Source organism: Haliotis rubra, unplaced genomic scaffold, assembly GCF_003918875.1.
Source record: "Haliotis rubra isolate DU_JTF1 unplaced genomic scaffold, ASM391887v1 Scf109, whole genome shotgun sequence".
Taxonomy (NCBI): domain Eukaryota; kingdom Metazoa; phylum Mollusca; class Gastropoda; order Lepetellida; family Haliotidae; genus Haliotis; species Haliotis rubra.
The window spans coordinates 2,165,119-2,237,207 of record NW_025764992.1 but is presented as its reverse complement, the minus strand read 5'-3'; the positions used below and the strand labels follow the sequence as shown (position 1 = coordinate 2,237,207).

At 42.2% G+C, this 72,089-nt stretch overlaps 4 protein-coding genes and 1 non-coding gene across 10 annotated transcripts; 1 reads left to right on the top strand and 4 right to left on the bottom strand.

The window, feature by feature from the left end:
* Positions 1-3,157: 3,157 nt before the first annotated feature.
* On the bottom strand, positions 3,158-3,655 carry LOC124283115 (phytanoyl-CoA hydroxylase-interacting protein-like). The gene has a single exon (XM_046719145.1). It carries the CDS (start codon positions 3,653-3,655, stop codon positions 3,158-3,160), a length of 498 nt encoding a protein of 165 aa, XP_046575101.1.
* A 14,550-nt stretch (positions 3,656-18,205) lies between these two features.
* Positions 18,206-35,776, bottom strand: LOC124282898 (phytanoyl-CoA hydroxylase-interacting protein-like). Of its 3 annotated transcripts, none has more exons than XM_046718950.1 (3): positions 35,517-35,776; positions 18,735-19,752; positions 18,206-18,704 (listed from the first exon to the last, which is right to left on the bottom strand). In XM_046718950.1, exons 1-3 carry the CDS (start codon positions 35,530-35,532, stop codon positions 18,557-18,559), a joined length of 1,182 nt encoding a protein of 393 aa, XP_046574906.1. In that variant the 5' UTR covers positions 35,533-35,776; the 3' UTR covers positions 18,206-18,556. The 3 variants fall into 3 exon arrangements, with proteins under 3 accessions (XP_046574906.1, XP_046574915.1, XP_046574898.1); XM_046718959.1 differs by having other exon boundaries at positions 18,206-18,615; XM_046718942.1 differs by having other exon boundaries at positions 18,206-19,752.
* Positions 35,777-36,049: 273 nt separating this feature from the next.
* Trnav-uac lies at positions 36,050-36,122 on the bottom strand. The gene has a single exon. It is a non-coding gene; the product is annotated as a tRNA-Val (tRNA).
* Positions 36,123-39,298: 3,176 nt separating this feature from the next.
* Positions 39,299-66,898, bottom strand: LOC124282861 (intraflagellar transport protein 88 homolog). 4 transcript variants are annotated; one of them, XM_046718899.1, is made up of 26 exons: positions 66,811-66,898; positions 65,878-65,996; positions 65,497-65,565; positions 64,784-64,955; positions 64,395-64,467; positions 63,582-63,672; positions 63,051-63,155; positions 61,829-61,931; positions 61,440-61,554; positions 60,633-60,864; positions 59,780-59,850; positions 59,236-59,322; positions 49,910-50,009; positions 49,474-49,560; positions 48,748-48,756; positions 46,796-46,865; positions 46,330-46,446; positions 45,519-45,627; positions 45,074-45,112; positions 43,983-44,094; positions 43,684-43,799; positions 42,406-42,524; positions 41,786-41,892; positions 40,909-40,972; positions 40,279-40,401; positions 39,299-40,114 (listed from the first exon to the last, which is right to left on the bottom strand). In XM_046718899.1, exons 2-26 carry the CDS (start codon positions 65,977-65,979, stop codon positions 39,990-39,992), a joined length of 2,517 nt encoding a protein of 838 aa, XP_046574855.1. In that variant the 5' UTR covers positions 65,980-65,996; positions 66,811-66,898; the 3' UTR covers positions 39,299-39,989. The 4 variants fall into 4 exon arrangements, with proteins under 4 accessions (XP_046574855.1, XP_046574872.1, XP_046574862.1 ...); XM_046718916.1 differs by having other exon boundaries at positions 40,924-40,972; XM_046718906.1 differs by lacking the exon at positions 66,811-66,898 and adding an exon at positions 66,626-66,644.
* Positions 66,899-66,939: 41 nt separating this feature from the next.
* LOC124282891 (F-box/LRR-repeat protein 21-like) lies at positions 66,940-71,406 on the top strand. Its single transcript, XM_046718930.1, has 2 exons — positions 66,940-67,122; positions 69,121-71,406. Exons 1-2 carry the CDS (start codon positions 67,100-67,102, stop codon positions 70,451-70,453), a joined length of 1,356 nt encoding a protein of 451 aa, XP_046574886.1. The 5' UTR covers positions 66,940-67,099; the 3' UTR covers positions 70,454-71,406.
* Positions 71,407-72,089: the final 683 nt, after the last annotated feature.

Sequence of the window (72,089 nt, the reverse complement as noted above, 5' to 3'; positions counted from 1 at the left end):
AGACAATTGAAACATTTATTGAGACAACGTGTAACTGAGTAAGGCACCACTGACGGGGTCGTATCAGAATCTCAACTTTTGAAAGTTCACAAACTTGACTGTTTTAAGAAAGAGTTAGTAAGAAATGCTACTAGAAGACTGTAGCAAGACTAAATTCCTTTCTTTGCACCTTACAATAGCACATGGATACAGAACATCCGTTGACCATATCCAAATATCAGAACGTTCATAATTTATAGCTACGTGGGGTGATGATGAATTTAAGGTGGGTCACCCATTTTGTTCTGGGGAGCTGGGGGATCAGCAATTTTTTGCCTAGAAATTATGGGAAGGGGGGCATTGATTTTATACATAATATATTTATTTTATTTTATTTTTTTTTGGGGGGGAGGGGTTGTCATTCAGATTGTATATGTTTCTCCATAAAAATCATCATCACACCAACATCCAACAGTAGGAAAAGTGATATGGTAGCATGGCTAGAAAAACAAGATATTCCGATTCAATCAAAAGCAACTATACCTGTTTTGAATGACATATAAAGGCGCTAAAAAACACCAATCTATAAAGCAGATCAGATATATATGGCATTTGGACTCTGAGTAGATCAATATCTCAAAGCTCATGGCCATGAAAGTTTACGTTTACCGCCTTACCATTGTGATCTCATTCCAGTAGAACTTATCTGGGGTATCATTAATCTGGTGAGGGGAGCAACAATACCATGTTTCGGACTTTCAAACCGAAGTACACAAAGCCATAAGTAAAACAACACCAGCAATCTGGAAAAACTGTGTACAGGAATTTGAAAATGTAATAGAGAATCAGTACTGGATAAAAAGAGGTTTAGATTCTGCCACCATTCAACCAGTCATCATAAGTGTAGAATCTGAGAGTAGTGAAAGTGAATCAGGAACTTCCTCAGTTCCAGGCTAGAAGAGTTTCGATACAATGATGATGACATCCGAACCTGCACCTGCTTCCCGTTCTTAAGGCTGTTCCTGCAACAGTTTACTGGTTCTTAACCCTCGTAAACCTTCACATGGAAAATCAAAACAAAATGACGATAGTTTGTTAAGCAACTTTTTTAGTTTGGAGACAAACCTTATGAAACCTTTTTTCCAGGGTTGGTCTGATGTTTTCATTACATTCTGTGTTGAAATGAATATTTAATCTGGAAACCGATTTGGAGTTTGATTGTGATTCATCGGTATCATTTTGACCAGACTATAGTTATATATCAATATATTGTTTTGAAAGTCGCATCGATGTATGATCATATTTCCTAAAAATGTCGGAAAGCGGAAGTAAAATCTCCAAAACAAGCCCGCAAGATCGTCAAAAACTCTCAGTAGCACTCACGAGAACCGTTTTGTAAACAAACGCACATGGGATCCGCCTTTTACTCAGAAAGTCCGTATGTCAGAAGGCCCGTAAGTCAGAATCCCGTTAGTCAGAAGGCCCGTAAGTCAGAATTCCGGTAGTCAGAAAGCCCGTTTGTCAGAAGGTCCGATAGCCAGAAAAGACGTGCTTGTGACGTCACGGGGAAACCCCCTGCTAAATCTCCCTTGGAGACAAAAGAGTTCCTATCGTAACTTACGAAAACTTGACTAGTCGTGTTGGGGTTACGAACTCGATAAGAACGTTTCGAGAATAGGTCGTAAACATTTTCTTAAGAATTTTTATCCTTTGGCGTAAGCAGTTAAGAATTCGTAGCTCTACGAACGTTTCGAGAATAGGCTCGCTGGTGCTGACCTGCCACAGTTTTTGTGTGCATTAGTCAATTTGAAAGGGGTCTAGCCAAACTCATTTGTTTTCTATTGGCTTATATATTCCATTTCTTTGCCCTCTTATTTGCCTCATGCATGTTCGTTTATTTTCATTCTCTTTTTCTACATCTGTCTCCTATTCTCCCTCCCTCCCTCCATTCGTCTCTCTCACACGCTCAAAAATGATTTCTGACATTCGGGCTTTCTGACTACCAGACCTTCTGATAAACAGGCTTTCAGACTACCGGACCTTCTAACTAACGGGATTCTGACTAACGGGCCCTCTGACTAAGAGGGTGCACACACACTCTCCTCCCCCACCCCCACCCACCCCCAAGCCTACGGAAAGGGGCGAGTGGTGACGAATGGTCTCTGGTATGTTCTCCTCCTAGATAACACAACGAGGTCATGAATTTTTGTTCAGAAACTTTATTCATTTACTCAAGAGGCCACAAGCCTACAGTACATTACAAACATTATACTATGAGAGTTATACATTTGCTAAAGTGTACTATTTGTTTCTATGTAACATCGTATGATAAATAAACATGGATTCTGTAGTGCATCATGGAATTGCTGTTTCATATTTAGACTGTCATCTTAGTGATACCGACAATTGGATGCTTGACGAATGGAGAAATATTATGTTTATATTTCCAATAAAATTTACATTTGAAAAATTATAAGACTGTTTGATTTCATATACAATGATCTTTTTACAATAATCCTCACCAACATGCCCTGCAGATTATGAAGTGCCATTCTCTACGAACTTAGACTGCCCCTTTCTGCATCCCAGGGGAAACCAAGCCTCAAGTATCCACAGAAACAGATTCAATTATCCATAAAGTGCAAATAGCGGTGAAAATTACACGAATGAATCAATGAAAATTAGTGATTACACCAGGTGTTCACGAAAAGGGTCAATATGCCCGCCCATACGGGTTTCAAACCCGTTCACAGCCTCTTTGCTTCCCTTAGATTTATATAAAAACAGTCACTGATAGTGTCTTGTCGGTGATCCAGTGACACAGCAGAGACAACGACTTGCATGACGATCTTCAAAAGATATGCCCTCCCCGTATCAACTCAGCGGTGACTGAGCGGGTTAGGTGGCTGACTTTGTGTGCTGGCGATAAGGTACTTGACTTTGAGGGTGTGGTTCGAATCCCGGATGGGACTCAACCCAAAAAATAACAGAATCTGTACTTTACTAAGAAAGTGTAATCCCAAATATAACATATGTTACATTTGTTTCCTTTAGTTTAAAGAAACATAGTCATCGATAGAGTCTTGTCAGTGATTCATTGTCACAGCAGAGACAATGATCGGGACGACCATTTCCAAAAAAAACATTTTGCTAAATACATACAGGTACGTTTTCACATTCAAACATTGCATATTTCACAACCAGATGTTTTAGGTATGCCTCCTGAGATGCTTCTGCCCCTCCCGATCACCTCAGTTCGATACCGCTTCAGCCCCGATATATCCACTTCATCTGTATAGAAAACTTCAACCCACACGTTGGCCTGCTGGAGAGTTTTGTAGGTGCGTTCTTTCTTCCTCAGAAACACGTTCTTACGTTTTTTCAAACGAATCAGATGTTTTTGACAGAAGCGGTCAGATTTCGTAGCCTTCTTTGTAAGGACCAATGTGATGTAGTGATTATCGCTTCGACTTGACATACAGTAGAAATCGGCGAAGTACAGCCTGGCAGAGTCATCAAAGAGTCTCTTCAGGGGAACCACCACTCTGGTGCTTCCGTATGGTGATATGGTTGGTAGCCCTCCGTTCCAAAGAGTCACCCCGAAGAACACACCTTTCAGTTTCCTGTTTATGGGACAGCGTGGATCCCCGCCGTTGTCCTTCCTTCGTGGCAACATGGTTTTATTTACAAGTTGCTTGAAATATTTAGAAGGTTTATTGCGGTAAAGGCTGTTGACTCTATCGGAAGGCCGGTTGGAACAGTGCCTTTTAGCCTTCGCATGTAGTGCTTGAAGATGATCTGAAATGAATGATATTTATAGCAATAAGTATCTGTAACTATTGAAAGAAATCAAAAGTGGTTCATCAACCAAGTGTTAACCTGCCGAACTGACTTACTGAGTTTAGTTTTTACGCCGCTTTTAGCAATATTCCAGCAATATCACAGCGGGGGACACCAGAAATGGGCTTAACACATTGTGCCCATGTGGGGAATCGAACCCGGGCCTTCGGCGTGACGAGCCAACGCTTTAACCACTAGGCTACCCCACCGCCCCTAACCTGCAGAAAGTGAAATGTTTCAGGATAGATGTGTTAACAGATACTGACATTTCAGTTTATACCATTTGGTTCATACAGTGTGTCGAACATAATTTAGTTAATAAGACAGTTGACTGTATCGGAATAACTTGTTTGAGTGGCATTTAAAAGTTGGTGTGATGAACAACGAGGAGAGTTTTATGGATGTACAACTTATTTAATATAATATGATTCCTGTAAGAATCAAAGAACATCAATCCTCTGTGAAGAAGAAAGACTCCAAATCCGCCATCTCTGACCACACCCAAGCTCACCCAGACCACAACATCCTATGGAAAAGCATCAATGTACGCACCAGTAATCACACCCACTACAAGATCAGAAAGCTACTAGAAGCCGTTCACATCAAAAGACTCCAACCGGCCATGAACAGAGACCAGGATATTACATCCCCACTGTCTACAACCAACTCATCACCAAGCAACCTTCAGGACTCTGCTTTTTGTTACAGTGACACGTTCAGGATAGATATATTTAGATATCTCATTCAGTGTGTCATAGTGTATGGTTCATAGTGCAGTGTGACATACATATACTCATGCCAATAAGGATTGTCACCCCCTCCCCAACCCCAACCCCCCTCTCCAATAAAAAAATTTGAAGGGGGTGACAACCATTATTGGCATGGGTATATAAAGGATAATTACGCACATTATGAAATGTCAGTGTCTTAAACTCAATCAACAGGGAGCAAATGTAGCAACCTCAGTTTGTAGTGATATGTCCTCTCTTTCAACATCAACAGATAAGTCGTGAAGTAAGTGAGTGAGTATTGTTTTACGCCGCTTTTAGCAATGTTCCAGCAACATCATGGCGGGGGACACCAGAAATGGGCTTCATATTGTACTATATGGGGAATAGAACACGGGCCTTCGGCGTGACGAGCGGACGCTTTAACCCACTAGGCTACCCCACCGCCCAGTACACATTCAGAAGGTAGAGGAAGGAACAGTATGTACAGTGGACCGGTCGGAATTTTCACTGCTGTTGGAAGTATCATAGCAGCTGACATGAATTATGAGCTGGGAATCAAACCCCAAAATTCAGTCGGATGGGGAAACGCTTCAGCCACTTGGCTACCTCTTCACTCTTTGGTTCAAACATACGAGACGTTGACCAAGTCCCCGCTGGAATGTTGCCAAGCCTTGACGGTAATGACAACACTTTCAAGGCGAGAAGTATCACAGCATAGGCGAAGAAAATGTTCACATAAATTGACCATGTATATATTTCTAGGGATTCTGTACAAACTATTTCTATATCGCGGGCACCACTGTCGCTGTTTCCTCCATAGACATAATTCAGGTAACTACTACCACTGTATTTCTTCCACGAGGCGGAACATTCCTAGAAGTGAAGCTCTGGCGATCAACTATGGTTGGCGACCCATATTTAGACAGTCAGGGAAAGTAAAAAGTGACTCTCGCGTGAAAGATTTATTGCGACGTGCAACATGAACGTGTGTGGGTACGTTCTTGCGGGTCCTTTTCTTTCTGTTTACTTTTCCTTGCGTGTACTATTCTGCTCAGTGTGGGTGAATAGTGATAGCTCCTAGAGATGCTACAGTTTAACATGGACACTTTATGTTGAATCTGAGACTGCCATTTAAGGCCATCCAGCATGTCAACTGTTATAAAAACAGAGGCAAAATTGTTTGTACGGTTCAGTTTAGCTCCGATTTGTTTTGTTTCTTTGGTTGTTGTGTAAAGACATTCCATCTCGATTCCATCTTGGGGTTCTTGAAACGGAGTTTCGACCAGACAATGTAGTGATCGTCACCCGGAGCATATTTCTATGTAGCTGAGTTTTCTGTGCTGGGTAATAAAATTACCGTAGATAAGTTCGGGTGAGCCCAGTTTGATACACAGCCGTGAAATATACATTTAACGCACTGGCCATTTGATTTATTTTCTGGGGGAGTGAGTTAGTATTTAACTTATTTTAAGCCGCCGCCATACAGCTGGAACATTGCTGAATGCGGCGTTAAACAACCAAACCAAACCTACTTATTTTGATTTATCTTTTTGCGAAAACGAAGAAAAAACACTATCTTAGACATGTACTAAATAAACTGTTTATTGGACAGAAAAGAAAGATTGTCTAAACAAATCCCCTCGTCCCCCAATCCCGAATATTGAATGTCCGTAACAGATAGCCGTACATACACCTGTTGCAATATATCACGTACAAGGTAAGGCATGCGGGCATTTCGGCTTTCCAGGGAGTAATATTCTCCAAATCGTCTATTATTACCTATCCTTTTGACCTTTTCCCCATGTTTAGATGACTGTTCCTTTTCTTCTTTTGCAGTTCATATCCTGACTATGATGGTTGTGCAGGTTTCAAAATGCAACTATTACGTATGTGGTCATTTGATAGTAAGGCATACTCTTAGTAATCAGCATTTCAAACTCACAATCAACAATCGAAACATTAACGCCGGAGACAAATAACATTCTATGATGTACAGAAATACCTTTCTCCCGATGTCTTCTTCTGGCCATAGTGCTGCTATTCTGGGTTCGTTGTATGTTGTGAGTCAACACCATTTACAAGTGTTAATATATCGCATTATAAGGAGTCCGAGTTTCAGCTGTTATAGACAATTAATTCACGGATACTATAACCTCCAACAACCACGCCAGCAGTATGGTATGATGGCGTACGGTGACAAATCTTAACATAGACTCCTCTGGAAACGCTAAAACAGGTTAAACCGACCGACCGAAGCCTTAAAAACAGGCACAAGCACCCACCCCGCCGCCGTATGTGAACACCTAATGGCCGGACTCTATTGACACTCACAGCTTTCTTCTCGCTCCGTCCACCGCGACGGGATTAACCCCCACCTGGTAAGTAAACACTGGAGGGTTGTGTAAATAAAACTGGACATCCAGTAATGTTGCGATAATGAAAGGCTCGTGTTATAAAGCGAACCCTATTATCGCGCAATACACCGTGATATTTATTCAATCTCCTTGACTGATTATTTTTATTATTTTTTTTTATTATTATTAGCATAAGTATAGGTGTTACACATGCGATACATAAGTACATGTACAAAGCGAGGTGTTACACTACTTCTAACAGAATAAAAAATATCTGTGTTTCACATAGCCATAAAAATATTATCCACGGATGTGAAAGTAACATCCTCGGAAGTGTAACACATTTGCTTTACATACTATAATGAGAAATTAAAGCAAATATAGGATAAGTACTAGAAGTGAACGTATGGAAATAGAAAGAGAAAGACAGAAGAGAGAGGAAAGAGTAAATGACATGGGGGAGGGAGACGGGGGAGGGGCCGTGTCGGTGGGTGGGTGTTTAAATTTGTTAGACTAAGCGCTAAGTGTCGGCATCAATGTTGACCATTTGTTGTTAGTGTGGTATTAACAGGGCCGTAAATATACTTGTCAAAGTTATACATTGGCTTGATTGATGGTTTTGTCCTTAGAATGGACATCTACGTCATACTATATAGATCACAGGAGTGCAGATTTCCCGCTGGATATTAAACCTTCTATAGAAATAACTGGCTTTACGGAATGAGACATGACGGAGAATATGAGAATATGAGAGCGGACAAAGGTGGGGGTTTTCATGTTTATATGCAACGGGGTTATAGAGATAACTAGGTCCGGAGCGATCTGATTGGTTGATAACGAATACAACTAAATCTCTTTATTCTGAGAATTGTATGATGATAAATTATAACTTCTAAAAGGACCGCGTGTTCTATTTACCTTCATATAAGGCCTATGATTAGCGTCATGTTGGCGACTGTCGGTAAGAGGTGGTGACAAGCGAGTATACTTCGTATGGGATTAAAGGTTCGAATGTAGGATATGATAATTGAAGGGTTTAAAGTTATCTACAGCACCTGCATTGGAGAGCTGCATTGCAACCCCGTAAGGTGCGTTCTGAACAAAGAAAGTTAAGGGCGATAGGAAATTTTAAGAAATTATCCATAACTATTATTGTTCAGTATGTAACACCCCTGTCGTTAGGCGAACGGACGTAGGTGTTCGAGACAACAAATGACTCGAACAAAGATTCGTAAAAAAATGCTTAAATTTATCGACAGTGAGTGAGTGAGAATGGTTTTACGCCGCTTTTAGCAATATTCTAGCAATATCGCGCCGGGGAACACAAGAAATGGGTTTCACACATTGTACTCATGTGGGGAATCGAACCCGGGTCTTCGGCGTGACGAGCGAGCACTTTTACCACAAGGCTACCCCCACCGTCCCTTATCGAAAGACATTATGGTTTGTACACTCACGCAATCACTTTAATGGTCAGACTGGTGGTCAAGAAGACAATGTAATAGATCTGTCTTCAAAATTGGAGCCGTGACATTGCCGATCCATACTAGCACGATTTATGCTGGCTCTCTGATACACACAGAGAAAGCAAGTGGACGAACTACTCGAGCTTGTACTAAAGCAAGACAGACAATCAACTCCCTAAGAGAAGTTGGCCTCAGAGCTGGAGGATTTAGCCCAATATCTTCTTCGAATATCTGGCAAAGAGTAATCTTCCCATCTGCTTTCTATGCATGTGAACTCTGGCCAAATATCAGCAATTGTGAAATCAACGAAATGGAAACTTTGCAACGGTACTTTGCGCGGCGAGTCCAGAATCTCCACAAGAGGTCGTCTACAGGTGCTACAATCCAGGTCCTTGGATTATGGACAATGCTGGGCAGAATAGACAAGATGAAGCTTCTCTTCCTAGGACGACTCTGTAGAGCAGCCGGCACAACCATTGTGAAGCCGATCTTCTATCTGAGACTGTGCCAGTGTGCCACCACTACCACACGTAGTACCAGATCCATAACACACGATCTATTAAACGTAGCCAAGAAGTATGGATTATCAGGCGTACTAGACATATTTATCAAAACGGGAGAATTCCCATGTAAAAGTGTATGGGAAAGCACAGTCCAACGAACCTTGTGTAGATTCAAAAACATTAAATGGAGAAACACTTTGCAACAACGTCCTGATATGCATAGGTTTAGTGATATTCACACCCAGCTTGCTCCACATCGTCTCTGGAATCTGTGCGTATGGTATGATATCGCATCTCCTCCTGTTTATGCCCTGGTTAAGCTCGGCATATTACCTGTAACATCGGGACAATGTCTGCTCTGTGACTGCGAAAGTGAAGACATTGTAAAGCATCAATTGCTTTACTGTGAAAGCCTCATTGAACACAGAATGTGCTAAGCGAGACGTTGTTTGATAACCTCAACCTTGACACCTATGTCAGACTCGAGGACACTGCTAGTGATGAAGCTAAGGTCCTGACATACCTCGGTGCCATTACGGATGTGGTCAATGATATGACACTTGACAGCTGGGCAACATTCATGAGCATCGTGGCTACAAATGTCAGCTCATGGAACGTAAGGTGTATATTATATCTGTGAAATTATGTCACACACCATGTAAATACATATATTTCTCTTTTGTTGTGAAAACCCTGTTGAATTGAATTGTCATATGTATTGTCTCTATTGTCAGTGCGACTAACAAGTAATATATATAATCTAATGTACTCTCCAAATCATTGGGGGAAATATAGAGTATTCATTCATTCAGTACAGCCATGAGGGAGCAAACTTGTGGTATGGTTGGTTGCGGTATGGCTGGTTGCGGTATGGCTGGTTGCGGTATGGCTGGTTGTGGTATGGCTGGTTGTGGTATGGCTGGTTGCGGTATGGCTGGTTGTGGTATGGTTGGTTGCGGTATGGCTGGTTGAGGTATGGCTGGTTGTGGTATGGCTGGTTGTGGTATGGTTTGGTGCGGTATGGTTGGTTGCGGTATGGCTGGTTGCGGTATGGCTGGTTGTGGTATGGCTGGTTGTGGTATGGTTTGGTGCGGTATGGTTGGTTGCGGTATGGCTGGTAGAAGAATTGGTTGGTTTTATCTCATGACGTGAGTAGAATTTGTGAATTATTTGTTAATGTTTATAATTATGTATCACGTTGCTTATAATGTTCCATAGTTATAGGAATGTTCAGATAGTTATGTTGTTTAGTGAATTATCAAATGCAGTAGATCTTCTGTGTAAATCTCACCACTGAATTGTAAGTGAATTGTTGTACAGTTGACAGTCGTAAAAGTATGTACTACATTGTAGTAATGATGTGTTTAGATGGTTATTAGCATAATCACTCGTGTGTTGAATTAATACAACCCCGATGTGTCGAACTCGTCGGGCCCAAGGGAAAAGTTCGAGGTTTTCCGAGTTTTTGACACATCTGGCAGCATAGAAATGACCAAGTACGACCAAAGTGCTTATAACATCGTTTTTCTTCGTTAGTCTATACATACGAACAATACATCTTGCAATTATTGACTTTAATGTTGATTTTGAAGTAAAATTATGTAGACTTTGACGGATCAACATTGAAGTCAATAAGGGTGGTAATTGTCCTCTCTGTAATGGTAAAATTACTGGGTGGCTTTTGTCCTAGGTGGCATTTGTCCCAATGTTCTTGGTATCAAGCTCGAACCAGCACCAGAGGACTTTGGACAACCTACCAAGGACAAACAACAACCTGGAAGGGTGGCACAGAAGATTACTGGCAAGCATGGCAGGTTGTCATCCCAGCATCTGGCGTTTCTTGGATGTGCTGAGGAGGGAGCAAGCACTAAACGACCAGGTGATTACACAGATGTTGGCAGGGCAGACCATCACACATCACAGGAGGCAATATCGGGATTGCCAGCAGCGTCTCCAGGCCATTGCTGCAGATTTCAGGAACAGACACCAAATGGAATTCCTGAGGAGTGTAGCTCTTAACATCAGACTTTACATGAAAACAAGATGATAATGAAAGTGTAAATGAAAATGACTTTGAATGAAAATGAAAACAACAAGATAATGAGAGCAATAATGAAAGAGTGTAAATGAAAATAAATTATCATGCAAATACATCTGGGAAACGTGATATTGTGTTGGTGGTTTTAATTTTTATTTGGGTGGCATTTGTCCCAGGTGGCTTTTATCCCAGACCCTATAGTGAAACATACCACTTTGACAGTTAGACACGAAAGGGTAAATTTGTACCTCTTGGGGCCTTTTGGGACCATAAAATGAGTTCGACACAACCGGGAATTCGACACATCTAAACTTAGTTCGAGACATCAGGGTAAAAATAATGATAGATAAATATACTGAACCACACACAAAATGTCGCACCGATAGCGGTTTTTTAAAGCACACACTTTAATTCACTCTAATTAACAATCAAAACGGAGGATTGAGTTCAAACGTGACAGGTATGGTTAACACATTTCCGGGAATCACATTAACAGTTCACTCAAACAAAATCACCAAATTTGGTACCACTGAGATACCTCAAAGTCAGTATTACATGTGGCCTCCATGAGCATCGATGAAAGCGTTGCATCGTCTGTACATGGAATGAATTAGCCGGTTGATGAAGGCCATAAGCACTTGGGTCCATACTCTGCGAAATGTCTGATCGAGTCCGGCCGCAGTTGTCAGCCTTGGTTGGCGGTCATTCAGTCTTCTTTGAATCTCATCCTAAAGGTGTTCTAATCCGGACTGTGTGCAGGCTATTGTAGGTTTTGGGTGCCATGCTGTCTTAGGAAGTCCAATGTTGCTATTGCAGTGTGGGCACGAGCGTTGTCTTGCTGGAAGATGTGATTTCTGTAACGTCCAAAATGTGGTACAACGTGGGGTTCTTGTGGCTTGGTTAATATATCGAGCAGCTGTTACGTAATTTCCTCGTCCTGGACCAAGATTCTGGAACACCATGGTGTCAGCTAACTGGTTCAGACCGATTGCACCCCACAACATGATGCTTGGACTACCCAACGAGTCTCTTTCAACAATACACTCTTTGGAAACAGTTCCCGTCGCCTTCACCATACTCTCACTCTGCCATCGACTGTCGAAACACAATATCGGCTTTCATGAGATAAAAGCACTGTTCTCCATTGTCGATAACGTCAATTTCGATGCTGAGTTGCCCATTGCAGTCGGTTTGGGCGGTGATGAGCGGTGAGGACAGGACTACGATAGGGTCTGTGACAGAAGAGGTATCTTCCGCGCAAACCTTTACGGACTGTGTCGGCACTGATGGGTCTGTTGTGAGTCCCAATGGTCTCGCGTGCTGTTTCCGTCGCTCTGGGGTAGTGATCCTGCAGATGGTTGCGTACAATCTGTCGGTCTTGACGCTGTGATGTTACTGAAGGTCACCACTGCGTGGACGGTCTTGGATGCTGTTAGTGACCTGATACCACTCCTGCAGTCGGTAGATTGTCCTAACATGAACATTAAAATGATTGGCTACCCTCCCTAACTTGCAATCGTCCAAAGACTTGGTTCCTCTGATCTTTCGTAAGTCGTGACATGGTGATTGTGTCAAATCAAAAATGATTTCAGGCGAGTTTGGTACTCGCTGTCTTTGGTAGGGTTGTCACGACATGCACATGCATTTTCATTTTCACGAATGTCATACGGAACCTTTTACCATGACAGTCTTTTTCTGTGCGTTTGGTCAATATGCTTTTTCATCAGAAACACACTGATGTTGGTAATAACTGTCATTTTGGATTGTAAAACATGTTAACAAAACGGTACAGTCATAATAAAAACACCACCTTGTAAGAATAATATTTTGCATTTGGTTTTGAAATGCGACGTTTCTTTTGTGGTTCAGTATACTCAGCATCATTAGTGAAAGGTCATTCTGTAATTTAATCTGACCAATCACAATTGATAGAACACTAAACAAGGTTTGTCATGGATCAAAGTTTAATTATTAAACATAACAGTCAATGTCACAAAACGTCACAGGGCCGATAACTCCGGCGGCATCCTGGATGACAGATTAAAAAAAACCAAATCAGAGTTCACATGAAACGGCTAACGTCAATATCTGGTGTAACCACCATTAGCACGCAAAGTCACAACGAGAACACCTACTCCTGATTAAGTTCATGAAGAATACTTGGGGTATTGCCTGCCATTCCCTGTGTAGCGCTAGACGGAGGTCAGCAAGAGTCTGTGGAATAGGGTGGTTTCTGTAAACTCTGCGGCCTAACCCACCCCAAGCACGCTCAATTAGGTTAAGGTCCGGGCTACAAGCTGGCCACTCCATTCTCATGAATGTCATTCACAACTCGTCCTCTGTGTGGTCTGGCATTGTCATCTTGAAACTGGGGAGGCCCACCGATAGTTGACGCTTAAATGGTATCACAAATGGAACAATATTCTCATCTCGTTGAGCTGTGAGATTTCCTTCCACAACATAAAGAGGAGTCCTCCCAGTAGCCGTTATACCACCCCATACCATCACTGAACCACCACCAAATCGGTCATGGGTTGCTGCTGTTGCTTCAGCAAAACGTTCATTCTGACGTCGATAAACCCGCCTATGACCATCATGAAATGAGAGGTTAAACCTGCTGTCATCGGTAGAAAGAACAGATGACCACTGGCGTTGATTCCAACGAATATGAGCACGACAGAACGCCATCCGTGCCTGACGATTACGAGGGGTCATTCCAGTTCTGACTGCTGGTCGCCGAGCTCTAAGTCCCACAGAGAGTAAATGACGGCGTATGGTGGACACATTCTAACCCTGTCCCGCCCACTTCGTGTTGTATCTATATGTACTTTGTTGTGGAATCCTAATTTACATACAAACTTCCTAAATACTTGACTTCATGAACTGCCAGTGTTTATGTACAGGTATGTCACAGCACCAGAACACAAAGAAGATCCAGGATACAGTCTGCACCTGTACACTGACCCATCTTCCAGAAATAGGAAACCTGTAATGCCAAATCTTTGAAAAGAGGATCCACAGTTATCCAAACAATTAACTAACTTTTGAATAGAATGTTACACAAAATACAAATGTGTTGTTTTTTTCATCAGAGATGTTTAACTGCTGAATACTAGTGTAAATAAGGTGCAAAGAACATATCCTATGTTCAAAGCTTTTTGTCAATACAATTACATTAATTGACATTAATGATAAGCATTGTTTTATTAGATCTGAGACTATATCCCTAGAGGACATAACACTGATTTTGATCTGTTTCCTTCTCTGAGATACTTACTAGTGTCATAAGAATTATAGTAAAGTTGATTCAAAATTTGGTAAAAGAAAACACACATGAAAATGTCCTGAAGCTTTCACCTCCTGCAAACCAGTGTGCAATTTAATGTGAAGCTCATTTTCCAAGTAACCATCAACAAACGTTGAACAATTTGTCCAAACCCAATAAACATTAACTTTGGCTCAGTCTTCAAATATTAGTAACCTTATAAAAATATGATGATTTACAAGAAGAATTACATCAAATCTGGGTTAAATATATGATTTTAAAAAAATCTCAAAGCAGGAGCCAAGAAACTTAGTTAATACCAAGTGATTGTATTGTGTTTGTTTGCCTAGTTCTACCTTAAAATCATTTGAATCTGATACGTCAATCAGTTAAATAATTATTTGTAATTCATTAAATTACTATATATTTTATTACCCTTCCACGTTTACTAGAAAAACGCAAGATTCTTAAAACATACCTTGCTATCATTTCCAGTGAATTAATCAAAATGACAGTTGTAATATTGCTCCTAAAACGTACCAATACTTGTGAATAATTTTTGTTGTAACAAAACTTCAAATATTGTTCTCGTAATAAGGATTTACACTTTACATCACTCCGCCCAATACTCCAGAAGTCACTATATATATTCTTCTTACATAGTTTTCGTATTCATTCGATCAACGTGGAGGAAGGTAATTCAATTCCAAGTCACATGCATCTCTTTATAAAACTTCTGAAATATTTAAAGCATGGTTTTATAGGCACTCATATGAATTAATTTTTATGCTTGGATATTACATGATAGGCAGCTGCTGACACTGACAATATTTCCGTTTGAATAAAAAATATTACTCCTCGAATAATTTGCTCTGTTAACAAGATACTGTACAGTAGGCTTAAGATTGTGCTTTTGAAACTTAAAACATCCTAAAATGTGTGACAAATTCATGAAATTTAGGAATATCTAAGAGCGAAGGGAACACTATCCGCCACGTTGTTCTTTCATGTAACAAGTTTTGCTATTTCGGTCGACCCTAACCGAAATCAGATCGCTGTCAGATTTGTAAACATTGTGTCACGGCTTTCTCGCCTGTCTCATTTGAGCTTTATGGCGTACCAACTTATTGCCCATTAGTTACTAAAAACGTTGAGCAAAAACAATTTTGTAGTTACAAGAATTGTCCATGTTTATAACACTTGCAAAGTCTTAAACTACTTTTTGTTGTCATCACATTGGTAATGATTTTGCACATGAACAAAAGTGTGGAAATGCGTGCAAATTCTCATCTGCAGGCAGACGTAGGTTTCGTGAACGATGGTGGAGACATTTAACTGATCGTTAGGCCTGTCTTTAAGACCGCCTCAATTGTTTTGTCTTGACCGTAATGGTTTTGGTAAAGGTACGCATCAAATCGCAGCAATATGTAATCGATATAGCGAGTGTAAATGGCATAGTTCGAAGAACATCACTTCGGAGGCATCGTTTGACCCCTGAAATAAGTCCGACAAATCCACACAGCGCGCCCGGCCTGCTGATTGGCCAAAATTGACGCATGCGCCAGTTTTGATTGACAGACTGGATCGGTGTATTACGGAGAACGACGTTTCTGAGGTGCCTGTCTTAACGTCGACCTGGCCTTGGAGCATACGCCACAGTTCCTGTCACCTTGAATCGTTGCCACAGTCTACAAATGACACTTTGAGACACTTTAAAATGTCTGGCAGCTTGTCGTTGACTTTGTCCTTTATTAAGCATTCCTTTTGCTTCACCTTGTTCTTCAACGGGGCGGTGGGGTAGTCTAGTGGTTAAAGCGTTGGCTCGTCACAATGTGTTAAGCCCATTTCTGGTGTTCCCCCGCCGTGATATTGCTGGAATATTGCTAAAAGCGGCGTAAAACTAAACTCAGTCAGTCAGTCCGTGTTCTTCAACACTCAGAAAACGCCACATTATGAAAGAACGCTGTGAGTTAAGATACGGGATTTAAAGTGTAAAGACCGATGCCACTTGAAAACTTTCATTACACATTTTCCACGTGCATTGGCACATCACTGGATGTCTAATGACGTTTAAATCATATATAGGTGATATAATGACGTTTAGTATATAAGGAAATCGGCAGGGACCGAGAGATGATTTCGACACAATCGAGAATTCGTCTCAACCGAGTCCGAGACATTGGGGTTCGACTGTATATAGTATATGAACTGTATTGTTATTTGTATAGTGTCCTATACTTGGTACATGTTGAAGACGTCTGCCCAGCACATCCCAGACGTGTTCGATGGGATTCAGGTCGGGAGACCTTGAGGGCCACTCCATGACATCGATGACCGCATTCCGGAGGAAATTCCTTGTCAAGTTGGCGTTATCGTGTTGTAAGACCAGGCCTGGGCCATGAGCTGCCATGAAGGGTAGAAGCTCTGGAGTTAGCACTTGATGTCGATATCCTGCAGCATTAAGGTGTCCCTGGACAACAAGCAGTCGGGAACGGACATGTCCACAAAAGGCACCCCAAACCATAACACTTCCGTCTCCGAATCGGTCCACGTTTCCTCCATACTCTGATCCTGCTATCAGCGAAACGTAGAGAGAATCTGGATTCATCAGTAAACACAACCCTATTCCACTGCCTCTGAGTTCATCTCAAGTGCCGTTGTGCCCACAGCTGCCGTTGACGTCGGTGTAAGGGTGTCAAAATGGGTCCACGATATGGTCGCCGTACATGAAGGCTCGCAGGCGATTACGTATGGTAACATTGTTTTGCGCAGACACACGACCTTGGAACAGTTCATTTCTGGTGGATGTTTCAGTGACAAATCGATTGTGAAGGTGACGCAACAAAATATAGCGGTCTTCCGCTTGTGACGTCACACGTGGTCCACCAGGACGGGGACGGTCAGCTGTGGAGCCCATTAATTGCAGCTGTGTCCATGGATTATGGATTGTCCGGCGACTGCATCCGATCACCCTCGCAACGTCAGCTACGGACGTACCCGTGTGCAGCATGCCAACGGCACGTTCACGCTGAACATTTGACAGTCATGGCATTTAAATTCACAGTATCAATTCTTGTTTGAACTCGTTTTCCTGATTTGTCACTCTACCGTGCGTATGTGAACACAAAAGCATGTGGTCACGTGACAAGTGGCACGTGAAAACACACTTTTGGTCCAAAACTCGTTTGCGTTTGCTACAGATCGGTGCACGTGGGCATTGATGTTCGGCATGTCGTCTTTGACAATGTCTTTACCGTCAATATTCATAACAACTGTCAGTTAACAAATTTTAATTCATTCTTTACAAATTTATGGGTGTGAAGTTTTTAATTTGACTGAGTATGTATGACTATCAAATTTAAGGGTGTCCCCATACTTTTTGTTTGTAGTATATATCGGCTAAGAAGAAAGACAATGAAGATCAAGGTCGCAATGAGAGATGGAATGAGTGATATGCTGGGAGGATACCTTCCTGGGTCCACTGCTTACAGCGATGAGTTACATAAGCTACTTTGGTCATGGGCCTCTCTTGAAAGCAATTTTGGATAATGTGCGATCCTTGAATCAGATCCGACAAAGAGGTCCTGTTTACTGACACTGAAGTGTGATGTCAAGGACATATTGTCCAACGTGGAACAGACTGAGGCTGAAGACAACGTGTCCAATGGCCATAGTAACCAAGAGACAGACAGGGCATAATCTTATAATATGACATTTTCATTGTGTAAGATACTGTCAAGATATCCTTCAATCTTTGGGGGCGGTGGGGTAGCCTGGTGGTTAAAGCGTTCGATCGTCACGCCGAAGACCCGGGTTCGATTCCCCACATGGGAAAATGTGTGAAACCCATTTCTGGTGTCCCCCGCCGTGAAATTGCTGGAATATTGCTAAAAGCGGCGTAAAACCATACTTAATCAATCAATCAATCAATCCTTGACTATTATGTATATGTATGGGCACCAAATAAAGAACACTTCGGTCTGTCCTCCGTCTAGATAACACAAGGTCAAAACACAATAAACACATTCATAACATTCCAAACGTTTATTACGTATCCCATCCTGTTCTTTTCCTGTCTGATATATTTGATAGGATACTATACACAAAGATAGTGTCCATCAATGGCCAACACATCCTGATTTTTTAACTAACAGTCAAGCCCTTAAACTTCAAATACATTAATAATCTAGAGCTTCATAAGACACAAAGCAGTAATCTACAACAGAAGTACCTAAAATTGAACTAACAGTTGATTGTAATTAGAACTTAACTACCCACCTCATAGTGTATCATCATTTGATCTTAATTCTGATCTCAATGTCTATCTGTTCTTAATCTGTCCCTCTATAACCCATCCCCTGTGACTCGGTCCTCCATAACTCATCTCCCTGTCAATCGGTCCTCCATAACCAACATCCCTGTGATTCGATGTTCCATAATCCATCTCCCTGTTATTCGGTCCTCTATAACCCATCTCCTGTGAATAGTTCCTCTATAACCAACATCCCTGTGATTCGATGTTCCATAATCCATCTCCCTGTTATTCGGTCCTCTATAACTCATCTCCCTGTCAATCGGTCCTCCATAACCAACATCCCTGTGATTCGATGTTCCATAACCCATCTCCCTGTTATTCGGTCCTCTATAACCCATCTCCCTGTGAATAGGTCCTCTATAGCCCATCGCCCTGTGAATCGGTCTTCTATAGCCCATTCCTCTGCGATTTGATCCTTCATAAGAAATCAACCTGTGATTCGATCCTCCATAGCCCATCCCCCAAAGACGTGCTGCTCCATAACCGAAATCCATCTGATTGGCCCCCATCTGCCAGACATTCCCCTCTCCGTGACCGGTACTCCTTGACATCTGTGTCTGACATCCCTGATGTTCAGGTATCATCAAATCACGTGTGGCACCAAGTCCATTCAAGTCAACATTCCGTGTCTTGGGCTCAACATTACACACGCGACATCTTGGATCTTTCGGTATTCCTCCTAAGCTATGGCCTATGCCCAGCACACCCGTTCGAGTAAGCACTAAACTCGATATGTCCACATGCTCTGTGTAGAACACTTCTACCCACAGTTGCTGTCGGGAAAGTGTCTGGTATCTGTCTCCATGCCTGGAAAGGAACCTGTTGTTGTAAGGATCCAGTTTGATCAGCTCCTGCTCACAGAAACGGTCGGACACCGAGCCATCCTTTGTGATCACCAAGACTACATAATGAGTGTCAGCACCTCCAGGCATACAGAAGAAGTCTGCGAAATACAACTTGGCCGAGTCATCAAAGACTGACGACAGAGGTAAAATTACTCTAGTGTCCCCAAAAGGTGACCAAGATGGCAGAGCACCATCACGTAAGGTCACTCCAAAAAACAGACCTTCGAGTCTTCCGTTTATTGGACAACGCGGGTCCCCTCCTTTGTCTTTTAAATACTTCTCCATGAGGTTGGCCCTGTTGGTCTGGATATTATCAAAGTAAGCTGATGGTTTGTTGCGGTAAAGGTCCGAAACAGTCTCCGAGTCTCCGCAAGCACAGTGTTCATTCGCCTTCTTCAGCAGCTTCTGGAGGTAGTCTGCAATGATAAAGGAATTTTTCTCAGACACGATACTTCTCCCCATGGAGATATCACGACATTGTGGTACAGAAAATAGGGATTAAAATAGTGCCTGACTTTCGTGCCCTGTCACAGTCAATATTGAAATGTCATGGATGACATACTGTCACTGTGTCATGGCGGCACGTCTTAAATTATATTCCTACTACACAACGTGATTCATGTAATGGAAAAGGCCGTAAAATTGACCAACTGAAATGATTGAAAACCTATTTTTGCACCCAATCAAACTGTTTCTCTGGCAATCACAATATCATGGCTTAACATGGCCGTGACCATTTTGAATGCCAGTGCGCATAACAGGAAATAACGTTTTGAATGATAGCATAGTTTGTGGGTTAGTTTATGATTCAAACGAGGCTGAGCTATTCTTGATAGTGTTCAGGAAATCCAACTCTCACGTGTACAGGCTCACATGGTGGTTATTGAACAATAAATTGAAATGACGTAAACGTTGTGATGTATAACTAATTTTCACAAAAGCACACTTAAATTATCTGTCCCGTGCCCTATGGCACCCTTCGAAAAAACTGCATTGTGTAATATTTCAGATGATAAAGGAGGAGAATTTTGAATAGTTGGTCGCCTTGAAGTTACCATAAGGACCATTAAATGTAACAGCCAAAAATTCAAAATGGCCACTGTTTTCCGAAGACGAGTTCCAATTCCCCTTGACTATAGTCTGTTTGCAGTGACAACGTACCGATGAATTTCACTTTATGCAAAAATGTAGATCGAATAAAGTGAAATTAGGATTGCGAATCCTCATAATTTTACCTTGCCAAATGAAAATTTAAATCTCAGAATTTTATTCAACTTAGGATAAAAGTTATTTAACAAACGATCATAGTTTCAATCGCTATTATTGGTTTGTATTACAAGGGGTATGCACATTAAATGAAACACCGAGGTCGAGCAGGGTTGGTCTAAGTTAACGCTCTTCGTGTACCGCACGTGCATTTGTTTCACTGTTCCAACTACTGCGCCTACCCGCCTAAACTGTAATGGAGTATATGGTGTATATGGAGTGAGTGAGTGAGCGAGTATTGTTTTACGCCGCTTTTAGCAATATTCCAGCAATATCACGGCGGGGGACACCAGAAATGGGCTTCACACATTGTACCCATGTAGGGAATCCAACCCGTGACGAGCGAACGCTTTAACCACTAAGCTACCCAACCGTGTCGTGTATATGTAGAAAGTAGTTTCGTGTTTAGGGGTGATATCGTATATGTGGCCTTGGTGTGACTGTTGCACGTTTAACAAGCTCATAAATTCTCTCTAAATGTGCTCTGGTCGCTGTAAACATGCCATTTCGAGCCATTATATGGACCAATGAAGCTGATACTTCAAGGTCACATGCAACCAAAAAAATCAAACATAATTAAAACACAATTATCACTTATTCATGACATATAATATACATTGTTGATTATGAAAAAACATATATACAAAATTATCAGCGTACAGTCGCAAATCAAAAGTGCAATATTTTGTACTTGGGTTTATTTCCCAAGAAACGATGCAGCCGGGATACCGAACCCAGTCAGAGCGGGTGGGTGTGCACTCAAATGTAACGGCTGGTTCATTTGCAGATGCCCTCACGGCTCATTGTGTGTGTATATAGAGATGTTGGGTTTTGTAAATACATGCTCATTTTTTGTGTGTAACAGTTTGCAATCAACAGACATCATAACATGTAATTTGTACAAGTATCACACCTGCCTGTCTGTGTAATTACATAATGTGACAGAGACCGAACTCGGGCCATAAATCAATGCGTTTTGTTTATGGTGTATAGGCTGATAGGTGTTAAGTTCAAATTGCATGTGGTCAGTGATCGAAGTCGTGTATTGAAAATTGTCATTAGCAAACAGGCAGACACATAGGTGTCAATAAAACAGACATTGAGTTTTGTCTGTGACAACGACATATCTATATCACAGTTAGAAATTCGGTCAAAGCTAAATAATGACATGGCTTTTAAGTATCGAACTGAGAAAGTGACTTGGTAAGAAGAACGTGTGGGTGAAATAGACAAATGAAATTATATAAATAATTTCATTTTGATTAAATCGGTTATCTACTGTTCATAATATGTAAGGGGCGCGCCTGGAAGGGGGCTTTTTCAAGACAGAAACCATATCTTACTTACCAAAACTACAATTTCATTTTGATTTTCAATACTTTTCATAAAATTAGCCAGGATCTGCAAAGTTGTGTTTTACGTTGCATGTGACCTTTCAGTTCCCACAAATAATGAATTTGTTAAGAGATTCCAATAAGATTTTTTCAACATGGCCGCCACAACCGTTGTGCTGAAACGGCCATTGCCCAGTTATTTCTGTTGAAAAATGAATGTAGTGTATTTTTCTTTAAGTACATTCTCTGAAATTACAAGACGGAGTTAGCTGTATTTTGGAATGGGTGGAACCAGTGACCCATTATGTTCAAACCATTAGGATACGTGTGTATTATCATTTTTTGCTGCAGTTAAAACAAGTGGACATACTGCATAATAAAATTACTTTAATTAGAATGTATGTAATGTTTTGGTTCGGTTTGTTGTTTTACGCCGCACTCGGCAATATTCCAACTATATGGCGGTTGTCTGTAAATAATCTAATCTGGACCAGACAATCCAGTGATCAACAGCATCAGCATCGACCTACACAAATGAGATACGATGGCATGTGTCAACCAAGTCAGCGAGCCTGACCACCTGATCCCGTTAGTCGCCTGTAACGACAACCATGTGTTACTGAAGATCATTTCTAACCCTGATCTTCATGAGTTCATGAGTACAAGGTATAAGGCCAGTTGTGTTATATGATTCATTAAATTAAACAGGTCAAACTCTAAACTTTAATCATTACTCATCATAAATGCTGCATGAAGCCAAATCCGATAGCGCAACTCAGATGTCTTAACTATTGGTAATGGGGCGTGATTAATCCGGTACAAAAGTCAAAAGTATAAGGTATTAGCAACTTATTACACCCTTGAATTTACCGTTGCTTTTTCAAGATTTGTATGAGAGTATAACATGGTGATGTTTTAGATGTCTCAAAGACTGGCTGAATCTGTGCTACATTACATTGATAACATGACGCTCCAGCCCTGTGGTAATGGATTACAACAGCTTTATTGTTGTCAGTTTATGAATGCTTCCAAAATGTCATTATTTTTGGGACAGTAAAAACATGTAATAGTTCATAAAGTCAACAGCGCCGCGCCTGTCATGCTTATAATATATATCTTTACATACAAACAACACCGAATGATTTTATGTATTATTTTTAAATCTTAAGAAGTGACATTAAAACTGGTATAGTCCGCGTACACCTAGCTGTTCCTCTTTGCACCCCTCCCTCGTAACAAATAGTGAACTGTGTCAAAATTTTAATAATAGTTTGTTAAACAACTTTTTATTTTGAGGACATATTCTGCAAAAATCACAGAGCTGGTCTGATGTTTTGATTATGATCAGTGTTTCATTGAGAATTATATGTTTAGCAGTTTAGCATTTTGAGCCAAAAGGACTATAATCCTTTAATCATTTCTTCATGCCATGATTTAAATTTTACGGGCATTTTTCGCATATTTATGTGACATTGGCTTATATTTGTTTTCAAAATTTTCAGGATTTACTGTGGAACAATCGATTTTGCTCCGAGATATGTGGCGAAGAAGTCTGTGCCAACGGTCAAGTCAACATTTTTTATGTTTTAACACTGAAAACGACCGGAATCAAGGCAAATGTGCAGTTCAATGTGGACTCAATGAGCAAGGTTATGATCAATCGAAACACAGTACTGAGCTGCTTAGGCGATAAAAGGGAATCAGTATTCACCATTTGGCGAGAATGTCCACCTCACAACTGCGAACATTGCGAAGACCTCGTGAATGCAATATGTCTCTTGGTACACGGAAACTCTGCGACCTGATCACGGATAAAATCATCCGTGGGAACTGGCATACATTTGGAAAATCCCATGACGTCAAATACCGGACGTATGACGCCATAGCGTCCTCACGTGACCGAAAACTCCCACACGTGATAAGGGCAAGATCATACCGTGATGAGGTATACATTTGGACAATTCCATGACGTCATCAACCCCTGGTCTCGTGTTTGAGTCTATTTTAGAATAGCCCCCTAGTAACAGGATGTATTTAGACTGACTCAAATTACTATTTTTAGACTCAGGCAATAAAAGGTCTCCAAACAGTGATTGATAGAGAAAGCACGGGTCTTATGCTCTTGACTTTACTGGTTCTGTTGGCTGTGTACCTTGACAGAAAATGGAAGCAGTTCATCGTGATATGCTAAGGGAGAATCGCTCTGGTCTTGTGGTAGTTATACAACGTGTAGAAGTGGTCGACAAACTGGTACAGTTTAAAGTCCTAACGTATTTAATGAAGGCTGAAATTATCGAAAAACCTCGAAACTCCTTTGACCGTGTCAGACAACTTTTACATTACCTAGACAGAGGGCCCGCAGCTTACGCCCTCTTCTGTAAAGCTTTGAAGGAATGCGGAGAGACAGAGGCCATGAAACTGTTGGTTCTTGACACTCCAGATCCTACTGACAAGCAGTTGACAGTTACAGGATCCCCGTTGTTATCTACATCTGGAGGACGACGTCTTTGTAACGGCAAAGACATGGGATGATGTACTGAGCATTCACATTAGAAAATATGGCTGGTACCCGAGTGGAAAGTCCTACCTACCAAGCGAGGGATTGTGGATATGACATGTGGAATCCTTGACTATTCTTCTATGGAATTAAATCCCTGTTCAGCAACTTTCATCCATCTGTGTTTACCTTGGACGGTGTTACATCTAATTGTGTTGAACAGTGTTATACGTACTCTACAGCAATGTACTTTAGAGATTTGGACGGTGCAGAGCGCATTCTCAAAGAAACTGTTCCAGCCAAATAAAAACGTCTTGGGAGATGTGTGAAAGGCTTTAAGTAGAAAGTGTGGGACACTGTCAGTCTAAATGTTATGACTAAGGCGTAAATGGCGAAATTTTCCGAAACAATGAGTTGAAACGTGTATTGATTGAGTCCTATCCTAAGCCATTAGCTAAAGCTAGCCCCTTTGATAAAAGATGAGGAACAGGCATTGTTGTATCCCATTCTGATACTGCCAAACCCTGAAAATGGCCGGGAGAAAACTTGTTGGGAAAAACATCAATGTTTGTCCGTGAAAGGTTGTTATTATATATTGTACATTGCATTTTTTTAACCCGAATAAAATTTATGTATTATGACATTAAGTGTGAGTTGTTTCAGTTACATACATGACCCATTTCAGATGGAGATGGCTCCGTGGGAAGAGTATATCCAACACAACGATGCCAAACATGCTGGTATTTAGGCTGGACCCCACAAATTATACCAAGCCGTGAAAGTTGAAGGTCAATTAATATATCTCTATAAAGGACCACTCGGGCCCACTGGCTTCATGTAGTTCTGGCCCAGTGACAGCGACACTTAAATCTGTTCTGCTTGTAATCATGTCACAAAAATATAAACTTTAAATCCCGGACACACACAAAATGATTAGGTATTACACATTACAAGCCGAAGGAAAACTTGGACCCAATTTTGATGTCATGAAAGGAGGCCAAAGAGCATTCATGCAGAGTGTGCACAGTTGTACCATCACGAATGGCAAAAGAAGAGTTGAAGGCCACATGTGACAAACAGGATGAAGAACCTAAGATTAATTTTCCCTACTCAACAAGCGCTGGAACAGGCCAAGGCTCTTATTCAGTGGCAGAAGAAAGCGGGATCTAAAGCTAGAAAAATCATTTCCTTCTCAGAGTCGCACAAAGAAACGGAAGACAAATATGTTTTAGATAAAAACAGTTCGTAGACAGGTTCAGTGCCATTTAAACTAGGACCATCATACAGTCAAGGTGTCCCGTGTGCCTTCACACTTTTTCGAGAAGGGGGCCCGCCTCCATGGTGTAGTGGTTAGAGCGTCCGCCCGGAGAGCGGAAGGTCGAGGGTTTGATCCCCGACCGCGTCATACCAATAGACGTTAAAATATGATACTTGTTGGTCCCTGCCTGGCGCTCGGCATTAATGGGTACAACAAGGACTGGTTGGCTCGGAGGCAGTATAATGTGTCTGAGTGGGGTATTCATGCTTCACTGCGGCATGTTATCTCAGTGGGCTAGCACTATAAAACCAGCTTTATTCTGGGCTAGTACAAGCAGCCGCACATACACATACACACGCATGCACGTCGTCATATGAGCGAAATATTCTCAAGCACGACGTTAAACCCAATTTCACCTCACCTCACCTTTTCGAGAAGGGATGCCATGCTCAGACATCTCAGCAATCAACACAGATGAACGTAGCAACCACCTCCACCACATCCACATCAACCTCAACCTCCACCTCCACAAAGATCCACACCTTACAGATCTTTTTACCGAAGGAAGTGATCATCGTAATTTCTCTGTGATCGCCTTGAATCAGAACTTGTATTACTGCAAGGACCCTACTCAAAGAAGAAACTGTCATTATCTACTTCTGTTCCACAACCCTATCGAAAAGCAACCCATCATGACTTTGGCGGGGCAAATGTATCCTGAAAATTATAAATATTTCATGGACCCGTTTCAAAGGGCGACCCAGAAACCTTATGGATACTTGTTGGTAGATCTAAAACCGGAAACAGCTTCACGTTTGCGACATTTGTTCCAATGCATTCAGTTTAAAAGGAGACCTCCAAACCAGGACAGATCATTCCGAGTTAGACTTTCAGAGTGAGCAGACGTGTGAAGAAATCTCCCAACAATGCCATCTTGCGATGACTGTGGACTCGTGTTTCAAGACATGCACGATTTCCAAAAACACAGAAGAAAATGGTGTCCTGAAAAGTCGTCGGGGGTCCACCTGGGATACCCCAAGTAGGACTCAAAAGGAAGTGGGATGAAGACAACTTTTCCACTGTGAACACACCACGTCCTCTGGTGGACTGCCACTACGGTGGTCAAGTGTTTAGCAACAACCACAACTTACAAAGACATTTACACCATAAACGATGTCCTGAAATCGATGATGATGATGATGATGATGATGATGATGATGATGATGATGACGAATCGTTAAGAGATGTCACAAACGACATGAAAACGGAAATAAGATGGCTGACTTAGGAACAGCAAGACAAATGTATTTACGTACGCGTGAGTTGAATACAGACTTGGGATGAGAAATTACAGTATATATTAGAGAATTGTTCGTTGTACAACTGACAAAAGTGGATAGCCTGTTCATGAATTATTTGACTTAACCGTTAAGTCGTTCAACAGCACGCGCCTCGTAAGATGATGTGCTGAAACACAATACCCATTCAGTTGTCTATACACATTCACTTCGTAAATAAGAATTGTGTATTTATGACAGAATGTCTGCAGATTTGTGTTGTCGCGCTTAATGTGTACACTACACTTCAAGAATGAAAAGTTGTTTTCACGTGGCGGTTTATGTGCTCGTAATTCTGTAAAAGCTCATACATTGACATAAGCGAAAAACGTAATGACTGTTAGGTTCATGTTAATGTACACCTATCTCGATGCTGACACTAGATACCCAATAGACCGATCCAATCCCGGCCGATAAGCCCCGCCCACTTCGTTTTTGACGTTAGAGGGGACAACCACTGGCAAATCACAATGGCGTCACCGCCGGCGAAACGTTACGTGATTGCGAACGTTGTTGATGAATTCTGCTTGTGATACTTTGGTATCCGTCGTTTGTGAATGTTATTTAAAGAGGCAAGTTATACGTATGTGATTTTTGATATATTTTAGCTGGCAGATTACAACTGGCGAGTGAAAATGAGTTACATGCCCGATGAAAAAGCGTCTCGACTAGCTGCTGAGACTGTAGGAAGCGTAATTTCTTTCGAATCAATTAATCTATCTGGCAATTCACCTCCGTCACAGATATTAGCAGGGGAAGGGTAACTGAAATTTTGTTGTTTGAGTTTATAATTTTCATAAAACTCGTGAACACAACCCACATGTCCATGTTGCAGATCGTTTTGGTATCTATAAATAGATTATCAACACTGCGCGTGGCGCCTTTACTTATCCGTTGGCGTTGTTCAAATTTTGTTCAATAATCTGAAAACATGGGTTTCCATCTTTTAATGAATTAAGAGAATTGTAAATAAAAAGCAGAAAATATTTTCCGTGTACTACTTCATGCACTTTATTTGTCTGTATATAATATATGTAAACAAATCAATCACATTTGGAAATCTGGAAAAGTAATTGGGCTTGTAAACAGTATGTTTCCATGGATGTATCTAGATCTGGACATACCCAGAAGCAAATATTCAACAGCTGATCTGTAGCAATTCTCCAGTAAAGTTCTCTCTTCAAAATCTGTACACCATGATAAACTGACACTGAATATAAGGAAATCATTTTTAATCATTTCCATTTTACTTTTCTATATGTACTTTGTTATTGAATCCTAATTTACATACAAACTTCCACAATACTGGACTTCATGAACTGCCAGCGTTTATGTACAGGTATGTCACAGTACCAGAACACACAAAAAATCCAAGATACAGTCTGCACCTGTACACTAGCTGAGCCATCTTCCAGAAATAGGAAACATGTGATGCAAAATCTTGGAACAGAGGATCCACAGTTATCCGAACAATTAACTAGCATTAAAATAGAATGTTACACAAAATACAAATGTAGATCTATTGTTTTTTCATCAGAGACGTTTAACTGCTAACTACTAGTGTAAAATAAGGTGCAAAGAATATAAATATCACCAAAATCATTACCAATTGATGACAACAAATAGCAGTTTAAGACTTTGCAAAGTGTTATAAACACGGACAATTCTTGTAACTACAAAATTGTTTTGTTTAACGTTTTTAGTCACTACTAGGCATTGAGTTGGTACGCCATAAAGCTCAAAATGTAACAGGCGAGAAAGCCGTGACACAATGTAAACAAATCTTCATTTCGGTTAGGGTCAACCGAAATAGCAAAACTTGTTACATGAAAGAACAATGTGGCGGATATTGTCCCCTTCGCTCTTAGATATTCTTCAATTTGTCACACATTGTAGGATGTAGGATGTTTTAAGTTTCATAAGCACACTCTGAAGGCCTACAGTATCTTGTTAACAGAGCAAAATATTCGAGGAGTAATATTTTTTATTCAAACGGAAATATTGTCAGTGCCAGCATCATGCAATATCCAAGTATCAAAATTAGTTCATATGAGTGCCTATAAAACCATGCTTTTAAATATTTCAGATTTTTATATAAAGAGTAGCATGGGACTTTGAACTGAATTACCTTCCTCCACGTTGATCGAATACGAAAACTATGTGAGAAGAATAGTGACTTTCTGGAATATTGGACGGAGGAAATAAAGTGTATATCTTAATTACGAGAACATTATTTGAAGTTTTGTTACCACATAAATTATTCACATATAATGGTACATTTTAGGAGAAATATTACAACTTTAATTTTGATTAATTCACTGGAAATGATAGCAAGGTATGTTTTAAGAATCTTGCTGTTTTAGTAAACGAGGAAGGGTAATAAAATTAATATTAATCTAATCAATAATAAATAATTATTCAATTGATTGACATATCAGATTTTTTAGATTTTAAGGCAGAACTAGGCAAACAAACACCATACATATCATGGCAGGACATTCACTTGGTATTAACTTAGTTTCTTGGCTCCTGCTTTTAGATGTTTTTTTAAATACTACATTTAGTAATAAGATATTTCTGAAAGTGATTGCTAGTATCATAACTCACTAAAGTTATTTCAACATCCAGAAAATTTGAAAAAGCAAAGGCTACGTTTTGGTCAAAACCCTGGTCAGGTATTATCCAGTCCTGGAACAGAATAACTTACAAAAATCTCAGGTGATTTTTTCATGTAACGGAATAAAGATTGAAACATATATTTAACCCATATTTGATGCAATTATTCTGATAAATCATAAGTGTTTTAGGAGGTTACTAATATTTGAAGACTGAGCCAAAGCTAGCTAGTAGTGTTTATTAAGATGGTGGATTTGAACAAATTGTTCAAAGTTTGTTTCATATTAAATTGCACACTGGTTTGTAGGAGGTGAACGCTTCAGGGCATTTTTTTCATGTCTGTTTTCCTAAACCTTTGTTATGACTTTTACCAAATTTTGAATCAACTTTCGACTACATTTGTATTTTGTGTAACATTCTATTTCAATGCTAGTTAATTGTTCGGATAACTGTGGATTCTCTGTTCCAAAATTTTGCATCACATGTTTCCTATTTCTGGAAGATGGGTCCATGGAAACATATTGTTTACAAGCCCAATTACCTTTCCAGATTTCCAAATAAGATCAAATAGGTTATGCTGTGATTGATTTGTTTACATTAATTGTACAGACAAATAAGGTGCATGAAGTAGTAGACAGGAAATATTTTCTGCTTTTATTTACCATTCTCTTAATTCATTAAAAAAGATGGAAACCCATGTTTTCAGATTATTGAACTAAATTTGAACAACGCCAACGGATAAGTAAAGGCGCCACGTGCAGTGTTGATAATCTTTTTATAGATACCGAAACGATCTGCAACATGAACATGTGGTTGTGTTCACGAGTTTAAAAAAATTATAAACCCAAACAACAAAATTCAGTTATCCTTCCCCTGCTAATATCTGTGACGGAGGTGAATAATTGCCAGATAGATTAATTGATTCGAAAGAAATTACGCTTCCTACAGTCTCAGCAGCTAGTCGAGACGCTTTTTCATCGGGAATGTAACTCATTTTCACTCGCCAGTTGTAATCTGCCAGCTAAAATATATAAAAAATCACATACGTATAACTTGCCTCTTTAAATAACATTCACAATTCTCATCAGCAGGCAGACGTAGGTTTCCTGAACAATGGTGCAGACATTTAACTGACCGTTAGGCCTATCGCGTTTCTTGATCCGCCTCCATTTTTGTTGTCTTGACCGTAATGGTTTGTTAAAGGTACACATCAAATCGCAGCAATATGTAATAAATATAGCGAGTGTAAATGGCATAATTCGAAGCACATCGCTTCGGAGGCATCGTTTGACCCCTGAAATAAGTCCGACAAATCCACACAGCGCGCCCGGCCTGCTGATTGGCCAAATTTGACGCATACGCCAGTTTTGATTGACAGACTGGAAACCAACACCCATTCAATTGTGCAACAAACGATTTCTTTATGTTAAGTTTCATTTTGTGAATGTTGATCCTAGTTTTTTAAAAAGTATACACTGAACGGGTGAAACAATAAACTATAAAAATAACGTCAATTTGAACGATAAACGATTATGCCTAGGAAATTCAAACGCTGATGTTTAACACAACTCGCCTGACAAATGGATGTGAACTGACAAGGAAAAACCAAGTGATAAACGAATACCTCACCCCCTCTTGATGGAAGTACGAAAAACTAGATTTATCGACTAGCACTATACCACGGCATATATCGTATATCACGCTATCAGGGTAATAATGACGTGTTGTAGGCGGCGATTTGAGAAACTGCATGGGATGAACAATAGCGCATAATAAATGCACTAATCAGTTTTTATCGTGACAAAGTCGTAATGTGGTGCGCTTATCTGGCATGTCATAGAGGGGGAAATGGCGTATACCACACCAGTCAGTGTAGAAACAATACCAGGTGACCCAGCGTGGCAATCCATGGCTACAGCAAGCCTTGTGAATGTGGCGGATGTGGCGGAGGAACGTTGAATTAGGCCTGAGTCGCCCGACACTAATTAAGACATCTATATGCCCTCACTCGTGCGAGTGAACAAATATACAACAAATGTTGCATAAATAGCCTTATAACACTGTTAGGTATAGAAATGGACTAGTGATATTATAAAAGCTTACTTTACGCATTCAAAACAGAACCGTACGCTTATTTGAGTGGCATTTAGAAGTTGATGTGATGAACAACGGAGAGAGTTGTCGGCTATTGATACTGTGACCAATTTGGAGCGGAAGCAGTGCGCCTTTTACAGTATAGAATATATAAGTGATGGTCGGACAATATGTTTTGAGATCTGTTTGATAGACGCTTATATTTAATACAATGCTGAATTGTTGGTTAATCAATCCATTTAATCACAAAAGCATGGGGTTATAGTATAATCTTAATATACGTCGGATTTTATGTGGAATTTACAATGTGTTTTTCATGGATTCTGGAGGTAGGACTATTCTGGAGGACATCTCAAGGACATCAAGGGACACCGACAGTCTCTTCGAACTATATAATCTATGCCTACGATCCATTTCGTTAAGGTCATAACATGTGGGCGGTGGGGTAGCCTAGTGGTTAAAGCGTTGGCTCGTCACGCCGAACGCCCGGGTTCGATTCCCCCACATGGGCACAATGTGTTAAGCCCATTTCTGGTGTCCCCCGCCGTGATATTGCTGGAATATTGCTAAAAGCGGTGTAAAACTAAACGCAGTCAGTCAGTCATAACATGTATTGTTTTGGTATTGTAACCCACGATTTCGCAGGAAATGCATTCTCCTCATTATTACGCGCTGTGAATGCGCCGTTATACCATGCTGAAGCTCGCATCTGACATTTCAATCGTATTTACATTATTGGTAATTGATTCACTCATGTACTAAAACTGGGAACTCTTACTGTTTGTCAATACACGCTAACATGTCATATTTCACCCCGACTGCTGTGCTCATAGATGTGCACGGAAAAACGTAGAAGTAGCCTAATTGACGAGAATATTCAACGGTTTATAATTTTGCAGGGTGATGAGTTAACGTTTGAGGCAGATACAATGGTTAATAGTGTAATCACGATTATAAGTCCTGTATTTAAACAATTTAAAACAATAACGTGCAAACTTACCCGTTGAAACGACAAATATGTCAGCTGAATGGTAAACAATTTCAAAAGTCGAACGTGTAATGATGAGTAAGTTGAATGGTACACAATTTCAAATTTAAAAACAGTTCAACTGGTATTTACATTTTTGCATGGAAACCGTGATGTTCTCACGTTAGAGAATATTATAGTGAATAACATAAACATGTTTCCGGTCACGTGGGGACGGGTAAAATTCTATAACGGATGGGTGGGGCGTCCGGTCACGCGGGGACGCTACGATGTGACGAGTAAAATTCCATGATCGGGGATGCCGGATGTGTTGGGTGTGCGGTCACGTTGGGACGCTATCACGTCACTGGTAAAATTCCGTCACGAAAAGGGTGGGGCTCAAGTGGGGACGCTATCACATCACTGGTAACTTTCCATGACGTAATGGGGGTGTAGGGCTTCCGATCATATGGGGACGCTATGACATGACGGGATTTTCCATGACGAAACGGGGTGGGGATCACGTGGGGACGCTATCTCGTCACTGGTAAAATTCCATGACGTAAAGGAGGTGTGGGGCTTCTGGTGACGCTATGATTTTTCCGGTCACGTGGGGACGGTATGACGTCACGGGATTTTCCGTGACGCTAAAGGGTGGGGTTTCCGGTCACGTGGGGACGCTATGACGTCACGGGATTTTCCAAGGGAATGGGCCTCCGGTCACGTGGGGACGCTATGACGTGACCTAGGCCTCAAGAGGCGTCACTTCTGATATTGTTCTGTATATTTCTCAGCTGAATCGATGGCATGTAGTAGTTACGCTATCTAAAAACGAGAGGTTTGTCCAGATAGACGATGGGCTCGCGTGATTGGATAGCGTCACTGCTTTGTACCATCCCACATTGCGTGTTTTCAAAATCAGCGCGGTATGTTTGAATTTCCATGACGAAAAGGGGTGGGGCTCACGTGAGGACGCTATCACGTCACTGGTAAAATTTCATGACGTAAAGGAGGTGTGGGTCTTCTGGTGACGCTATGATATTCGGTCACGTGGGGACGCTATGACGTCACGGGATTTTCCAAGGGAACGGGCCTAAGGTCACGTGGGGACCCTATGACGTGACCTAGGCCTCAAGAGGCGTCACTTCTGATATTGTTCTGTATATTTCTCAGCTGAATCGATGGCATGCAGTAGTTACGCTATCTAAAAACGAGAGGTTTGTCCAGATAGACGATGGGCTCGCGTGATTGGATAGCGTAACTGCTTTGTTCCATGCCCACATTGCGTGTTTTCAAAATCAGCGCGGGATGTTTGAATTTGAAATCATTCTGTGTCACACCGCCGCGGTGACCTTACATGGTCACAAATAATTGACGAAGTTGACAATAATAGACTGGAATGGGTTGATACAATCGAAGACACATTTTTTTCGCAAGCTGCTGAGGTTATGGAAACTCAATCGGCGGAGTACCTGCTCAACCCCAGGGCGTTTCCTACGAGCGGCATATCCTGCTCGTGGTCGTCCTAACAGACAGTCCAAATACCGAACTCGTACTCCTTCACTGTCTAGATGTGAGCATACTAAGTATATATACAGTTTTTGACAACAATGGACAGGCGACGACTCATCAATGGACAGAGAGAAAAACAATAGCACTTCCTTGACAAGTTGATGTGATAGCAGACATGGCCAAGGGGGATTACCAATGAAGGTTATAAATGTCTTATACAATAATTAACGGGCTGACAAGTCAATTTACAATGCGGTAGTGATAAGGATATACAGTAGTGATTACAAATACAGCTTAGCGTCATATATATATTACAAAAAAGGCTCACATGTCTTGAGTACATAGTTTTGGACTTTTTAAATATTTGGACGATGGCTGTCCTGAATTGGTCCCTATAACAAAACTATACACTTTACTCAGGCCATGAAAAATTATAATGTAGACACGAGCTCTCATTTTAGAATGAAGTAACAGCTACATAGGCCACGGGTAAGGTCAAAGGGACCGCCGCCAGGGCATGGTACAATATTATATATTCTTGTGGATCTGATATTGTTGTCTGCATTCTATGCATCCTTACTAAAATCAATTCCCACATCATCAAATAAATCTCTACTATATGTTCAATACCTACTTTTTTACACTCAAGATTTATTGCCCTTTTAACAGACTGATTTATCATGTTTATTTTCATATTCATGTTATAACACGTTTATTCATTATAATACCAAAATACTAATATTTGTGAAAATTGCCAGGCCATATATTTCCTTACCATAGCCGTTAAATAATCATACACATTTCAACACATGAAAAAATATATACGGGCTTAATGGTCAGCCTTGTCGCACTCCTTGGGAATGATTATAAGGGGGAGAGGGAGGGAGACACACATGAGTATGTCACAACCAAATTAAATCACATAAACAAATTGCTTTGAAATAACAAATATCATAAACATGTTTCCAAACCCGCGGGGATTGGTCTTCATAGTTATTTGTCTTTACAGAGTCGATTGCCGGTATCGGGGTTCCATGCATCTTATCATGTAATGTCGATCGCTGGATTGCCAGCTCCAGACATTATCATTTAAATACTGCCGTCATAGAGGAGAAAAAGTGACAGGGCAAGTGCAAAGGAAATAGGAGCCACAAAAAATAACGTATCACTAACACTGTCATTTCTTTCTGCTGGTTTAGCATTACGCCATTATAAATTAGTTGATCGTTAGCTCATTCACACATGTAACAAAATGTATATGAATGCAGAAATGAAGCCAAAATACCGTTACAAAATTACCTTGAACGTTTGCCATGCTGTTAGGTCTCTATACGGAGTCTCCCCAAACTCCACGTCAGAATATACGATTCTTATGGAGCGATGTATGTGTTTCAGCTGGGTCAAACTCTCACTCTGGCAGAGATAGAGTTGAAAACTCGCTTGGAAGATTATATCCGTTCAAGAACTTCGCACGGCACAAATAAAGTCCTAGGGAAAGCGGCTGAATTGAAGAGAGCAAATTCAAACAAGTGAGAGCATTATTTGGTTACGTCACCGAAGTGTACATTCAAAGTAAATTGCGCTAAAATTCGGGAAAACCCAAGCCTATATATAGATCTGACAAATGATGCGGATATTTAAATATTCGACTGGTTCCCGGGGATGGAGCGCTGACGCTTCCGAGGACGAGGTTGCATCCGATCCTGATATACAAATAGTTCAAAGTTCCAATTGTTCGGCTAACAAAGTTTAACACATATCATAATTATTGTTTAGAATAAATAAAACCATCGTTGTACATAAAAATATTTTGAGTAAAAAAAAAAGAAAAGAGGTTCTGGCGAGGTTCGAACTCGCGACCTTCTGCGTGTAAAGCAGACGTGATAACCACTACACCACAGAACCCGGCCTTGAAATATGAAAGTAAAAATACAACAAGTATTTTATTTCATTATTCTATATTCTGCGCGCAGTAATTACTGTGTTTACGTAACGGCAAACTAGAAGCCTGTTCACATCGGTTACAGTGCTATTCATCCACAGTAGGAAGCAAGCTGAACTGGGGTCACGTGATCTGCATTCGGTCACGTGATTGCAGCTCCTGTCACTATTATTAGCCGCGATGCGAGTAGTGACGCTGAAGGGGTCGTTGTCGGCACGGGTACTACAGATATGTACCCCAGGTACGTTTCTGTATATACAGAAACGTACCTTGGCCATAATGAGAATACAGAAACGTACCCTAGGACGATTCCATTCCCATTGTGTCGTATTCTTGACCGGAACTGTCATACTGTTGTATTAATTAGGTACATTTGATTGCGTTATGTAAGTAATGAGAATACACAGTAACGGATATTTCGCGATGCACATGAATACCACTTGGAATCAGTTGAACGGGAACAACTACATACGGTTTCGGTTATGGGATTGCGGAATATGGACTCGTCCGCCTTTTAGGGTACCAGGTACGTTTCTTTATTTTGACTTTGTTTAGGGTACATACACTCGAGTATCTGGGGTACGTATCTGTAGTACCTGTGCCGACAACGACCCCTTCAGCAGTAGTGGCTCCGGGAAACAAGGATTTTGTTTAAGACATGTTGTATTTGGGATTAGATTTTCTCGGTCAAGTACAGATTCTGGTAATTTTGTTGGGTTGAGACTCGTCCGACTGGGTTAGATGGCTGAATTAGTACGCTGGCGATTAGGTGCCTGAGTCTAAGAGTACGTGTGGGTTCGAATCCCGGACGAGATTCAACTAACAAAAGTTCCAGAATCTGTACGTTACCGAGAAAGTGTTATCCCAAATACAACATATGTTACATTTGACCACTTTTCAAATGGCATTGTGTATTCTTAATTCTTAGTTTGTTTAACACCAGTTACAAGTCTGTTTGGGTCAAAATGATACCGATGAATCACAATCTAACTCCAAATCGGTTCAAAATCAAACATTCATTTCAACGCAGAATGTAATGGAAACATCAGACCAACTCTGGAAAAAAGATTCATAACGTCCGTCTCTAAAATAAAATAACTTACTGAACAACTATCATCATTTGATTTTGATTTTCCGTGTGAAGTTTTCCGGGTAAAGTAGCAATACAAAATCATGACAGTTTGTAGTCAGCACCCACTTTTTATTCAAACATTACGTTCATCTGCCACATACAATTATGGATAAGGGGTCATATGACCTTCAGCTTTTCACCTGGCTGACTCTAAGTCCAAATCAGGATAGCATTACTAGTGAGTGAGTTGGGTTTTACGCCGCTTTTAGCAATATTCCAGCAATATCACTGCGGGGGGCACCAGAAATGGGCTTCACATATTGTACCCATGTGGGGAATCGAACCCGGATCGTCTGCGTGCCAATGCTTTAACCACTAGGCTACCCAACCCCTGCAGTGTCTCAAATTTGACCGTCTTTCCGTTCCTACTCGGTGGAAGAAATGGTAGACATGTACTGGATAAAATAAGTTAGGGATATTGGTATTTTTATGACTTATATTTTATCAGTGTGTCAATGAATGCATAGATCCTTATTCATAATTTCAAAATGTACATATATCCCTAACTATTTTTGTCCAGTATATTTTCACCACATTCAGCTTGATGTTTTGAAACTTAGTCCAGAATAAATGTCACTTGAGATAGATCTATCCGGCATGGTGCAGATTTTCATAAATGTTTCATGCGCAAACACATTGGAATGATCAGCCAATATATTTGGTTCTTTACATTCCTCGAGAATCATTTTGAGAGGCTGGGGACGTGGCATGACGGGGCGGTTACTAGGATGACCAAACATCCTACAATCAATCAATTTGGGACGGGGAGAAAGAAGTGCGTTTTTGTGTATTTTTTGCTTTGTGGGTTGTTTTTTGTGTGTGTTTTTTAAAGAAAAAATAGTTTTATAGTACAATTCTCCATCTGAGTACATTGACCGACCGAGATGACATTTAAGGATGTGTAAACAAAAACCTCTACTAGAATACATACATGGGTGTCGTTGTACAAAGCGATCTTAGCGCTAAGGTGACCGTAACTCCCATACTTCAACATAGGCTTGAGACAGGCATAGTACTAAGGTTGCTTTGTACAATGGCACCCTGATGTTTATCGATTCCCAATGGTATAACAATACGGCTTTTGGGTCATATAGCCCTGACCCTGTTTCCTTCAATCTAAAACCTGCCCTAACATATATACATATACGGACTTGCAATGACAGGACTGATAAGATTCCACGTTTTCAGCCACAGGTGAGTCTGGCACAGACTCATTCTTAAAGGCTGGCAAGATTTTTAGCATTGACTGCATCATTTTAAAACATTTATTCAATCACTCATAAATGTTGTTATGACACCACTAACGTTTCATCATGGAAGTCTGCTTTGTGTCTCCGTTACAGCATCTTTTCCCATGCTTCTACATAGAAACCAGAACGTGGTATTAAACAGATCTAGTGCCAAAGTACATGAAGTACACCTGTATATGTAGTCAAACATGGCAACAAAGACAATCCAAAACTTGTTTGTTTGTTTTTTAAAGTTGCGATCTACATTGACATTCAAAATATTTCGGCACAGTAGTAGTACAGAGAACTAAAAACTTAACACTAAAATCTACAGTAAATTTCAGTAAGGTTTTCAATAAACTTAATGTGGCAGCCATATCGACAATCAGAGTTGAATGAGCTGGATGCATTTGGTTTGTTGTTTAACGCTGCACTCAGCAATATTCCAGCTATATGGCGGCGGTCTGTAAATAATCAAGTCTGGACCTGACAATCCACTAATCAACAGCACGAGCATTGATCTACCCAATTGGGATATGATGACATGTGTCAACCAAGTCAGCGAGCCTGACCACCCGATCCCGTTAGTTGCCTTTTATTACAAGTGTGGGTTGCTGAAGACCAATTCTAACACAGATCTTCACAGACGGAAGAAGTATGTGAAAATGTCCCTGGTCCAGTAGTTTCTTTGGAGAAGATGTATTTTAATGGACAAAGGACAGACAGCCAATCCCATAAACTCATTTGACCTTTAGTCAGGTGAGCTAAAACAACAGTGTTGATAGTGGCATACATATTTATTTCTCAATAAGCATGTACATAGATGTATCACAGTATCACAGGAATGTAAACACAGATTCTAAACAATGTCTGCTTCATCTACAACAATGGACGGAAGTGTTCAAGGAGAAATCTGGCACTCTGATACAAAATATCACCCATAAAATGAGCAGCTTGTGCATTGTGTGTTCATGTTTGAAAACGTGTGCTAAGAGCAGAGTATGAAGTAAGCCAAAACCCCAGCCAGACATCAGGGCTGGTAACTTCAGGCGGTCGGACGGGCCTTATTCCATACACTGGCTAAGAGGCCGTAGTTTTTAAACACAGCATTTTCCTGACATGGAAAGGCGACTCAACCTAGACTATGTCTTAATGTTTATGTTATTGTGTATGCGTTTGAAGCTTGGGGATAACAGTGAGACAATAAGAAGTGATCAATGCATCAGCAAGCTTCAGCTGCTAAGAACCTGAGAGAGCATCTTCAAAACAATATCAAATGCTTACTTGTAACTGATATTATTTTAGGTTAATCTTTCGTTACACAAATGTCAATGCATTCATAAACACAGTCATATCTATAAATGTGTAGATCTTTACAAGCAAGATAATATCCACAATTCTTCCAAATCAGAGTGGTATGAAAGTGACAGCTTTCTCCTGTAACAGGTGCAAGTGTGGGTAGCCTGAGTCTAGTCTGGCAACATGTCATCTCCCAGTTCTTCATCACCAAACTCATCTTCCATCGCATCCTTGCGCCGGGCAGCAGTCTTCGGCCGCTCCATCTGGGGGCCCAGGGGGTCGCTATATGTAGCATCTAAACACAAATTACACAATAATATCAGAATGCTTGATAAAACTTACATCAACTCATCATTCCTGCATGATAACTCTAAACAAATTCCCATCATTGTTTAACTTGACATGAGATCACATGAGTAATGAGTTTTCTTCTCCCAAAACATGTGAAGACCAACAAACCTATATCTTGTTTCTGACCAGACTGGTAAGGATTTTCTTCTTCCTCATCAAATGTTGGACGTTTTCTGTCCCCACGCTGTCGGCCCTTTTCCTTGCGATGACCACTACCACTACCTTCACGATCTGCAGACGAAACATCATTACATATGATCATCAGAAGTCTTTGTACACATTAAATTGTAAGCATTTGCTTTCAGGACACTTAGGGACATTTTTTTCTAAACTAAAAGCCATGCAAATGGACACAATTATACTAGATCATAAGTGTACCCACACGATCTCTTGCAATAAACAGAGAGCCATGGACCTATTCCATCCTGGAATTCCAACTTGGACATGTATTCACAAGGATTCAAAAATAACTACCCTTCATATCTTGTGACTGACAGGAGTATGGTATAAACAGGAGTGAGTGGGTTTATTTTAAGCCGCTTTCAGCAATATTCCAGCATCATGGCAGCGGACACCAGAAATGGGCTTCACAGAATGTACCCATGTGGGGGATCAACCTGGGTCTTCAGTGTGATGAGTGGTCACTTTAAGCATTAGGATACCCCACCGCTCCAGTGTAAACAGGACAATGTCCTCACATCTAAATCATATACAGAGTTTCGAGTGAGACACACTCACCACTCCCTGCACTACCTTCTCGTCGTCCACGACCACTGCCTCTCCGTGTACCGCTTGTAGCTCGCTGTAATATAGATTGTCATAGTGAGTGAGTGAGTTTAGTTTTACGCCGCACTCAGCAATATTCCAGCTATATGGCAGCTGTCTGTAAATAATGGAGTCTGGACCAGACAATCCAGTCATCAACGGCATGAGCATCGATTGGGAACCGATGACATGTGTCAACCAGGCCAGCGAGCCTGACCACCCGATCCCATTAGTGGCCTCTTATGACAAGCATAAGTTACTGAAGGCTCATTCTAACCCGGACCTTCACGGGTATAGATTGTCATAAATACTCATTGAATGCATCATTCACAAGTAGATACAGCATCTAACCAGCCTCCCTCACCGAAATGTTTGTGATAATTAACATCTGCAAACCAACAACACAAAATACCATAGTATTATGTTAAATGGTTTGTTGTTTAAAGTCACACTCAGCAATATTCAAGCTATATGGCCTTGTTCTGTAAATAATGGACCAGACAATCCAGTGATCAACATCATGAACATTCATCTACACAACTGGGAGACATGTGACAACTAATTCAGCGTGCCTGACCAGTTGATCTTGTTAGTCGCTTCTCACCCTTATGGGTTGCAAAGGACCATTTCTAACCCAGATCTGCATGGGTAATGTTAAATGGTATTATTTTAAATTCCTGCATCAAACATCCAAATAACCTGCAGGCAAGCAACTCCTGTACAGATAAGTCTACTCCTCTTCTGACGATGGCATCATGTACAAACTGGTCACTCTGTAGAGGTGTCCTCTAAAGACAGAGATCTCTCTACAGAGGTAGGTAAATGACACTCTAGAGAGGTCTCATCTCACCTGATCTCGCAGCTCCTTGGCCTTCTCGGCCTTCTTCAACTTGGTGGCGTAGTCCTGAGCTTCCTTCAGCCCCATGTCTGTACACAGCCGCACCAGGAACTTGAGGCCTGCGTCACAGACATGTTATTGTAATACGAGGAAATGGTTCTATCACATCATATCAGCTCAATAAATATTGGAGGAAAGCCCAAAGTGTGACAGGCTGTTTACAAATATCATTAAACCACCATCCAGTTGTCAAAAACAGCATCTGGGGTTTGAACAAACCAGAACATCAACACAAAGCTAAGGGAGGTAGCTCTGTTCAAAATAATTTCCGGTCATAACATAATGACAATTTTGGCAATGATTTTTGAAAAGTTAATGTGGGTAGAAGCCTCTTTTTCAAATATGGATGCACATCAGAATCGAAATTCTGTTTCTTCTCCACATTGAATGAATGTTTTGTATCATAAACACACGTAAACAAACCAGTCCAAACCCATGAACATCAATTAACAGGTGATAGTATACTATCAACTAGGTCACACTCTGTAACCAACGAATGCAAACTTGTTTGGCTCCTACAACACTGGGTACATCCTAACAATTATAACAGTTCAATTGTTCATCATCCTTACATTCCACATTATCTGGGAACTTGCGATGTATTTGTTTGTATGTCTCCAAGGCTTGCTGATAGTTTCCACTTCGTCGGTGACAGCTTGCAATCATCAGCTGCCACTTGACCTGGTTCGGCCTGAAGAACAGCAATCAGTAGGATTATACATGCCTCTTCATACAATGAAATCAAAGTCTTGGTTTGTTTATTGATTAACGCCTCACTCAGCAATATTCCAGCTATATAAGGGTGGTCTGTAAATAATCATGTCGGGACCAGACAATCCAGCGATTGATATCATGAGCATTGATCTGGATATTGTGACATGCGTCAACAAGTCAGCGAATCTGACCACCTGATCCTGTTAGTCGCCTTTTATGACAAACATGGGTTGCAAAAGACCAATTCTAACCTGGATTTTTATGGGATGAGATCAAAATCAGTGTTTGATTTGAATGAATATTCGGGGTAAGCTCTGAGACGTTACCATGATGTAACCCACTCAGCAACAGCTGTGTTAAGTTTGACCACTTTCTTAATAGCATTGTGTAATCAAAATTTCCAGCCGTTGGAGCCATGTCAAGTAAGACTTGTCAGAGGAGTACACAAAGTACATGAACTAGACTAGCCACTGTCAGACTCCCAGTTTGTGGAAGCCAGTTGCTGGGTTAGATTTCTGACTTTGTGCAGTGGTGACCTGGTGCCAGACTCTGAGAGTGTGGGTTCGATTCCTCGATGGGGCATTAATATTAAAGGGTAATACAAAATTTAACATATGATACTTAATGGCATTGTGTATCATGAGCCTGGTAGACCTGAGGGAAGCAACTCTGCACATCACATTAGGGCACCTTCATTTACCAAAACCACCTTAAGTAATTGGAAGACTTGGTATAGCAGGGCTCCAGATAAGGGCCATATCGGCGTATGTACGGCTAAAACATATGCACGATACAGTTGGAAATAATTTAGAAAACGTAACAGATACACACCACAGCAATGGTGTACGGTCTTAGAATCATTTACAGAGGTATTTATCTGAAAAAGTATTGTATTATTGTTTATTGACCTGTTTACACAACAGTAGCAACACTGTGGTGCATATACGAAACGAAACACAAGATTACTGATACACCATGAAATTCCAGTCAGTACTTTAAATGTACTCTTAAGATTTTCCAGTACTCCTATATTGAAAAAATAAGGAGTACGTACTCCTGATGTTGAAAAATTATCTGGAGCCCTGGTATAGTGACCATGTTGACAGGTGTATGTATTAACAAAAGCTTGTACGTACTGTACAATAGCTGCTCTCTCGAAGTAATGTATAGCCTTCTCACAGAACTGGGAGTCAATGTAGTAGGCCCCAAGCCACTCGATGACCGGGATGTTTGACGGGTCGTGGCGGTAGGACTGCAACCATAAATGAAACAAGACGATGTTGACAAAAAAAAATCAGCTTGATCCTCACTGAAGTTTGTCAAAGGGTGCTGGGGACGTATTCAGTCTTCCATTTATTTACATTTATTTTGTTTCATTTGTAAATAAATAATGCATTAACACAACAAAGGAACACCCTCAAGGGAGGTAACTCACATCATAGTAGTACTGGAAAGCCTGTGACTTGTCCCCCTCATTGTCATACAGTTCCCCCATCCTGGCGAGGATGCTGGAGTCGGAAGGCGTCACCCCAAGCAACTGCATGAACCTGACACAGAGATAGGTTGAATATCAGCACAATCATAATTTCATACTTTCATACTGATATGATTTGCTTTGGGAAACTGGGTTGTTTGGTTGGCTGGTTTGTTGTTTAACGCCGCATTCAGCAATGTTCCAGCTACCGTATATGGCGGCAGTGTGTAAATAATCAAGTCTGGACCAGACAATCCGTTGATCAATAGCATGAGCATTGACCTGTGCAATTGGGATACAATGACGTGTGTCAACCAAGTTAGCGAGCTTGAACACCAGATTACAACAAGCATGGTAGGGAACGAGGTGAGTGTCATAGAAAGTAATACACATATTGGGGAGGTTCATGGAAAAATGAACATTTCTAAATCTAAAAATGCTCTTCATTTTGTCTTTTCAGACAGGGTCATGAGAAAACTGTCCAAAGACATGGTGAGGGTCATCCAAATTATAGCATTAGCACAGGGGCATCAGTTTCAGTACATAAGTCCATTAGAAAGGTCTGCCCCACTCCTGTAATTAATAACAAGTGCTGTAGTCATAACATAAACAAGTCTTTGTCTTTGTTTTCTTGTCTTTCACAAAAAGAAGTAACATCTTTATATAAGACAAGGCAGTCATCATCATTTTTGGGGGTGGTGGGGTAGACTAGTGGTTAAAGCATTCGCCTCGTCGCTCTGAAGATCCGGGTTCGATTCCCCACAAGGGTACAAAGTGTGAAGCCCATTTGTGGTGTTCCCCTGCCGTGATATTGCTGGAATATTGCTAAAAGTGGCGTAAAACCCAACTCACTCACTCACTCATCATTTTTGTAGCAAATGTTTTTACATGATTATGGCTGTGCTTTTAAGTTGTCCAATTTAACTCCAAGCAATAAACATTATTACATTGTTTATAACTAAGTAAGTTTCATAACAGGAAGTATATAGACTAAAACCTGTTTTGTTGTTTTTATATGTTTATAAGATCAGACAGTAAGGGAGGTAACTCACCATTCAGTAGCCTGAGCTGAGTCATCAAGCTGGTCATGTCTTCAAGGTTAAGGTCAATCAGTTGTCAGGGATTGTACTCAGCTAAACAATCAAAGCTTGAGGATGTCTACTGGTGCTTGCAAATCCTTAAAGTATCAACTTTGATCAAACGTCTTACTTTACTTTACTCAATCTGTCACTAAAATAGCATGCATTTCATGTGAAACAAACTTGTCTTGCCACAGTGATGTAACTATTTACATGTAAGGAAACAGGACCATCATCCGAATCAAGTGATTCCAAGACAACAGTCTAGTGATTGACATCATGAGCAATCTATGCAACTGGTATAAGATGATGTGCATTCACCAAGTCGTCAAGCCACTCTATCCCTTTAGCTGTCTAAACTGGGGCACTGAAGGCCCATGAGATCTCCACTAGCAATGAGGTTATAACACAAGGATACATGTCGGCAATCTGGTACATGACCTGCGGACTGTTGCGCAGGATGGCGTGCAGCTTGTAGAAGCAGTCCAGGGCGTCCTCTAGTCGACCCAGACGCTTGTTACTCAGACCTGGCAGCAGACCTGGCAGCAGGGAATAAACAACAAACTTGTCAAAACTGTCAACAAATTGTAGCATGTCTTGGTGTGTTCCAGCTACATACTGCAGCCTGTAAATCATTGAGTCTGGACCAGTAAATCCAGAATTGAGCAATGACCTATGCAACAAATGTATCAAGAAGAGCAATGACCTATGCAACATAAATGAAGACCGAGTCCAACAACCAAATCCACTTGGATGTCTTGGATGGAACAGCGAAGCCTTCTGAATACACAGAGCTCAGTTCTCACACAGAATACCCACAGAGTAGAATACCTCCGTACTTGATTTAGTTCACAGTTCTAAGACAAAACAAGACAAAGTTGAGGTAGATCCATTGGATGGATCCACAGTATCTAGACCATTCCTCCTTAATATCAAAAGAATGGTTATCTGGTATGTCATCCAACCACAACCACACCAGATTTATATCTTAACAAATTCTGCATCTGCTGCCATTGGAAATTTAGGGTTTTATTTATTTGATGAAAAAGGACAATTCATCAAAAGAATGGTTATCTGGTATGTCATCCAACCACAACCACACCAGATTTATATCTAAACAAATTTTGCATCTGCTGCCATTGGGTTTTATTTATTTGATGAAAAGGACAATTCCTAGATTTAATCCTTCATATGAATGAAACAGAAAGGTAAACTCAATGATTTCTCACCCAGATTATACAGGGCCTCAACACATGATGAATCGTTGGACAAGGCCTCCTTGTAGAATTCTCTTGCCTTCTCGTAGTCTCGCTTGGCAAACAGCACATTCCCCTTGTTTACCAGGGCTACAACACAGCAGTGATATACATATGTTCTTACTGGACTCAGCAGATCCTGACGCACAAAGGGTTGCAACTCTGCACCAAACTTGCACAAGATTACCCATATCTCCTAAAGATACAGCATTGAACAGGTTAGGAATTAAGATCAACCCAGTATAGAGTCATTTTTTTTTTTCCCGACATTTTTTCACAATATAATCAAAATCATGGTAATCTGCTATAGTTTCAAAACGGATTTATGCCAATAATCATAGCAATAGGATTTCACAGTTACATTAAAACAACTTAAGTGTATGCGGAAACATGATAAGGTAGGCACAAAGCAGCTGCAATGGTTCTAGTATCAACAAACCTGCAGGGTTGTATCTGTCTGCTGTCATGGCAACCTCGGCATACTTATCCGCTTGGGCCAGATCTGTCTCCTGGAAATGGGAAGTAAATATTAAACACATAAACCAAAATACAACTTGTGATAGGTAACTGGTAGCACCTAGAATCATTGCCCAAATTAACATACATGTTTGCAGTATAATACATTATAAAGCTACTTCTACTGTCAAATTTATTAACATTATGCATGATGTCATAAAACAAGTCATGTAAAATGTATTCATTCTTGTTGAGACAAAACATTGAGTCTGTGCATCATGGAAAAAGTCAAGACTTTAACACATTGTCTTACACCAAAACTGAATGCAACAAATGGACCGGTTTCCAACCTAGCTGTGCTCTGGAGACGTGTGTGATATGAAAGTAATACAGGGTAAAGGTCATGATGTCTGTTACAGCGGAATCGGAGTGTCAATTTGGTTCTAACATGATTTCAGCAATATTCAAGCCAAATGAAGGCGGGGCAACAAGATTGGTCTCCAAACAGTGTATTTATGAAGGGAATAATCTTGGATGTGAAAAGAAACGGTCTTTCTTCACAATACATGAAGAAATCTGCACTAGTCAGTCTACTTGTGTTAAGAGATGAATTGCATCACTGGAGAGAAAATACATCTGAGACCGTGTGTACAATTTTTAAGAAAAGAGTATTTTACAATATATTTCATACAATGTTACATCCATATTTTGTACAAGTTTTGCATTGTATTGATAATGACCTCACAATGGAATGCTTGTATCATAGAAACAGGGTGTGACAACGTTGTTCAGTCTATTGTTGCTGTCATGCTACCCACCAAACAAAGAGGATTTGGGTGCTGTATAAAATGAGGCTATGTATATGTGCTGATAATAAAATCTAAAATACAATGTGAAAGTAGTTCTTGTACCTACCACTAGGTGGACAACAATACTACTACTGCTACACATGACAGAAACGGAAACTATACCATGCAGAGAACGTGCTGACCACATATTTAGTGATCCGTGAAGATCCAGGTTAGAATTGATCTTCAATAACCCAAGCTTGTCGTAAGGGGCGACTAACAGGATCGGGTAGTCAGGCTTGCTGACTTGGTTGACACGTCATCATATTCAAATTACGTAGATCGATGCTCATGCTGTTGATCACTGGATTGTCTGGTCCAGATTATTTACAGACCGCCGCCATATAGCTGGATTATTGCTGAGTGTGGCGTAAACTTAAACTCACTCACTCACTCACATATTTAGTGCGGAAACGCGAGCAGTGTGTTAGTCTGGTTATCAAATCAGAATAATGGAATAGAACAGATGCTGTTGCCAGAACAAAATTGTCATTAAGATAAAGTTTTACCATTCTTAAATTTTTAAAACATTTGGAAACTTGATTAAAGTCAACACTACCTGGTTAATGTAGCATAAGTCCACTTGAACCCATTAAAACAAAGCTATGGTAGGTGATCTGGTTTACTGAGGCATCATCTGTTGCTCATAATATCAATCACTGGATTGTCTGGTCCAGATCATTCACGACGCGACTGTCACATGGCTGGAATATTGCTTAGTGCAGCAGTAAAATTAAACACACTTATACACTAACACACATTCACCCATTAACACGCACCAACACACACCAGAACATGCAGGCGCACATGCACACATGAACACAAGCACACACGCACACATGCAACCACGCAAACACACACCCAAGCACAAACAAAATAATCACAAGATTCACCACTTGGAATTAGGAAAATGCAAACAAAAACAGATGCACCACTTTTACCACCAAAAATACTTGGGGGGAAAAGAAGACAGAGAGAAGGAAACATTAACATCCAGAACTTAAAACTATATAAGTAAGCATGGAAGCTGGTATAAGTTGAAGATCTGCAGAGGAAATAAGATGAGATATGTGGAATGTTAATATACCTCCTTGTGCTGGCACATGCAATGAAAAACATGGGCATGAGAGAATGATCAAATAAATGATCGCAATTCAAAAATCAAATTTGCATTGATCAGGCATAACATGGTGAAACCTGTGACCTTTACTGATCGGAACTGAATGAAATTAGAAATACCTTGTGATAAGTGACTTACACACATTTAAAAGAAATTTGTGAAAATGTTCATGATCTAACCAGTATTCTCTATCATTTATATTGCTATTGTTCATTTCTTTCATGATGAAAATAAGTAAAGGAACAATTTAAAAGGGAAACGTTATTTTGACATGATTCTCCCTATGTAACCATGGTAACAGGACATTGTTTTGTAATGTTGTGAATATGCTAGATATGACCATTCACATTTTGCTATTGCTTGAACAACATTCTCAAAATAGGATTCCCTTTACTTTTATATCAGCCTAACAATCATTTACATTCAGTCATTAAATTCAAATACTTGTCATAGACCAATTATTAGAAGTATTTCAAGAAATTATCACTACAAACACTAAAAGAAAAATTCCTTTAAGGTAAACATCCCTGAGAGTTGCATCAAAGCCATTTTACAATGGATGGCACAGTGGGCTTGTCGAATATTATGCACTGAAGCCTACAACATCCATGTGAAAAGTAAACACACCCCAGTATTCCAGCCTACACCCAGACAGAGTAGTCTCCCCTAGTTTGAGGTCAGCATGGAACTTACCAGGAAGTACAAGAAGGACAAATTGGTAGCAGCTGTACTTGCAACCTTTGAGTCCTTCTTCTCAAATGACTTTAGAGTCTCAATAGCCTGGAAATATGAGAGATGTAGCTTCATATAATCATAATATGGAGACAAGATGAAGGGCAAAACTGTAATCAAACAAAAGTCAGTTTAAAATTGTTGTTTTTCACAAAATACCTGGACACACAAACATTTATTATCTGAATGTCTGAATATCTTGAATGTCTTGATATATAGTCATGAATTTAGTGCCAAAATCAGACTGAATGAAATCGGCTTGTTGCCACGACAATAAGCCAGTATTCCACTCAGGTCATATGACAAACATGGTGAACTGGACACTGACCAGTGATATCCACAGTGTTCTTTGTATAACAAAGTATATGTGATCGAGAACATGAGTAGTGGGAGGTACCTGCTGAAAGTCCTTCTGTTTGAGGAACATGATAGCCTTGTCAATCTCCAGATCATGAGAAAGGTCAATGTACTGTGAGTTCTTCACTTGTTCAATACACCTGAATAATGCAAACATTCATCATGGATATTTGCTAAACATGATAGCCATCTTAAAATGCAAACATTTCTCTGTGGTAAAGTTTTGCTTTTGCCATTCATGTAACCATTTCCATAACAATAGTAATGGGGACCAATTCTTCTATGAAGTCTAAAAAGGGATCATTCTGTCTGGAAGTCTGCTGACTCACATGTACAATTCGAGACGGTCCTAAATCTGATCTTCTCAGCACAAGTAATGATGTCCTATAACTGAGAGAGTCTGAAGCCCAGCTTGTAATAATACATAGTACCCACCTTATAGTACCCAGCTTCACACAGGTAGGACCCGTGAAGATCCGGGATAGAATAGGTCTTAAGCAACCCATGTGCTTGCCATAAAAGGCGACTATGCTTGTCGTAAGAGGCAACTAACGGGATCAGGTGGTCAGTTTCGCTGACTTGGTTGACACATGTCATCGGGTCCCAAATTGCGCAGATCGATGCTCATGCTGTTGATCACTGGATTGTCTGGTCCAGACTCGATTATTTACAGACCGCCGCCATATAGCTGGAATATTGCGGAGTGCGGCGTAAAACTAAACTCACTCACTCACTCACACAGGTAGGGAATCAAAGAGCCTTGGTGTAAGCAGGAACCACTTAGTCCACCAGGCTTCCCCATTCTTATTTCCTCAGGCTAGTCACTGTTTCATCATAAGTGAAAACTTTGAACATTTTGACTATTTTCAGAAAAGGTAATCTGCACTTGCACACACCTGGGATTGAATATTTTGTGTGGACTGGGAAAGTGTTACCATAAAAACTTAACCAAACCTGAAGAGGTTTTCAATTCTTCGAAGAGAGTCGTCCTTGGGGTACATATTATGCATTTTCCACGCTGAAAATGTCCTGTGACAGTTGTATCAATGTTTTTGAATAAAAAGATTGTACAATAAATAAACTTTTTTATTTATTATACGGCCCCCACCTCGTGGAGTTACCTCCCGTTGCGCATGCGCACCAACTGGGTAATCACCTAGGCCCGTGATCATCATTCCTTCTGCTGAATAAATCAGTGCACAGAATTTGCGGGAGTATGGAGGTTCTTTTCAAGGATCGACTCTCTTCGAAGAATTGAAAACCTCTTCAGGTTTGGTTAATTCTTCTTCATAGAGATCGCCCTTGGGGTACATATTATGCATAAACACAGACTCCCCAAAGACCGGAGGCCAGGGAGGAGGGAATTCTGTCCAAGCACATACAAATAGCTATCGCCAATTGAATAATGTAACAGACGCCATAACACTCACCTGTCACATGTCCCAGTTTCGCCGCAGAGGCATTGTGGGAGGAGAACTGACAGGAGGATTGTACTTAAAGACTAACCTCAGAGGTTCGCAGATAGTAAGTCGCACATGGTGCTAAATGTAAACAAAGCCCCACCCACCTTGTGTCGATTAGTGAGCACCGTGAGGGGGAATGTCAAAACGCCACAACCGACCTAAATACTCCGAGAGGATCAAAATGAGGTTATTTAGCTCCCATTAGCGGACATGTCAATAAAACTCAGTATTGACCAGCAGCCCAACAAAACCAATGAACCAAGACTCACTCGGTCAGGGTGGCAGGACACTGTCCACTGGAGAGAACAGAACGCCAAAGCTCGCGACGATTACGGAATGTGTATCGAGCTGATAATGCCGAATAAACGCTAGGCCGGCTCCAAATAGCTGCAGAGCAGATCTCTTCAATGGGGAGTGCCGATGCAAAAGCTTTTGATGCGCTACTGCCCTGACCGAAAGTGAGCCTTCAACCCCTCAGGGGAGGCTTGCCCTTAGCCTGATAAGCGCACAAATACATCTAAACTAGCCAGCAAGACAAAGTCTGCTTGCTCACTGGCACACCAGCCTTCCCGCCACCATAACAACAGAACAGCTGGGTACCCGCATCGATTCCCCGCGCTCGCTTTTGATATAGACTTTGAGGGTCTTACGGACATCCAACGGGTGAGTGCTCGCTGCAGAGGTCCCCAATGTGGAAGGCTGGGTAAGAGTGGAAGTTCGATAGGAGCTGTCACATGGAAAGCGTTGATCGACCTTCGGGCGGTAACGATCCGGGAGGCTTAATACTGACACGATCAGTGTGAAACACAGTCAGCCGGGTCGGACGACATAGCATGTAAATCGCCGACTCTACTACCAGATGTTACCGCCACCAGAAAACAGCCTTCCAAGTTAACAACTGAATGGAAATAGCCGATAGGTGTGAGAAAGTGGGACCGACAGCCAATCGAAAGCACAATTGACAAATCCCAAGGTGGGCTGGTTCGCTTTGACAGCAGGTCGAACTGCATTCCGCCAGCGAAAGCGCCAGTACGAGAGGGTGCTGCCCCAGAAGAGCACCATCGACAGGGTGTGAAAAGTGGAAATAGCGTGGAGTAGCCACGTAATGGTCGGCCGCCAGGCCTTCTTCCAAACGAGCTTGCAAAACTCCAATACTCGGACTATTCCGCGAGAAAAGGGATCTGCAATCCCCTATCTGAACACCTATCAAGCATAGCTGGACCACCTATCCTCATACTGAACGCTTGTCTAATCCTCCACTGGCCAGAATTGTGTCTGCAACTGCTGCAGGAATTCGCTGCGGCTCGAGGCTAGACCTGACAGAGGCTGCCACCCACTGAATCCTTGATTGGGGTGGGGGCCCGCTCTGAGTGAGAATGTCCGGTCAGAAGGTAATAGAACAGGAGGCTGAGCCAGAAACCTGAGAATTACCGAAACCAGCTCTGTGACGCCAAAGCGGTGCCAGTAGCACAAGCAGCCGAGCTGGCTGGGTGGACAGCTGTGAAAGGACACGGGGAATGAGTGGTAACGGCGGAACGCCCAGAGCACTTTGCCCGGCCCAATCCAGCAGGAAGGCGCCGGCAGCCAACGCCTCGGTCCGGGTATTCGAGAGCAGAACACGGTGTCTGATTCGCCCCGCCGGACGCAAACAGATCCACCTGGAACGCACCCGCATAACTGGGGAGATAACTCTGAATATCTGCCTGTCGAAAGCATCCACTGCAAGGGCCAGGATCCGGCGCGAGAGAGCCGCCTGCTCGCGACGCTCTCCAGCCCCGGAGATAAACAGGGAGTACCTGACAATCGCACTGGTCGCACCAGAGGAGAAAGTCCCATGTCTCCCGGAGGAGCAGGACACCGCGTCGCCTTTGCTTCAGGATGTACGACATGGCCGTCTGGTTGTCCAACTGAAGACGAACCACCTGGCCCTGACATGCTCTCGAAGCCAAAACCAACCGCGACAGCTCTCAGTTCCAACACGCTGATGTGAAGGTGGGCTTCGCTTCGACCAGAGTCCGACACCCACAGACTGCCCAGAACACCCCCAGCCCGTGAGGGACGATCGGTCTGAACTGTAAGAGCTGGCGCCGATTTCCAAGGGGATCCCCCTGGTGAGATTCCCCGACATTGGTCCACCACTGAAGGTGAGGTGTCAACCACCCGGGACTGTGAGACTCCGCCCAGGTCCTCCGAAAGTGAGCCCACAGACTCGCCAAAGCTTGCTGTATAGGGCGATCCTCAACCGCTACCGCCACACTACAGAGATCGCCGCCGCCATATGGCCCAGTAGACGGAGCCAAGTCCGCTGGTGCCTGGGGCTGGGAGAGGAACAAAGACACCATCTCCCCGCACTCTGGTGACCCGGTCGGGCAACAAGGAAACTAGATCCTTGTGTGTTTGGAACCTCACCGAGAAAACCAAGTCCTGGGTGGGTACCAGGTCGGATTTCTTGAGGTTGATGATCCACCCCAGTCGAACCAGAATGTCTATCACCGCGGTGAGTAGCATCTAGGCTCGCTGGCTGAGTTAGTGCGCCGAGCAACCAGTCGCCGAGGTAAGGGTAACAACGCCTTCCTTGCGAGCAGCGCAGGGTAGCCGGACTAACATGAGCTTGGTGAACACCCTGGGGCAGTGGATATGCCAAGGGGAGCACCGCGGAATTGGTAACACATCCCGCCGTGAAGAGAACCGGAAGGTACTGCTTGAACGATGGATGTATGGGCACATGCAGATACGCGATCCTGAGGTCGATTGACGTGAGCCAATCGCCGGGCTGAACAGAGGAGATCACCGAGAGCAGTGTCTCCATCTTGAAGGATGGTACTTTAGCATGCGATTCAACCCCTTGAGGTTGAGAATGGGACGGAACCCGCCGCCTTTCTTCGACGAGGAAGTACGTGGAGTAAAATCCCCGCCTGTTCCTCTCCGTGGAATGCGCCGATTGCGGACTTGTCCAGCAGAGCCTGAACTTCGTCGCGTTAATATGTCCGCCCTTGCCTGACATGACGGCACCGGAGCGCGGCGATGCCAGTGAAGTCGGGCGGACCTCGCCCCACAGTGGTAAATGGCCTACACTGATGGTGGACAGCACCCAAGTGTTGTTTGTAGCCTTCTCCCACCCGCAGGAATAGAGAGAGGCGGCCTCCCACTGGGATGTGGGGTAAGAGCTGTGTGGTCCCGTAGTAGCGGAGCTGACTGGGAGTGACACACGGCTGGGTCTACAGCCTGATGGGTTAACGGAGGTCGGGCAGACCTCCCCGCCCAAAAGGCTGGGAGCTAGTCAAGAGGACTGCTCTTTGCCCTTACCCTTGGCGGACCTGTTCCTCCGCCTACCCCCGCCTAAGCCGCCGGGCCAGCCAGCGGACTCGGGTGTAGGCTGCACCCCGGCGGAGGAAGGTGGAACGGGAGTGGGGGCGAAGCCCGCTGGTGCTCCAACAAGGCCTTAGAGTCCTTGAAGGAGGTAGCTGCAGCGGCAGCCTCCCGTGATGACCTGCTGGGCCCCAGGAAACAACGCCGCCCCAGACGGTAGGGAAGGGCCAGCAAGGTCTGCTGTGTAGCTGCCGAAAGTACCGAGACGCCGACAGCCACAGCTTGGCGATCCCCATGACTGCGCACATCACCGCCGACGCGAGCTGACGCGCAAGGAGTCGCGCGACGCAGGTGTGCCTGAACTTCGGATAACTGACGGAGTAGCACGACACGCGGAGAAACGCCTCCAGCATGCCCCTCCGCTTCCAGGGCCCGACCTCTGCATCGAGGAGAGGTAGGCCTCATGGACCACGACGACCGCACCTGCTGCATGGCGCTCTGGCAGACCTCCTCGTAGGTCCGCACGCATGCCGCAGGGGAGTCGCCCGCGAGGGCAAACAGTGGTGTTAACCGCTCTTGCCGAAAGCAGCCGGAGCTGCCCGAGGAAGCCGAGCCTCCCCAAGGCTTAATCGGGCAAACACGCACTCATCCACCACTGGAACAGCGAACAGGGAATCCTCCCCCAGCTGGTACCTCCGGACAAGCTCAGGCAAGTCGAAACGGAGGCAAGACCCAGACAAGAGGGGATCAACCACGTCCTGGACCAACGATGGTAGAATACAGAGCAGCGTCTGCGTAGGCTGCCGAGGGGCAAACGCCTCGCCTGGCAGGCGGAACTCAGAGGAGTCTGTGCGGCTGGCAGGCACCGCGACCTCCCGCAAAGCCGACGAAAAACGGAAGGCACCCTCCTGCTCCTCTACCTCCCCAGTATCCATGGACTCGACGCCCGAGCCCGAGTCCGAGGCTGGGTCTCCTCGCGAAGAGGACCCGAACCTCGACCCAGTGGGCGGCCTAGCACCAGGCACAGAAGAGAGGGAGGAGCAGACAGAGTGCCCCACGTCGGCATCTGCCATCTCGCACAGACCCCGGTCCCAAGACGCTGGAGGCAGACCAGGCAGAACTGGTGCCTCCGCTCTCATGGGGCGGGACGGCGCAGGGACCCTCCAACCGTCTCATGAACGAGGGACCTCATCAAGTCCGCGTGCTGCTGGAACATCTGCGTAATTAACGACATGTCAAAACCGCTACTAGGAGCGTGAATAGGCGACTGGCTGCGTGACTTTTTGCCTTGCCTACAAGGCTTTTTGGCTTTGGACAGGGGGACCTGGGTCAGTTCCCCTCCCGCCTCCCGCATTTCTCTATAAAAGAGAAAATCCGCCGCCCTTCTCTTCTGGGCCCGGGGGGAAAACCCCATACATATTTCACAGGTTTCTGAGATATGGTCCGTTTTTTTCAGACAGACAATACATTTGTCATGGCGGTCAGCCCTGGGAATGCTCTGCCCACAGAGCGAACAGGAGGAAAACGCCTGAAAGCAAACACGCAAACATGTAGCTAACAGCGGACCAGCAGCTAATAGACACGTATAAAACATTGAAAAATACTTGAAGGCTACCACGGGAAGAAACAGTTGGTTCAATACGCAATATTACAACCACGCGGGCACGCTAAACTTCCCGCCATGGCAGAGCAACATGTGCGTAAACCACGGGAAAGATAGCGTGAAGGGACAAGAGGGGATCAACCACGCCCCGACCAACGATGGTAGAATACAGAGCAGCGCTCTGCGTGGGCTGCCGAGGGGCAGCGCGCCGCCTGGCAGGCGGAACTCAGAGGAGTCTCCAGCGGCTGGCAGGCACCGCTGCCTGGGGCAGGTACTGCGGCGCGCTGCGGACCTCCCGCAGCCGATTTTAAAAACGGAAGGCACCCTCCTGCTCCTCTACCTCCCCAGTATCCATGGACTCGGCGCCCGAAGCCCGAAGTCGAGGGCTGGGTCACCTCGTGAAGAGGACCCGAACCTCGACTCCAGTGGGCTGCCTAGCACCAGGCACAGAAGAGAGGGAGGAGCAGACAGAGCGCCTGGCGCGGGCACCTGCCATCTCGCACAGACCCCGGTCCCAAGACGCTGGAGGCAGACCAGGCAGAACTGGTGCCTCCGCTCTCATGGGGCGGGACGGCGCAGGGACCGGAACCCCAGGAATCCTCAACGGACCCTGCGCCAACTCCGAGAGGGGGACTGGGAGCGAAGCCTCCCCCTCCGGGGCAGCCGAGGCGTCCGGACCCGAAGCCAGAGGCAACGGATCTACAGACGCCTCAAGGCCGAGGGATCGAGCCAGGCTCGGCGATCCCACCCCCAGACTCTCCGCCCCACGCTCAGAGTGGGCGAGGAACTCCTGCCGGAGCCCTCCAACCGTCTCATGAACGAGGGACCTCATCGAGTCCGCGTGCTGCTGGAACATCTGCGTAATTAACGACATGTCAAAACCGCTACTAGGAGCGTGAATAGGCGACTGGCTGCGTGACTTTTTGCCTTGCCTACGAGGCTTTTTGGCTTTGGACGGGGGGACCTGGGTCAGTTCCCCTCCCGCCTCCCGCATTTCTCTATAAAAGAGAAAATCCGCCGCCCTTCTCTTCTGGGCCCGGGGGGAAAACCCCATACATATTTCACAGGTTTCTGAGATATGGTCCGTTTTTTTCAGACAGACAATACATTTGTCATGGCGGTCAGCCCTGGGAATGCTCTGCCCACAGAGCGAACAGGAGGAAAACGCCTGAAAGCAAACACGCAAACATGTAGCTAACAGCGGACCAGCAGCTAATAGACACGTATAAAACATTGAAAAATACATGAAGGCTACCACGGGAAGAAACAGTTGGTTCAATACGCAATATTACAACCACGTGGCACGCTAAACTTCCCGCCATGGCAGAGCAACATGTGCGTAAACCACGGGAAAGATAGCGTAAAGGGACAAGAGGGGATCAACCACGTCCCGGACCAACGATGGTAGAATACAGAGCAGCGTCTGCGTAGGCTGCCGAGGGGCAAACGCCTCGCCTGGCAGGCGGAACTCAGAGGAGTCTGTGCGGCTGGCAGGCACCGCGGCCTGGGGCAGGTACTCGGCAATGCGTTGCCGGACCTCCCGCAAAGCCGACGAAAAACGGAAGGCACCCTCCTGCTCCTCTACCTCCCCAGTATCCATGGACTCGGCGCCCGAGCCCGAGTCCGAGGCTGGGTCACCTCGCGAAGAGGACCCGAACCTCGACCCAGTGGGCGGCCTAGCACCAGGCACAGAAGAGAGGGAGGAGCAGACAGAGCGCCCCGCGTCGGCACCTGCCATCTCGCACAGACCCCGGTCCCAAGACGCTGGAGGCAGACCAGGCAGAACTGGTGCCTCCGCTCTCATGGGGCGGGACGGCGCAGGGACCGGAACCCCAGGAATCCTCAACGGACCCTGCGAGCGAAGCCTCCCCCTCCGGGGCAGCCGAGGCGTCCGGACCCGAGGCCAGAGGCAACGGATCTACAGACGCCTCAAGGCCGAGGGATCGAGCCGGGCTCAGCGATCCCACCCCCAGACTCTCCGCCCCACGCTCAGAGTGGGCGAGGAACTCCTGCCAGAGCCCTCCAACCGTCTCATGAACGAGGGACCTCATCGAGTCCGCGTGCTGCTGGAACATCTGCGTAATTAACGACATGTCAAAACCGCTACTAGGAGCGTGAATAGGCGACTGGCTGCGTGACTTTTTGCCTTGCCTACGAGGCTTTTTGGCTTTGGACAGGGGGACCTGGGTCAGTTCCCCTCCCGCCTCCCGCATTTCTCTATAAAAGAGAAAATCCGCCACCCTTCTCTTCTGGGCCCGGGGGGAAAACCCCATACATATTTCACAGGTTTCTGAGATATGGTCCGTTTTTTTCAGACAGACAATACATTTGTCATGGCGGTCAGCCCTGGGAATGCTCTGCCCACAGAGCGAACAGGAGGAAAACGCCTGAAAGCAAACACGCAAACATGTAGCTAACAGCGGACCAGCAGCTAATAGACACGTATAAAACATTGAAAAATACGTGAAGGCTACCACGGGAAGAAATAGTTGGTTCAATACGCAATATTACAACCACGTGGCACGCTAAACTTCCCGCCATGGCAGAGCAACATGTGCGTAAACCACGGGAAAGATAGCGTAAATTAATTAATACAAAGTCACAATTATGAAACAACCGACCGCGAAGCTTTACTGTTCTTTTCAAGGACATAAAATAAAGACCATACATACAGGTGGTGTCTCAGACATATCTCTTTCAAGTTCTCTTGGAGAATACAGCACTGCTCTACACATCTAACACGTCTTACACATGTGAGTGACAGCAGAAGGAATGATGATACGGGCCTAGGTGATTACCCAGTTGGTGCGCATGCGTAACGGGAGGTAACTCCACGAGGTGGGGGCCGTATAATAAATAAAAAAGTTTATTTATTGTACAATCTTTTTATTCAAAAACATTGATACAACTGTCACAGGACATTTTCAGCGTGGAAAATGCATAATATGTACCCCAAGGACGATCTCTATGAAGAAGAATGTCACTGCTTACCAGTCATATCCAATAGAGAAGGTGGCCTCTATAGCCGGAGAGATGATCTTGGCTGCAGTCTTGATGCACCGTTCAGCTTCATACTTCCTGCAACAACCATGGTCAACACAGGTGTGTGATATTACTGGCATCCCGGTAGACTGTGACTTGAAATACCCATGAATATGTATCACAACATATTTGGAAAGGGCAGGTACATTGCACATTTCAAAATCATATTTCTAGCTTGTTGGAAGAGTATACATGAGTGACAAGTCAAAATGAAATAATGAATTACCAAGTGAAAAAGTGAAAGTCGAGACAAACTTCCCATATGCTCTGACCATGGCAACAGTTTCTAGAAATTATGCCGGAAAGTCTGATGTTTCCATTACATTTCAGGTTGATATCAAATTACAGATGAAAGAATAGTAAGCAATATATCATATGACATATTGCAATATGTAAGTATGTAAAAGTTATGATGATAAATTGCAAAACAAAAGTCAAGCCTTAGCTATCAGTAATGGTCAACAGTGTTTATCTACCGGTATTGAAGACTTACTTTTCTCTCTCTATCTGCCGGAGAGCGTCATTCTTGATCACCTCCAGCACCAGGTTGTACTGCTTTTCATCCTATAGAAAGGTGTCATGTTTACAGATTACATCATTACTTAAAGGACATGGGCAGACTTAACTGTGGTCAAACAACTGTGTGCTCGATGACAACATGTTATAAACAGTCTTGTTTTGTTTCAACTACATAATTGATGGTACCACCATCAGCAACAATTAGTCCTTCAACACATATCAGTATATGCCCTTTTTATCATTGCTTTGAAATGTAGATGAAAGTCATTTCATTTGAGTATTTCAACTAAGACCTTTTGTATATACCATGACAAAACAAAATGAATAGTACACCCTGCAACATCACTGTAGAGATTATCACATCATTGTACTGATACTTCCCAATCAGGCAATGACATATCTCAATTTGGCAACATCAATGTACTAACATATATTATTTAGGCACCACCATTGTACTGATACATTGACAGACAGACAATATACTGTATTAAGTAACAACATCATTTCACATTACCAAAAACAAGATCACACAAGGAAAGATTGGTTGGTTGGTTTGTTGTCTTGATTGTTCAGCAACATTCCAGCTATATGGCAGGGGACGGTAAATAATTGAGTCTGGACCAGACAATCTTGTCATCCAAAGCATGAGCATCAATCTATGAATTTGGGATACAATGAAATGTGTCAACCAAGTCAGTGAGCGTGACACCCGATCACGTTAGTCACCTCTTATGACAAGCATGGGTTGCTGAAGACCAATTCTAATCATGAAAGATAATCTGGCCAGAGAGTGTAAACATAGCCCGTAAACTCCATACACCACATACCCCATGAGGTAGGTATTTATCTTCATCATCTATCTTCAGATCCACTGTGAGGAGTTTCTGAAATGCCCGTCTCATCTTGTCACGATCCCCGAGTGCGAAGTAGCACAGAATTAGATTAAAGCCAGTCTTGAAAGTGGGGGACTCGGACATGATGTGTTCGAACGATGTGATGGCATCATTGTACTGCCCCATCTTTACAAACACAATACCAATGTTCTGCATAATGTTGGTCCTGGAAAGACAAACAATAAACAAAATGTCACTCATTGCTGAGTATAGTTTCTCCTGTGGAGTTCTGGATGACTGGACTACGAGAAGAATATCAGTGAGTGAGTTTTAATGAACTTTAGCAATATGGCAGAGTCAGGGGACACCTGAAATGGGCTTTACACATTACACCATGTTTGAAATCGAACCCATTTCATCAGCATGATGAGAGAACACTGGAACCACTAGGCTGCCCCACCTCAACAATATCAAAGAAATGTGTCAACTGTAATCGTGGTAATCAGAAGTACTGGCAATACCTTCTTCTGTAATTATTATATCACTGCTAGGAATATACATTTTATCCGACTAACAAACACTGTACATATTTAAGGATGGATAACAATCTATGGATGAACAACTTCTTCATAACAGTGACAGCGACGTTTGGGTGAAGGTTCCAACACCGTTATCTAACAAGTGTGTTAGATTAGAACCTACACCCAAACATCACTCTCATTTTAATAAAGGAATTGTTTACCCATAGACTGTTATCCTTCCTTAATGCTAAATGCCTCTGAAAGAAGTTACTGTACATACCTCATCTCCTTGTGTGTGTTGGGCACCTGGTCAAGGGCCATGCGATAAAACTTGATGGCCTTTGGGTAGTTCTTCTGACGGAAGTATATATTCCCCATGTTGACCTTAAGCCGACCTATAGACGACAGCAATATACTACATAACAGTCTGGTAATACCCCTTTTAACATCAGATCTGCAATATCACTCATAACTCAGGGAAAGGTGTATTACATGTATTATATAGTAATGCCACATGGAAAATATACTATGATTTTCTCCTTTTTAATTTTTTGTATTTGTAATTTATACACTATCCCAGATAATGGCCTGATCAGGGACATTGTTTTGTACTGCACGACATATCAAGGGTAACTACTTGATTTAAGATGACATTCATACAGTACATACCAGCATTGCTGAACATCCTGTTTTTGACAATGACCTGGTAGGTATTGAGAGCCTCGGCAAACATCTCATTGGCTGCGTACTGGTTAGCAAGATTGAACAACACCTGTAACACAATAAACAGGTAGCATGAGCTCTTTATAAAATATATCACCTTTAAAACTGACATGAGAGGTACAAAACACTATCCGAATTTATGTGGAGGACCTCGCAAAATTCAAAATACTACTAGTACTGTTAAAAACACATGTTTAAAATTAAATCAACAACTCATGCATACCACCATTCTCTTCCCACAGAGGTTACTTGTCATATCTTCCTACAAACCTCTGTTCTAATATGGCCCTTTCATGGTGCTAGTGTTCAGGATTCATGATTGGTTGCAATCAGATTTAGTTGTGCAATCAGCAACGTTGTTTCAAATGTGATCATTCGCAAGGCCTCGGTAATTTCCGCATGCTTCAGGAAAACTAGAATCTCTTCACCTGCGCGATGCGTAAACGTTTCTTCTAGACAGAACTCAGTCATGTTATGGCGGATCAATGGCATCTCCATCGCCCTCGTTGACAACGGACAAGCTAGCCATTAAATGTCTTTTTTGTCACATCAACACAAGTCCCTGGCAGATGAGGGATATTTGTGGCCATACATTTGGTTGTATTAGTCAGGTTGGATTTAAGTCGATGTAACACGTGTTCTGATTGGATAGAAAGAAGGGAGATAATTCGTGTTGCGATGTTTGGCCGATAGGGGATTTTACGAGAACCGGGAAATATGGCCGTATTAGAACAGAGGTTCGTTGGAAGATATGACAAATAACCTCTGTGGGAAGAGAATGGCATACCACTGAATGCTTGATAATAGGTCGCTAATAACAAATTAACATTATTACATATAATTATTATTAACTTCTTAAGACACACAATTCCCCACTATTTGTTTGATATCAAATTCATAAGATTCAAAATAGCTCTAGCTTAACTTAAATGCAGCTTTCAGACTTATGATTGAAGTTTGCAGACACAACACAATCACACAATGACACCAGCAGCCACAGACTGCTTTCAATCCATCCTCATGAGTTGCAGCCTACATGTACGAGGTACTTTGCATATATTGTAATCACATATCCACATCTGGTTTGTTTAAACGATAAACAAGGATCTGTCCCAGTAACTAGTAAAACAAATATGACTTTAACAAAACAAAACAAAGTATTACATACCGAATATGTAAGGTCAAGGTTGATTTGGTCTCCCATGGAAAGCTGCTCTCTCTGTCGGACGAGAACACGTTCCTTCCTGCCAGCTTCTTTTGCTTTCTCCAACGCCTGTCAGACCGACATTATGAACGGCATGACAATACACATAAATACACGATGCGTTTCATACACTTCAGCTGCTCTTCAACTGCCAATATCTCTGTAAACCATTGTAGCTCTTTAAAACTCAAAAGTCAAACAATCAAGAAATACATAATCTGAATTCCATGCTTTGTACTGTTTGTGGACTTTTTAAATCTGATGAAACTGAAGATTTCAGTGGGCCTGCCTACTATATCCACTTGTTCCTCATGTTTCACCAGATGGAGCTGTGTTCTATTTAGTTTCTGTTCCTGTTCATACTGTATCCCAATCTCAGAAACTGACGATTCAAGTATCATCTTTACTCTAAGTATCAATGACATTGCAGGTGCTGATGAATGGTTACATCCCTATAGAAACATCAGATATGGCACCAGACCAAGATTCTCTCACCAGCCCCAGTTCGCCTTGACTATTCCCGAAGCAACTCTCCTCTATCAGTTCATTGACCTTCTTCTCCAGCTGCCGAATCTTCTCCTCAGGACTGAAAAATTCCACATAATATGCCACATCAACACAAACTCTGCATGTATTCATCAATCAGTTTTAGAAGCAGATGAGATTTTTGATGGAGTCTTCCAAATATGTATGCAATGCCTAACAATAGAACTTGAAAATAAATGATGTCACAGTAATGATCACTTATGTTTCCATCTCCACCCCTGGTCCAGGTATGTAATGCCATGAAAGAAACTAACTCATAGTAACTGTGTCATCAGGGTATTAAGTAGGGCTGGGGTGGGTTCAAATTTTCTACCCGGGTACCCCACCATCTGTTACCCTAACCTACCCTGATACCTATTATGTTAATTCCTGACATCAAATTTGTAAGAAATGGCAATATGTTCTTAAGTTTGGTGGTTGAAATTTCGAGTTTCTCAATATCTTAACCATGTATTATATTCAAAACAGGTGACTGTAATTTATGTCTAAATCTTCAAAGACAATACAACCTTTTATTCATGAAAGAATAACATATTACATTGTTTAATCTACTAGTCACAATATCATAACCCACCCGACCCAGGTATCTGGGTTACCCATCCCAGCCCTAGTATTAAGGCAAACTATGGCAGACTGGGGTATAATATATCAGTTATAGGGGGTGTTAGGATTGTTCTCAAAACTGTACCATTTTGTGTTACATTTTTCATGAGCCTGTTTGACACAAAGAATCCTACAATAGTGTGTACAGCGGCATCTCACCTGTCCTCAGGCTTTGGTTCCAGGGGGGGAGCTGGTCCACGTCCTGCTTGATTCATGGGGTCAAATCCAACACCTGGACAGATACAATCATAGTTTAGTTGAAAACACTTGAATGTTTTCTTCTAGTCATGCAGAAGAGATGTTAATTGCCTTTATATCACAGTCGTGCTATTGCTGGAATATTGCTAAAAGCAGCATAAAACTAAACTCACTCATTCTTAATTACATTACCTAAATCATCTAGAATTTAATAGATTTTCAATTTTTTTAAAATAAATGAAAGGAAACACTGATTCTTCATCAGACCTGATACAAACAAACACATTACAAAACCATCCCCATCTGTGTTCTCTAGCTATTTGGTGGGTGATCAATGGTAACTTATCTACCTCTGTTGCCAGACGACGTAAATCCTGCTGCCCGCACTGCTGTCATTGGTCGAGCCTGTCCATCAGCCTGTATGGCACCAGTGATTGGTCGACCCATGGAAGATGGCATGCCTAGCCTACCTCGTGCTGCCGTCCCAAGACGGGCGGATGTTCCAGGTGGCATCTTTGCAGTCTAAAAGGATCACAAATAGCATCTTCTTAACAAGAGCATTTCACAAACATCAAATTCTCAATTATTCACCTTCATAGATGTATTCATTTGGGAGCTTTCTTCAAAGTACATTTTTTTGTAAGAAATATAGCAAGACATGGATCTTTTGGGCCATTTTAACACCGGTGAAGAACAAATGATCCACAGTATTTATAAAGTCACATAGAATAACATAAACTAATGCATTTACATGATATCCTTATGTTTAGGACCACTCTGAAATCAGTTTAAATTGCAGGGCAAATGCCAAGAATTGGCTTAAAGAGAAGAGTATAGTTCAGTGAAGACCAAAATCATTTTGACAATGAATTGTCATTTGTGGCCAGCAACTAAACATGTCCATGAAGTTAAATGATAAGGGCACAAAAACAGTTGTTTTATAAAATTGAAGAACTAAGATGATGATCTCTCTCAAAAATACAGGTTATCATTTTTAAACACATGATTATCTTTCACACAGGTGAATGTCCAAATTGGTGTGTGTGTATTACGTTTTACTTACAGGTGGCGGCCTCCTGCCATGGCTTGTTCTCAACACAGCCTTCTGGAAATTCTCATCATGTGCAAGATCCTATAACACAAGAGAAACAGTTCCCATACATATCATGAATATAAACCAATCCGAAGATGGATATCAACATGATAAAACTGTATTTATTCAATCATTCCAAATGCAGCCCAGAGTCAGTGATAGACGCCTATAACTGAATCCACATCATTGGGCAATGCAAAAATGTAATCACAGCCAGGTCACACACTTCAGCTATCTTAAGTCAGCCATTAGTGCAAGCACAGGTCCTAAAGATCACTACTCTGCAAACCCAATGGGACTATCAAATTCAGTTACCATGATTTACATGTACTTCATAATGGATGCACTTACCTCTGTGTCTAATGTGGCATTATAGTCATTGAAGCCTGAGTACATATCATCCTCATCTTCACCTGCGAGATGTACATGTTCCATCATACTGAGACGATTCATAACATGCACATCCACACCTGTTCAAATACAACATGGACAATATGAAAAGTGAAATACACACTGCAGATCTAGTTATTACACACCATCTAGTTACTATGTGTCCATACCTGATTCATTAAACATAATTAAATTATATCCAAAATCATGGCTCCCCATGTTCAACAAAGGACCATAGCACAACTACAATTACATATAATATACTGTTCTTCTGGTCCATACAATGCCTCTGCGTGAGATATAACACCCAATCTTTAATTCTTGAAGAAGAGAGGCGTGACTTGCATGGTCATGTCTTGACTGAACTGTCCCATTTTGACCATCGACCATAACATTTGTATCTGTGCAAATTGTAATTTTCAAAATGACTAACTTTGAATAACATTTGAGTATACTTGAACAGAAGGAACTGTGGCTGTGGTAGCTGTGTTGTCTGTTGACAAAGACCTAATGCAGTTTTACTCCTAATCCTATAGCATTCAAATAACGAGGAGTCTTCCAGGAATAAATCCGACATGTTTCTTTACACCTTGTAAAATGTTCATGTAATTTTCAGTCTGGATTGCCAAATACACGGATTGCATCCGATAGTGTGTGTAAATATTCACGCAAATCGACCTGAAGACGTTCGTTACCATGATAAACTTACTGCACGAAAATGGAACACATTCGGTACAACCAGCTCTTCACATGTTTTTTTAACAAATTGAGAGGAATAATGTCGTTTAGAAATAAAAACTAGTTCATCTTATTATTTTCGAGAATATTTAAAACTGTTTAAACAATACCAGATCTAAATTTTGAGCTATAACAAAAAATATTTTCCATACTTACCATCTGATTTTGTTTTCCTCTGGAATTATATCCCAGAATGCCTCTCTCCAGGCATGCGTATTTCGAGCTCAGGAATCTAACTAGTTTCCTCGATGGCAAGCGCGGCAAGCATAACGCTTACAGTGTAGACAGAAGCCTAGTTTAATTTGGAAGTGTTTACTGTAGCAACGTGCGTCATAAACTTGTAAATCACGTGATAATTTGTTATTGACACCGACTCACGTGTCGATGAGTATCAAGACGTACATCATGACAGTGTTTGTCTTCACATGGAGAATGAAGATATGAAATGGAAGACAAACATTTGAAAGGGTAAGATGGTGTTATGATCACAGCTTTTGGTATCCGCCCCCCTTCCCCATTACAGTATTTACACACTGATTACGGTATATATGTGACTTCCGCGTTCCAGAATTAGTGAGTATGTACGCCCATTCGTCAGCTTGAATGTATGGGCTATGAAGTTACTGTTATATATCGCAAATAACCAACGTTAGTTTCGTCTAGTTTCGTCTAAGACTTTTTCTACCAAATGTGCTGTCCATTCATATTAACCATTGAAAATGCTGCCTTGATGGCCACGACTTTCATCAAATTTACAATAACTTCAAGACTTTTTGGTTGTTAAAGCTGAAACCGATGTTAATGAAGCTCAATCATTGTGTATACAGCAGTGCCCAATGACTTTTGGATAACAACCTTAACACCAGCTGTGTATGTTAGAGGTAGCCATCAAACTCTAACCAAAGACTGGAGGACTGAAGTAACACCTGACACAGGGATTTACCTCGAGTCATTGTAATTGAGGGTCCCTGAGACTCACACTCTTATTTTTCAGGGGTCCTGGACAACAAAATGGGGATCCCAGACACTTAAATATTATCATTGATACTATAATTCAGTTACTGTTATTGTATTGTGTATCATGATCATCAGTAATTGTTATATTGTTACAGTAATTAAATTGCAAATGATACCTTAACCAGCTAGTAGCACACTCACTGATAACTTATTGTTACTTGATTGGAATTTTTACAAAAAGTATTTGGACTTTTTCTGCGTCCTGTGGATGCGCTAATAAATTCGTTGCGTCCATTGTCAAGTTATTTATGATTTAGCAAGCCTGAAATTCTACAAAAATGAGCAAAGAAAAATGTGCCATGTATAAATTGAAATGACCACTATTTGTAGTCATTGTAAGTGATTGAAATCACAGCCAAAAGATTTAATTCATCAAAATTTCAGTCAGTGATGTGGTTGTCTGCATGAAGCAAATACAGGGGTGGGTGTAAAACACTCTCACCCTGACCGCCAATGACTGAGCTCCGGGACTGAGGCTGCTGTTTCTGGGACCCAGGGTGATAACTGTCACCCATATTTTTTCTAACTGTAAGCAACTTCAGGAGGCCGACCCTAGTTCTTTTATGGGTGTTTCATTTGTGTTATGGTGAATATCTTTTCTAGGTTTCTCCTGGCTAATCATCTGAAAAATGTTTGTGCAAGGCAAAAAACTGTTTTCATCTGAAGAATGTGTTATTTGTGTTGGACGTATCTTCCCAAATGCACAAGCGTATAATATCATATTGCCATTTATGATATGAGTACAGGGTTGCTTTTAATGCTGTGAGTTTATGACCCTCAATAACTCTCCATCAAACTTATGGATTAGATTTTCTCTGCAGCATTATGAAGGTGATAGAGTGAAGAAATGACCTTGGATAGTAAACTTTACATCAATACTTTGATGTCTAAAATTAAATATATTCATTCAGCTATATGTTTTTTGCAACCCATGGGACTCACATAGGTAATTACATGTATATGCATCCATTCTTATTTTCATGAGATGCAGTGATTTGCTCCAAAATCCACATAAATGGCTTTTCATCACACTAATAGCAAAGGATATTTCTCCTTACTAATCATCTGAAAAATATTATGCAAGGCACACAGCCACAGCTGGGGACATTTCCGATATCAGTCCATTTTTGCACGATCCATGTAATGAGGTTACAAAGTTGAGCTTTGTGTTAGAAAGCTTTATTAGGAACTTGGATGCTTACAGTGGCAGGTGCTGTGACCATATGGCCTTGAACAGGAAGTCAGATGAGAGTGATCCCCCCTTAGTATGTACTGCAAACCTACAACTAGCAATACTTTGTTTAGTGAGCCTCTGTTGGCCAGACATACATATGTTACAGTCCATACCTGGTTATTTTCAGATCATCGTCATGGCTGGAATATTGCTGAATGTGCAAACTCAAGTAATTGTGGTTTCACATTTGATTATTTCTCTACTTTCACTTTCAGTGGTTCCAAGATGGCTGCTGAGTGGGCTGGTCTCCCCGAGGTCAATCTGGCCAGTATCTTCAGCTACTTACACCCATGTGAGAGACTGAAGATGGGGCATGTGTGCCAGGCCTGGAACAGGGTACTGTCAGTACCACATGTCTGGAAATACTTCACACATCTGCGTGATGATGAAGACTTTGGAACAGACCTTAAAAACGATGAAAGCTTAATACTTGGTCTGATAAGCTGCATTCATGATTACGGGCGATATTTCCGACATGTTGAACTTTCTTTCTGTGACAGTGACTCTTTTGACATATTTACAGAAATCTCGAACACTTGTGCAAATGTAGAAACCATTGCTCTCTGCAATAATGGAAAAATTGCATTTCCAAATGGTTTCCGATCACTTATTCATGACTTTCTTCAGAGGAACGTACACTTGAAAAGTGTGCAAATGAGAGGGCTAACCTTTACACCTGCTTCAAATAATGATCCCCTGCCAATTGGACTGCAACATTGCCAGACTCTACAGAAGCTGAGTTTGGTGAATTCCTTCCCTTCCTACTCAGTTAGTTCTCTGATGTACCTGGTTCACCTTCAGGAACTTGCACTCGATTACAACCACGTCCATTACAGCCTCATCAAGCACCTCGCTGGAATGTCTCTCACGATACTCCGCATCAGACTACACCAACAAAAGCAACGAATGAATAATCTGAGTGAAGACCAGTGGCAGGATCTGGCTAGTCACAAACAGCTACGAGTGTATTTTCATGTGAAAGTCCTGGGCAACTTGGATGAGGAATTGTTCAAGCCCAGTGTTCCTCTGGTGTCGCTGGTGCTTATGACCTTGACCTCTGTGCATTATAACAAACTGTGTGATGCTCTGGCCAACTATGGCAACAGGCTGGAAGAGTTTGTCAACTACAATGTTCTGGCTTCCAGCTGTCGCTATGGCTACAAAGATGTAGTTTCCAACTCTCATGACACAAGTATTGTCAGAATCGTACAAACATGTCCCAAGCTACACACTCTTGCAACAAGGGATGTACTCTCCAGTAGCACACTGCTCATCATTGTGTTTCTAAACAAAAATTTACAAAACTTTCATATACAAGAGGATATGGTAAGATTCAGATTTGATGTCCCGGATGAAATGGTTGTGCCACAGGAAGCGATCGACTTCGCAAAAGCTAATTGGGAGGAGAATAGAATGGCTTCTGCAGTTTCAAGCTGTCTTGGAAGAGAGTGGAGCCTCATGCCTAAGAAGGATTATGTGGAAACTGTTTCCAAGGAGCATGATTTAATTGTTGGGAAGAGACACATCTACTTTATAGATAAATCATAGAGTTGAATCATTGAGCAAGTGTACACTGTGACAAAGGAACATGGCAGTCAAAAACTGGAAAATCTGTATTTTTAGGTCACACGAACAACAGTTCCAATTCATCACCTGGCAAGCCCTCTACAGTCCTTGTAGACTCGGGAGTATAAGATTTGAAAAGTTGAAGATGCACAAGTGAGAAGTGATCCCATTATCCTCTGAAGATAATCCAAGGGTGTGGTCATTGCCTACATATTCAGGAAATTAGTACAATGTAGTTGTATTGACTCTAGATTCTAAGGGATCAGCGAGGTAATGTGTGCTAAAGCAAGTTTAAAGCTGAGCTCATTCAAAACGGAAGTGTTAGGTCTAAATTGACTGAAAAGCCTGATCAATGATGATTTTTGTGTCACTACATACAGCAACCTTCAAGCTATAAGAGGGCAGTCTGAAAATAATCAAGTCTGGACCTGTATCATCACATGGGTGACATCATGGGCATCAGTCGACACATTTAGGTCATTACGACTGACTGACTGAGTTTGGTGTTACGCCGCTTTTAGCAATATTCCAGTAACATCACGGCAGGGGACACCAGAAATGGGCTTCACACATTGTACCCATGTGGGGATTCGAACCCTGGTCTTCGGCGTGACGAGCCAATCCTTTAACCACTAGGCTACCCCACCAGCCCCTAGGCCATTACGACATGAATTAAGACACTAAATATGACTTGTCAGTCCCTTTCTTGGCCTTCCAGAAGTATGAATTTGAATTTTCGATGGGCCAGCAGTGTAATAAATGTATGGTCCTCTCTTTCTAACATGTACAGGTACCTCCTCAGCCACAGTCTAACTGCTGCACAAATGCGGACTGTGATGATCGTCCATGTCCAGTTGGAACAGAACACAAGCCTCGTCAGCATGTTTACTGTTTTCAGTCACCCCATTTGTTCTCGGATACCTTCACGAGTGATTATTAATCATAGTTGACTGCTTGCTTCCCTCCAAACAATGCATTCACTTTACATGAAGGAAATCAAAATATAACGTATGATTTCTTCTGTCCAAACACCTTGAAATTGTTTTCGTAATTGTACTTAAAACTGGTATTTGATAAATCCGAAATAATTTGAGCAAGGGAGTTACGGTAATACTGCCTTTTTAGCAATATTCCAGCAGTATCATGGCAGGGAACACCAGAAATGGGCTTCAGACTTTGTACCTACAAATCAACCTTGGAATCAAACTTGTTTTCAGTGTCCTGAGAGAACATTTAGCCACTAATCATCTCCAACCGCACAAAATATTGTTAGTTGTCAATAGTAAACAGATAAATAAAATGTTATCTATTTTTAATGCATGCTGGTTGTGTTGTGTCATGTCAAAAGCTGCAACTGTCTTTCCTACAGACGTCAGGTTTCCACCTGTAATTTGTTTATACTGGTAAACCACTGGTTGATAGCATGATCATTAAGATCATCATAGCAACATCTGAATCATTCAGGTCACTCATGAGTGCTCATCAACTATTCTACATGAGTGAGGTAAGTTTTACACTGCTTTTAGCAATATTCCAACAATATGACTCTGCGACACCTCGGTGGACACCAGAAATATGCTTCACACATTGTACCTATGTGGGGAATTGAACTCAGGCC

Coding starts and splice junctions, on each gene's coding strand:
- LOC124283115 (XM_046719145.1), bottom strand. CDS start 3,655: ATGTTGCCACGAAGGAAGGACAACGGCGGGGATCCACGCTGTCCCATA.
- LOC124282861 (XM_046718899.1), bottom strand. CDS start 65,979: ATGAATCGTCTCAGTATGATGGAACATGTACATCTCGCAGGTGAAGAT. Junction 45,628..46,329: donor TGAGGCCCTGTATAATCTGG/GTGAGAAATCAT, acceptor GTCTGCTGCCAG/GTCTGAGTAACAAGCGTCTG. Junction 44,095..45,073: donor TCAGCTCAGGCTACTGAATG/GTGAGTTACCTC, acceptor TCTCTGTGTCAG/GTTCATGCAGTTGCTTGGGG.
- LOC124282891 (XM_046718930.1), top strand. CDS start 67,100: ATGGAAGACAAACATTTGAAAGG. Junction 67,123..69,120: donor GAAGACAAACATTTGAAAGG/GTAAGATGGTGT, acceptor TTTCACTTTCAG/TGGTTCCAAGATGGCTGCTG.